General features: G+C 40.5%; 1 protein-coding gene across 2 annotated transcripts; it reads left to right on the top strand.

Annotated features, from left to right (window-relative positions):
- Positions 1 to 12892: 12892 nt before the first annotated feature.
- large2 (LARGE xylosyl- and glucuronyltransferase 2) lies at positions 12893 to 71500 on the top strand. Of its 2 annotated transcripts, none has more exons than XM_044358675.1 (15): positions 12893 to 13748; positions 49124 to 49371; positions 52622 to 52911; positions 55294 to 55376; positions 56290 to 56413; positions 59196 to 59367; positions 61586 to 61690; positions 61816 to 61928; positions 63587 to 63712; positions 65485 to 65640; positions 66925 to 67088; positions 67183 to 67461; positions 67897 to 68043; positions 68173 to 68368; positions 69067 to 71500. In XM_044358675.1, exons 1-15 carry the CDS (start codon positions 13636 to 13638, stop codon positions 69262 to 69264), a joined length of 2514 nt encoding a protein of 837 aa, XP_044214610.1. In that variant the 5' UTR covers positions 12893 to 13635; the 3' UTR covers positions 69265 to 71500. The 2 variants fall into 2 exon arrangements, with proteins under 2 accessions (XP_044214610.1, XP_044214617.1); XM_044358682.1 differs by lacking the exon at positions 12893 to 13748 and adding an exon at positions 32299 to 32522.
- Positions 71501 to 72089: the final 589 nt, after the last annotated feature.

Here is a 72089-nt window from a genome sequence, read left to right as displayed (position 1 = left end):
TCCCTCGCGGCAGGGTTGTACAGCTCTGATCAGTGATTGGTCACCACAGCGTGACGTCGGTTCACGTTTCTCGCCGCCGTCGCTGCACAGCTGCGGTCGAAACCTTCTGCAGCCTAAACACACTGTCCCCATTCATTAGAATGGGAGGACTGGTGTTTACACAGCATGGCCTGATTTGCTCTGAATACGGTTTTATTTTGAAAGTGCGGCTTCCTGACGTTTCAGCTGTGTTAGTGATAGAAGATTTATAGATTTTATATAGAAGATAACCTCCACAAAATGACTTGTTTGTCAGAATTTGATCCAATCAGTCTGAAAACATCTGGAAAGTCTTGAAGAGCTGCACAATCAAACTGATTTATCTCCATTCGAGTTAGCAGGAAGCTAACGGAAGTTAGCCGACTCGGCCGATGGACGTCTCTAGTGTGCAAACTCTGTCCATAGATGTTCAGTATGAATTCATCCAGCCGGTGCATGAATGTCAAACCTGACACCAGATTTTAAACTCCGGTGGACTCGTTTGGCGACGGCGTGAATGTAACAGACGTTCATTTTTATGTGAAAGTCCTGCGCTGCACGTTGAAGCAGCGGACCGAACCCCCAGGAGAACACTTGTCATCCTCTCTTCCTGTATCTGTCTCGTCTCTCTGAGAGCTGAACTTTGCTCCCGGCGTGCTTTTATTTTCCTCCGTGATTGACGTCTCTGCTCCTGACCGCCGCGTCCGGCGTGACAGCCGATGATGATGATGGACCGGCTGCTGCAGACGACGGCGTGTCAGCAGATGTGTGTGTGTGTGTGTGTGTGTGTGTGAGATGAAGAGCCTTTTGTGGCGGCGAGCTCTTCTTCTTCTCTTGACATGCGAAGGTGAAGTTTTGAACCGGCTGATAGGATCGTCTGTGTGGACGGTTTATCTCTCTCATGGTTTTGTGTTTTATAACAGAAGAAGAAGAAAAAACATGAGATGTGAGATAATTTGAGTCTGACAGTCAGAAGGTTCTGGAGACGCTGCAGATACAAAACCCTGAAAACCTGCACCAGATGACAATAATTACATTAATCTATCTAATAAGTCTGAATAATGTACAAATACATATTAAGAGCTGTTATACACCAGTTCTCAGTTTGTATTCTGGGTTAAATCTGATAAAAACTAGTTTGTCCTCCCAAGAAGAACCGCAGCATCACTCATGTCAGTCCGTCAGGAGTAAAGGAGGACGTAGGTTTGATGACACAGATGCTGCTTTAGTGCTGTCAGATCAGAAAGCTGCTTCTTTTATGAGTGATTTGAACTGTTTTTGAAGGCAGAGATAAATTATACATTCATATTATTTCCTCATACATCCCCTAAGATGTCTTCACACGTCTGACCAACAGTCCAAAATCCAGAAATATTCATTTTATTATCATGTAGGAGACACAAAAACCTCAAATCAGCACATTTTAAAAAGCTGAAACCAGAGAATTTTTGGCATTTTTGCATTAAATTGACTGAAATGATTATTTAATTATCAAAATAGTAGCTGATTAATTATCTGTTGATCGACTGTGTTGTATTTATGGTGATTTGATTGTTTAAAAGGAAACAAGCAGCTTCGTCACACCGATGTCATAACTTTTACATAATAAAGACTCTCAGACACGAGACCGACGTGTGAAACTGTGATGTTGAAGGATTTGTGAGATTCATCTCTGACGGCTCGGATGTGCCGTTATAATCCTGTCTGTTCCTCTTCTTCTTCTTCTTCTTCTTCTTCTTCTTCTTCTTCTTCTTCTGTGCCGGGCGGTTTGTGGACAGGAAGCAGGCCCGAGGGGGAGCTGAAGGCTTCACAGTCAAACTTTGAGGATTTCTCCAAAAAAAAAAAGCTTCTCTGCTCGCTGCTTTACAAACCTGCCAAGAAGAAACAGCCTCACATCACTCGTGTGTCTGTACATGTGACGCCGTTTGGTCTGTTTGGTGCAGAGTTTTAACCATCTGAAGGTCGTTTTTAGAGACATTTAATCAATCACAGTCAGCAGAAGTGTGTTTTTTAAATGCCAGATTAATGTTAGCGCTTCATCTTCTCTGGATTTTATTTGTGAAATAAAAAATTTTCAGCGTCTAATCATCGAATCTGAGACGCACGAACGTCCTCGAACGCACCTCCGAGCATCACTGCAGCATCGCTTTATAAAAACGCAAATTTAATTAAATTCAACTGAAGGACGACTGTGACGGATCATCGAGTTTATTCTCACAGCAAACTGAAACCTGCAGCTGTTAGAGATTTAATTATTTATTATTATATTCAGAAAACAGTCGGCGGTGATTTAAAGTTTGATTTGTTGTTAAAAAAAATCTTAAACTGATAAAATAAAGTCAGCAGGATGAAAACTTCTAAATACAAAAATTCACAAACATGTGAGTGGAAGCTGCTGAGACGACCAATAAACAACAACTCAGTCATCAATCGAACTTATTCATGTTGAAAATGCTTTAAAATAGTTTGTTTACGAGTCATATTTGTATATATATATAAAACATATTTATATGTTCAGTTATGAGCAGATTAACGTGGAAATAAACAACTGTTTACTAACAAGTTCAACATAATTTATTTATTGTCATCATGGCATTTCATATATTTTACTTCTGTTATACAGCCCAGTGATACATCATACAATCAATTATACAATAAATTATGTAATAAATAAATCAATAATGACAGTTTGACAGCAGTGACTCTGATTATGACAACGTTGTATTAATTCTGAATTAACAGAAAAACGTCTTTGATCTCGTTTCAAGTTTGAGAATCTACTGAAGTTTTCCATAAATCAGAATTTCCCGCAAAGAATGAAAACTAATGAAGGAAACATCAGTTAACGCAGCTTTAAGACACTGCAGTTAAACATGTGAATATACTTGTGATTGGTGCTTAATTGATCACTGATTGGTCCTTTTAAGAGACACAAAGAGCACTGAGCAGCAGATATTAAGGGCTGAGTGCCGCCATCTTTCCTGTAACGCCGTCTCACAGCAGCAGCAGAGGAGTCTGCTCCTCAGCTGAGAGGATGCTGAGTCAGGGAGGAGCAGCGGCGGCGTGAAGAGAGACTGTTAAATATTTGAGGGCGGTGGGAGAGAAGAGCGTCACCTCTCTGTGGGTGTCCTCCGCTCCTTCAGCTACATGTGGGACTGAAGCTTTAGGAGGCGGAGAACCCGCTGAGAACATTTACATGAGAGCCTCTAAAAGCATCTGACCTCAGCTTAAAGCCTGCAGACCTCCTGCTGTTCCCGCCATTTATAGACTCACAGCAGGCTGCTGGAACCAGCATCACCCTCATAGTACTAATACTATAGTACTAATACTATAATACTAATACTATAGTACTATACATGATAATAATAAACTTTATTTATATAGCACCTTTCATAACATAAAAGGCAGCTCAAAGTGTTTTACAGACAAACAAGCAGGCAAAAAAACAGATATTTTATAATATTGAAAGATAAAAACAATAAACAATAAAAAACTACAGTAATAAAAAGAAGTAAAATCATGACAGGAAGTAAATAAGCTAAAAGGCAAATAAAAGGTTGAGTTAATTAAAAGCAAGACCATAAATATAACTTTTGAGCTTCTTCTTGTCTGATATGTGGCAGCTGCTTCCTCATCATCACTTTTATGCATTTTATTTGTTTGCACATTTAACAAGCCGGCGTTCAGCGAACAGTTTGGAACATATTCTGACAAACAATCTGAGAGATATGAAGGAGCTCGAGAGCTTTTTGGGCTTTAACGTTTAACGTTACAGGCAGCTGATGCAGTGACGCTGATACTGGTGTTAAATGTTCCCTTTTCATAGTTTTGGTTCAAATTCTTGAGTTTTGATCGAGTTGCAGCCGATCGATGGTTTTCTTTGGTGAACCAGTATAAAGTTCAGTATAAAAACAAAAGCATGAGTGAGTTTCTTGTGCAGGAAGCGTCTGACTGACTCTTGCGATGTTTCTTAAATGATAAAAAGCTGTTTTTGTAACGTTGTGGAATCAAAGATAAAACCCAAGGTTTTTAACTTCTGCTTTAATCTGTAGAGACAAATTTCCTGCATGAAAGTTCTTCTGTTTGTGCCGATTATACAAACTTCTGTTTTATCTTTAATGTCATATTTCTACGTGGTTTTCCATCGTCTGAGCTGCTCTTTTAAAGGGGACGCGTTATGTTTTTGTGATTTTCTGTTATTTGCATCCTGTTACGATGTCAAGTTCTCCCTGCAAGTCAAAAACCAGGGCTTCAACCTGCTCTCAACACTTTGTTCGTGATGGTTTTTTCTACCTTGCTGATAAGCTGACGTCGGCTCATCGTGCAGACCAGTAAGTAGCCTCGGTTGCTAAGGTTGTTGCTAAGTCTCAAACATGTGAGGACGTCCAGTATTTTAGAAGTTGACATTAGCAGTAAAGAAGCAGTAAAAGTAGTGAAATCCTGCTGCTGACGTCTGCTGACGAACACATTTAGATTTAGAAACTTGTCATGATGATTATGAGGTGACTGGCAACTGATTGGATTTGATTTGTTTTGGGATCCCTGCATCTGATGTTCTGAACAAGCTGAAAGACACCTGTTGTGTGTGTGTGTATAATAATAATAATAATGTGGCCAATAAATCATCTTGTCATGTGCAGCAGAGTCACGTACATCAGGATTCACTTTGCTCGTCTACTCGATCAAAACCGTGTGTTTGAAAAGCCTCTCTCTCTCTCTCTCTCTCTCTCTCTACAAGTGTTCTCCTCTTTATATTTTTATAGCTTGCTGTGTGGGAAGTGACATCAGCTCACCTCTCTACCTACATGCTGCGTGTGTGTGTGTGTGTGTGTGTGTGTGTGTGTGTGATGATGAGAGGTGTGTGTCTTGTGATTCGTGACTGTAATCCGTACGGCGGCTGAAGCTTCCTCATTATCCTCGTCAGAAATTGCTCGGCTAATGAACCCGAGAAGACGAGGGCGAGGCGCGTTGAGGACGGTTGAAGCTAACGTGATAAAAGTCTGCCGGTGGCGTGACGGAGAGATAAAAAACAAAGATAACGACTTTTGTATCTAAAACGTTGAAAAGCTGTTAATCATGTTGATAAATAAGACAGAACAGTCCTGAAAAAACAACAGTAAATGATGCGATTCAATCAGTGATGCAACTGTTATAAACATCCAAACTGTTCTGTAACTTCATACAATCTGATCTGTTGATTTTAATACATTTATATTTATGTGAAGCTTCACTTTACATCCAGACAAACTGATGTTGCAGCTTCAGTTGTTAGATCATCATATATATAAAACACTGCAGAGACGTCAGAGTCAGCGGTGAATCAGCAAAGAGCTGCACGACTCAGATCATCAGATCATTTTCTCTCCGGGACGACGACGCTGCTGCGAGACGACCGACCAGATATTCAATATGAATCTACATGGTTACTGTTCACCTGAAGAAATATTAAATCTTAATAAAGTGACATATTAAAAGTCCTAAATTACAACAGTCTGGCTCAAAATCTACATAATAAATCCTCCTCGGATACCTTTGTGGGACCGCAAGGCATGCTGGGTAATGTAGGCCAAAACACTGGCAGAAAGTTGAAACTGGAAACCAGTGACACTGAAAAGAACTGACAGTTTAACAATAAAAAACATCATAAATGTAAAAACTCGACGGGATGATTTGATCTGCTGGTGGCTTCAAATTAAAAGTCAGAGAATAAAAGTTCTGACGTGTCATCCTGATGAGTGTTTGTTCCGATCAATATCTGTTGACAGAGTCACGCTGACGTCACGTTAGTGGTCCGGGTATCATCGGGTAAAAAACGGTAAATCTGTTATTTGTTTTTTGGTGTCAGAATCAAATAACAATAAACGAATCAAACGCAGCCTGTTTTTGGTTTTTGCTGATTCGTTTTGTCGTTTTTCCTTTTAGGATTGAACGTCCAGCAGGTCTGGAGACGTTCAGCAGGTTCGTTCTGGAGTTTGAAACCAAAAACAGAATCACGTGATCTATTCCTTTTTAGTTTCTCATCAAAAAATCCATAAAACCAAATTCAAAAGACCGATTGGTTTAGAAATCAAGTATTTTTGTCAGTTTTATACGATAGCGGAAGCGGCTACATTAGCCTACCCATGATCCTCAGCGACCGTTGCTATGGTTTGAAACAAATAACAGATTTACCTTTTTTTTTTGGTTTTTGAATTACAAATAAATTACGAGTTATGAACCATTTATCAATCCAACATTTACAGTCAAGATATCAAATCAGCAGTTTAAAATGATGCAAAACACAAAACTGGAACGTTTCCAGTAAATGTTGAGTCTTGTTTGAATATTTCACTGAGTGTAAAGAGGAAACAAAAAGAGGAAACGAGGATCGATGTGACATAAAAACACTCAGAGTTTCTCTGCTGAAGAAGGAAACTGAGATCTGAAAATGATTTTTATGTCATTAAAGTTTTTTTTCCAGCAGTTTGCGCTTAAAGAAAGAGAAAATGTTTTTCTATGATTGTTTCTAACAGCAGTTTGTTTCCAGTTTCCCAGATGCAACTCTGCAACGTTCATATACGAATAAATCGTTTCCCCAATTATGTTGTTATTTTCTCACATAATTGAAGCTACATTTATTTATCTCTGTGAAGTCGGAGGGAGGAGGTCGAGTCCTGTGTGTGTTCTTTGCTTCAGTTCAGTGAAAGATGCTGTTGATTAAATATCAATAAACACTTTGAGCTTCAAGTCACTGCAGACGTTTTCTGTATTAAACCGAGACCTGAACCAAGAGTCTCAACACAACCAGATACACCAAATACTGAACGTTTTCTCATTATGTTGAGAGAAAACCTGATTCAGCAGCGTTTTATATTTCCAGCAAAGTGTTTTATAGTTTTATATGAACGTAGTTTAAAAGCAGAAACATTCAGTTTACAGCGAAATAAACCGAGAAAAAGCAGCAACTCATCACGCTGGAGAATCTACAGTCTTCTAATCCTTGATCAATAATTATCAGCTTTTATCATGATTATTATTGATTTTTCTGATCGATTGGACTCTTTCAGTTTCAGCACTGATTCGACTGGTTGGTTTGTTTGAACGTTATTATCAGTTTCTCTTATTTCAACTTTGTTTCTGAGAAATCACATTTCGTATACTACAATACCCATGATCCTCAGCTGCCGTTGCTACGGAGATGAAGCCACTCGAACATGATGAAGGAATTAAAACTCACGTCTCACGCTGTAGATGTAAAATCTTTATCTTCTGACTGTATTTTAAGGTTGATGATTGACTGTTTCTTGCTGAAATGCATCTTGGGAGTCGTAGTTAACTTCTAACCTGAAGTCTTTATGTTCACAGTCTCGTATCTTCAACTTTTTACTGATGAACCAGATATTTTCTAACACAGTTGTTCATCTTTTGTTCTGATGGTTTTTAACCAGCAGAGTTTAGAAGGTTATCAATAGAAACATTAATGTGATTTTAACTTCTGGAAGCAGGAACGTGTTGTTTACATAAAGCTTCCTGTTTGCACACGTTCACTCTGAGTCATGAGTCCTGCCTCACTCTTGTTGTTGTTGTTGTTGTTGTTGTGACAAAGCGAAGGTGAACCTGCTGATCTACAGAACAGGAAGTCAGAGCGATGATTGACGAGGTTAATCTGTGTGTAAATGCCAGAGTGGCTCGGTGTGTGTGTGTGTTTGTGTGTGTGTGTGTGTGTGTGTGTTCAGCCTGTGTACACAGTCAGAGTGTGTGTGTCAGATTTCACGGCGCTGTGTGACGAGCTGCTTCAGTTTGTCTGTAATCACCTCCTGACATTTATTTAGCTCCTTCAGCAGAGTAAACAAGAGAAGAACTGTGAAGTTGTCAGTCGTGAGTCCAGGGTGAAGCTGCGGGTGAAGCTGCGGGTGAAGCTGCGGGTGAAGCTGCGGTGAAGTGTTGGTGTGTCTGGGAGCTGGAGGGGGGGGGGACGAGGGTGTAATGAAGCATGAAGCGACGCTGTGATAACCTCATTATTCTCCGCTGCTCAATCCAAAATACTCAGCCAGCAACACCAGTTACTGAGGCAGCAGAGTCGATGGGTTAATCGTGCATGCAGAGTGGATATCTGAGTGTGTGTGTGTGTGTGTGTGTGTGTGTGTGTGTGTGTGTGTGTTGCTGCCGTTTAGTTGGGATGTTTGTTTGCACAAAATTAGTTCTGCAACTAACGATTACTCTCATTATGGGCTCATCTGTCAGTTATTTTCTTGATTAGTTGTTTGGTTTATAAAATGCCAGAAAATAGTGAAAAGTGTCAGAGGTTGTGATCTGCAGCACAACAAGCTAACGAAGCTGTAAACACAAACCGTGTTCCTGCACATGCTCAGTAGCGTCTACCTTACACAGAACTACTCTCCAGAGACTGAAAACATGATGCTGTTATTAGTTTCTGAACAAACTAACGTGATCAAACTCTTCATGATGAAGGAACATGTGACCCAGTGCAGCGATGAGACTCACTTACGTGTTTTTAATCAGATATATCAGACTTTAGATACAAACACGATACTTGTTAGTAGATCAGTTCATTGTTGGTTTAGATTGACAAGAAGATAAACATAGAAAATCCTTTAAGATTCAATCCAACACCATATAACATATTCAGTTTACTGTCATAAACGACTAAATATTCTCATTTAAGAAGCTGGAATCAGAGAATCAGAATAATTGCCAGTTCATTTCTTGTTTTTGCAGCTCAACCTACAATAGATTTACTTTATTTTTATGTTTAGTTCAAATGTTTAACTTGTTTATATTTATTCAGAATATTGAAAACAATTAAATGTAAGATATAAATAATGCAAAAGTGTGTAAATGAGATGAATAAATGACCATAAATCACAAACAGCTCTTTTCACTTTCTATCTCTGATCCACCTTCGTCACCAGAGGAGCCTTTTTTTACTGTCACTGTCTCCTCTGACAGCTGCGACTTTTTACCACATCACATATTTGTGAAACATCAGTTTGATATCAGATTCCTAAAGTCTCACCTCCTCGTTAATTCCTCCTCCTCCTCCTCCCTCGCGCCTCATTCACCGCCGTGTGCCAAGAAGAAAACAGAAGCTTTTAACCTCCAACCAGATCCAGAATCTCTCCCAAAGTCCCCGAACTCATCTGAAAATCTTTTTTCATCTCGACTCCTCCCTCTCGGTTTTACACCTGATAGTAGCAGCGGCGGTAGCGGTGGCGACGGCGACGGCGGCTTCCTCGGCTGTTCCAGCTGCAACCGAGGAGGATTCAAACCGCAAATCCATCCCGTCATCTTTTGGGTGCTTTTTTACACCAAAAACATGTGGAGAATATTACAAAAAGCCTGCAACAGGGAAAAGTGAAAAATGTTATATCATTGTTATATCCTGCTCTGATGTCGGATGTTAAACGTGATTGAAGCTCCTGTACAAATGTCGCCTGCGAGTCAAAAGTCAGGGCTTCAATCAATCTTTTTGTCGTACACGCCGTCCGTTCCGTCGCCTTGGTTGTTAAGGTGGCTGCTAAGACAACCGATGAGTGTCACGTCTTGTTTTTGTCACTATGAACTTTTCCCATCCGTTCAACCCACAGCCGACCTCTGACCTCCATCCTGGAGTTTCTGTCCTCATATAAACGACAGGAAGTTCACTGTGATGCAACTAAACAACTAACGGCTTCGTTTCTCAGCTTTAAACTGTCAAACCTTAAATGAGACACTAAAATGAGACACTAATCCTAATTATCACTGTCTATAACGGAGGCATTTTGTACTAATAAGCAGGTTTTGTAGTCTGGAAACTTCGTTTGACAGCCGTGCAGAACAAAATAATCTGGACTGCAGCTGATGTGCAGGGAGGAGACGTTCTACTCTCTAGAAGAGGATGATATTAGCTTAAATAGTCATTAGCAGCTTTATAAACAGTTTGTGTCTGTCGTCTTTTTGTTCCGGTTTCGACTCGTGACTCAGATCCTTCCTTCCTCTTGACGTTCTCAATTATTTTTGCACCTTTTTTTCAAATGTGCGGTACCTGCACTTTGATCAGGTGACTCGTCCCGTCAGTCGTGTCGCTTTGAGAAATCGCACATCAAAGCGTTTGACAGCCAGACGTCCTCCGCAGCATAAAGACGGCTGCTAATTGGCTTCCGGCCCAAAGTGACTCATGTTTGTGTGTTTGTAACGGTGATTAAGTCGCCGCAATTTTTAACATTTAACTTTATGTTAAATCAAGTCGTCCAACCTGCCGCCTCTTAACGAGCCAAAATCTCCTCATAAAATAAACTAAATCACATGACGTCGTCTGAAACACGTCACTTCCTGTCAATCAATCATAATAATAAAATGACAAGACCAGGCTGAAGAAAACAGTTTCTTGTTCACTGATGGATTTAAAAAACTTATTTTACTGTTGAATTCTTAATGAATGAAACATTTTCACATCAGTTTCATCATTTATTGTCACAGTTTTATAAAGATCAGTATTGAATGGCAGGACGTTCAGTTTGATTCCTGTTAGATCACATGAAGCAGATTTTATCTTGTTTGTGCATCAGAGACGATCGAGTGTTTTACATAAAACGTACAAGACATTATAAAAAATTGAATAAGACAATAAAAATGATATAATGCAGTGTGAGATATGAATAAATGCTCCTAAATTTGGTTTAATAAAAGGCAGCAAACATAAAAGTCTTTAGCTTTGATTTAAAGAAACTGAGACCTGCAGTTTTCTGGGTGTTTGTTCAGATATGTGGAGCACTGAAGACGCTTCATAACGTAACAGCAGATCAGAAATATATATTTTTGTATTTTTATTATCATCCTTTTGGAGACAACTAATACATCTGTCTGCATGTTGGTCTTTATGTTCATCTGACGGCGTTCAGTTCAGATTCGTGTCGAGTTCAAAGTGTCACAGAAATGTTCGTCAGACCTGAATCATGAGTTTTACATGGAAGTGACTCATGAGAACATATTAAACTGCCATCAGATGAACATAAAGGGATTCAGCTGATTCTGTACATACATGCTGCTGTCAGGTCTGTTTCTTTGTTTCTCAGTATATCAGGGACTTTAGATGCAGTCGCAGTTTAAAACGGACTTGAGATTTATTTGTTTGGAGGACGGCACGCAGCCAAGAACAACGCTCATCATCCCACTTCTTCTCTGCTGGCACGGGGGGACGTTTTTTTTTTTTCTTTCATGCACGTGTTCGCTTTAAAAAAAAAAAAAAAAAAGAAGAAGAAGCTTTAAGAATCCATTTCAGTGGCGGTACATGACCACATAATCAACTTATCCTGCAGAAATCTGTCTGTGTTAAACTGAGCTTCTCCTAATCTTATAACATGATAATAAAAAAAAAAAACAGATTTCTCCTTTCAGAAACCGTTTCACCGCTGTGAGAATGAAATAATCAGATTACTGAAGTGCATGTAAAAGAATCTGAAGCTCTCCTGATTCTGTTTACTGTCAACTTTGAGGAAGAAAAGAGAAAGAAATTCCCCCTCACTCACACCGGGCAGGGCTCCCTCCTCCTCCTCCTCCTCCTCCTCCCTCCCTCCCTCCCCCCTCGGGGTCGTATGGAGCAGATTTAATGGCTGCTGTTGTTTCACACTACAATCCAATCTGGCTGTGCTCCTGGAGCCATCAGAGGGCTGTTAGCACACAAACAACAGCAGAACTCCCGCTATCAGCGGCAGTAAAAAACAGCCAGAGACCTCCTGCGGTTCAGGATGACTCCGGCCCCCCCATCCTCCTCCCTCCTCCCCCCCCCATCCTCCTTGATGGGGATGCAGATTAGACTGTCGGCATGCAGGGTGGCGGTTTGTCACAGGCTCTGGCTCTGGATCGGGGCTCCGTGGGCTGAATTTCGTGGTGGTTTCTGACAGGCGTTGTGTCGCCCTCCCTCTGTTCTGTACGACGGCGGAGACGAGCCGCCATCTGGACGGAGGGCAGCGAGCGCCAGGGAGGATGAAATAAAGACAAGACTTCTCTTTTTGTTGAGGTTATTTTTCCTCCTCCCATCTGCCTCTCTGCCCCCCCCACCACCCTCACCCCCCGTCCCCATCCGTCCAGAGCCTCACCGCAGCGTTTCGCCTCCCAAAAGTCAACTCTAATAAACTCTGACTCGTTACTGTAATAATCAGTGATGCTTTTATATTTGTAAATCTGACTGTGACTCCAGTTCAGCAAAGCTTTCCCCACTCACTGTTCCCAGCAGAAAACCAGTTTAATCTAATTAACTTATATTTTACATTTCTCTGTTTCATGCAGAGTAAATGAAACATTAAACATCTCGACTCTAATGCTGTGATTATCTGTGACCTGCTGACAGGAAGTGATGCGGTAGTTGGATTTAGACTACGGCTGCAACTAACAGTTATTTTCATTATTGATTATTTTCCGATTAATTGATAAGAAGTCTCTTTGTCTTACAACTCAACATGATTATCTGATATGTTTAAAATATTGTCATCAAATACAATTAAAATTAATAAAATAATAATTACATTTTTTCAGCTGAATGTAGCCCAGTTTAATCAGAGAACTGTGCTGTTATCAGCTGCTCCAACAACTAACTGACACTGTAAAAAGCCAAAAGTCTCTGAAATCGGTTTGACTTTCATAAATCTCCATTAAATCCTCATGTTTGATTCTGATGTCGACAAAGAACCGAACCGGCTAAGACGTAGCGTAACGTTAGCTTGGTGCTTGCGTCACGTTAGCTTGGTGCTTGCGTCACGTTAGCTTGGTGCTAGTGTAACGTTAGCTTGGTGCTTGCGTCATGTTAGCTTGGTGCTAGTGTCACGTTAGCTTGGTGCTTGCATCACATTAGTTTGGTGCTAGCATAACATTAGCTTGGTGCTTGCGTCATGTTAGCTTGGTGCTTGCATCACATTAGTTTGGTGCTAGCGTCACATTAGCTTGGTGCTAGCGTCACGTTTTCTGGGCTGAAATTCCACCTTTACAGTATCATGTATGAGATTTTTATGAAATGATTCATTTCTTTTTCTTCAGCTTGATAATTGAAAGTGATTCCTGCTGGTTTAATAAGCGACTTCACACAAACACGTTCACATCCAGACTGCAGAGGTCACACAGAAGCTTCATTCATGTCGGTTTTTTTCACAATTTCACACTCATGTTTAAAGACTGAAGACATTCACACAGACGACCTTCATCTGTCCAACGTGATTAACACACACGCTCCTCTGCTGGCTGTAGAAATGTCTTCACTTCCTCTCTGACATCACAGGAACAGCCGCCAGATTCACACATATAGACGACGAATATTCGAAACATTTCCATCATCAGTGTTTGACAGTTGAAGCGCGATGCAGAAACTCCACAGTGATGAAGGCTAATGAACAAAAACAAAACAAATTTTTTTTAAGAAAAGAGTCTGTAGATTATAACTTTATTGACGACAGCGTTGAGTATCTCTGTCTGCCATTTGATTGATCGCTCCATTGATCTTCTGTTGTTTGATATTCTCTCTCTCACACACATAAATCTCCATCTTTCTTTCTCTGTTTGTCATTTTGAATAGATTTTTATTTTATTTTCTGCTGATGTGTAATCTCTGCAGTCCTGTCATCTGTCATCTCTCACCTGTTTATATATATGTTTCTTTACAGATTGGATTTTCTCTCCGAGGTTTCTGTTCTGACTGAGGAGCTTCTCCGTCACTTCCCATCAGTTTTTTCCCCACGCTGGGATTTACATCTGCCAATCTGGTGAGGAACAAACGCTTTTTCTTTTTCTCCTCGCTTCACACTTTCTCCTCTCTCTTCGCTTCTTTCCCTTCTGCTCAGGAAAATCTGCCGCTGTGAATGTGTGTGTGTGGGAGTGTGTGGATGGTTTTATTGTTTGCAGAGAGAATATGACAGCATGTGAAGTGTAAAGAATCAGCCGTATCAAGACAATAACAGGTATCAGTGTGTGTCTGAGGCTCAGAGGAATCAACACAGGAGGGAATTATTTATGTGACATGAAAATGAGATTTCAGTGCTGCATCGTCAGAGTTTAACATGTTAAATGCATCTGATAATGACGCTTCTGTGTTAATCTGAATGTAAGGAATTTAAGCTCATTTTCCCCTCAAAAGGTTTTCTCAGTCTTCCTCTTCTGCTTGAGGAGTTTTGGAAGCCGCAGTGGAAATTATTAATGTCTCCTTGAAGCATTTTGGGTACAAATTTAGCACAGTAGCTAGCAGGAGAGGAGTAAGCTCTCTAAAGCAATATACTACGGACATATGAATACTGCAACACATGCAGCTGTTTTTAACGCTCAAAGACATGGACTGATACTTGCTAAATATAAGCAGTACATGGATTCTTTCTGGCCTCCTCCTCCTCTTCCTCAGTGATTGAAACAGGTCGTGTGTCGCGCTTGGTGACAGTTGTTGAAAATATCTGAGCCAATCAGAGCTTTGTTGGCAGGATTACGAACGAAAACTCAATTTAGCTACACAAGTCAACTTCCAGAAATAACAACTCCTAAATCGACATATTTCATCAACATGACAAACATTAAAGTCAAACTGAAATCACATTTAATCATCTCTATTAAATATGTTGTTAATAGTTTTGTATTATTAGGATGAAGAACGTTTGCAGGAATGTTTACATGCTGTTTAATGTGCCAAGCAGCTAATTAGCTGTCTAGCTGCTAACTGACATTAGCTGCTGGTGTTACATCGTATGAACGGAGACAAACTGCTGTAGCTACGAGTCATGGACAGACAACGTGTAGCTAACAGGGATTTTGAAGAGCAACAACCAAACCAGCATCTAACAGGTCCGAAGTGACATTTGTAGGAACGTTTACGTGCTGTTTAATCGGCTGAGCAGCTAGTTAGCTACCTAGCCTGCTAACTGATGTTAGCGGTGCACTTTTTCTCGGTGAATGTTTGTTTGGTGGCTCGTTCAACAAGCTAAACTGCAGGACGAGATGTGTGTTCGTGTTTGTAAGTTTAGATAAGAAGGAGACTTTAGCAGGAAAGCTAATGTGGGTTGTTGTTGTGTAGCAGGATGCAATCAGGCTCAGTGTGACCGTCTGCTCTGCTGATGACAGAACGACACATTATCGCTTCATGAAAAGATTTGTTTTGTTGTATCAAGAAAAGGACGAAGATGGACAACAGTGAATTAATGTAAAACTTGGGGGGAACCTTCATGAAATCAAAGAATTTCAAATATAAATTTCTCCCTCAAAGGAGAAAACAGGACAAGTGATTCACAGAGCAGATGCAGGTTAATATAAACACAGTGTCAGAATAATACTACATCACATCATCATCATCATCATCATCATCACAGGCTGCTGTCAGACAACCAATCAGCTTTCAGGTGGCAAAAAAAAATCTCCCATTTTTTTCTTGCTTGTTAATGAAAATGTCACCAACTGTGATATTTGCAGATTTGTTCAAACGTATCAGAGTTAATCAGCAGACAGAGCAAACAGAGCTGAACAGACCTCAGAGACATGTTGGTACTATTTTCTTTAAATAACTCAAAATGATGAACCGATTATCAAATTAGTAGGCGATTAAGTTTCTATTGATAAACTAACGGTTGCAGCTCTACATCAGACGACTGAGAGAGAACTTATTGATTGATAAATTAAATCATTTTTAAACAAAAATGCCAAAACTTCTCTGCTAGCAGCTTCTCATATGTGAATATTTACTAGTTTTCCCAGTTATTGTTGTTCGCACGGGCTTCAGGGAATAATGATCGGCATTGTTTACACTGAACAATCAATAGATTATTAAAGAAAACAATAGCTGGTTGCAGCCTCACAGTACTTCTTCCCTCAGTCTGATAAAACTTTACAACAATGTGCTTAATACTTACTAAAACTAGAGTTGAGACTGCTGCTAATTTATAACTAATTACCAATTAAATGAATCATGTTATAAGCCAAACAACACGGAGTAAACCTGGACCTTTGTCACAACTACATGGACGACTCAGCAGAGACGTCTGGTATCAAAGAGGAGCTGAGATTCAGTTTCCATTCGGTATCAACTGTGTCTCATGCATCCCCCCCCCTCTAACGCTTTGTTACACGCTCCCTCGACACAAAACGCTTTATATTACCCCTCATTCAATTTTAAAAACACAATCTACGTTCTGCGTCTGTTCAGAGCCCGCGGAAACATGTGTTTGTGTGACGAATGCATGAAAAGAAGTAATTTTCTGAGGCGCTGGGACTTGTGTTTGGAGATGTGGAAGCACAAGTATGAGGCGGTGTGTTTTTTTTTTTTGGTCCTGATGAGATAAAAGAGGCAGCGTCGTGTGATCCGTCCTCCTTCACACACACACACACACACACACACACACACACACACACCCGGCTACAGAAGATTATTTCGAGTTTGGGAATAAAAAAAAAATAAAAGAAACAGCCTCTGAAGTCTCTGAAGTCTCTGCAGCATCGAGAGGATCCACCGGCGTGCTGTCAGCTCCATCATAAGATATGAAACTGTTGGTTGAATTAGCTGCGTCTACCTGTGTGTATGTGTGTGTGTGTGTGTGTGTGTGTGTGTGTGTAAAATCCTCATTTAAAGCCTGATGTTTAGATCCCTGGTGTAGGCGGCTTCTGGAGGTGGTTTTTTTTTGAAGAGATGTTTTACACAAACACGTCTTAGAAGAATTTTCCACTTGATAAATTAAACGACATGTGGTGCCTGCATGAACCAGTAACCTCCATCTCCCCTCCCTCCTGTATTATATACATCTGCTGTATATACACGGCTGATTTAAAGACATCTAGATGTTTAGGTGAAGGAGTAAACACAGCATTGATTTCTGCCTGGAATCTACCTTCTGTAATATTTAGAAAATGCATAAGCCTGGTAGATACATACAGTGTGTTTATGTGAACTGATAAACTGACAGTAACACAATTAAACACGACTTTACAAGAAGACATAAAATAGAAGACGATGCGTTTGTGTCTGTGGAGCGGAGGCGGGACGGAAGACGGACAATAGCGTAAACCGGATCTATACTCGACGCGTGAGATTAACTTGAATATCATTAATATCACCGCAGCAACACGAGTATCGTACATGATGTGACACTTCTGTGCTTTGATTATATTCCCCTAATTTGATTTGTTAATATAATATAAAAACATATTGATTCTTTGAGCTTTAGAGAGTTAATTAAGACCTTCAGACCCTTGGTGTGTGTGTGTGTGTGTGTGTGTGTGTGTGTGTGTGTGTGTGTGTAACCCTGCACCTGCTGTGTGTGCAGCAATGCGACATCTCTGACTGATTGATGTTCTCTGCTTGCGGCTGCAGACGACCTGTAAGACTTGTAATGAGCTTTTATAAGGTGACAGCCGACACACACACACACACACACACAAAAGTATCCTCTCCCACCACAGGATCTAGACAAAGGTCACCTGACATGGCCGCGGGTTACTCCCCCTCTCCTGTCTCCTAATCCCCTGACCTCCGACCCCCTCCGCTGCAACCTGCCTCTGATTGGGCAGATAACAAACATCAGAGGTCATGTGATGTGCTGATAGGGTCGTCTGGACCGCTGGAAGGCTGGGATGTTTAATTAGCTCATGTTCCCAGGAGAGGGGCGGGTTTGTGGCCCCGGGGGGGGCCTCTGTCAGAGTTTAGAGGTGAAATAAAGCCCTAAATTAGGGACTGACCACATGTGTCCAAACAGTATGAAGAGCGTCAGTGTTAATTATTTTTAATTTAAGTGATGTCATGACCTCGGCTCTCTATGCGACGTCGCCGCGTCTCTAAATCTTAACAGCGGATTCGGGTTCAGGTCGACGGGAACCGACGGGAATGACAAGAACACAAAGTTGTGAAAAATTCCTTTAAGGTTGCCAGCGGCGGCGCCCCATCCCCACCCTCCCTCCCATGGTGCATTGCTGTCCTCTTCTTCACAGAGAGTAAATGATGAGACCCTCCCGCGGAGCCGTCGACTACATCTGTTGTGACTGCTGGAGAAATGAGGGGAGAAGATTGAAGGAGGGAGGGGGAGGAGGGGGGAGGAAAAAAGTGACGAATGAAGATGGAGAGAGACAACATGTGATTCGTACAGTGAAAAGCTCTTATTAATGGATGTCTGCCACTCCTCTTCCTCACTGCTTCTACTATCACTGCCCCCCCACACACATACATACACACCTTCCTCCTCCTCCTCCTCCTCCTCCTCCTGCTGTCAGAGAGATGAATCTCAGACTGTGAAGAAATGGAGCCGAGGCTCCACGGGGGAAATGAACTCACAACTATACTTTATCATTTACCTCCACCTCCTCCTCCTCCTCCTCCTCTCTCTCCCCACAGTCTCCCCTCTCTCTCTCTCTCTCTCTCTCTCTCTTTGTGTGCCTCTCTTGCCCTCCTGGTATCTGACATTTGAACCGAGGAATCGCCACAATCTCAACATCATATCCTGAAGCCTTTTTTTTTTTTTTTCTCCCAGCACAGAGCGGCCTCCTCTCTCCTCCTCTCTCCTCTCTCCTCCTCTCACCTCTCAGCACTTTGTGATTCACTGAAGCAGGACAGGATTTCTGTAAATCAGCAGCCTCGAGGTGACTGAGGTGAAATAACAGCTTCACAGCTTCTTCTTCTGAATATGTGTGTTGCTGCTGCTGCTGCTGCATAATTGGTGCTAAAATTGTTTAAAATAGATACAGATGCGTTACAATCTTCACATCTTGTGATCGTGCTCATCAGCTCAGAGAGGTGTGATGATGCAGAGAAGCTAAAAAAACAACATTATGTCTCAAAAAACTTTGTCTTATTGGGGAAATAATAAAAAACTCCTTCAGTTTTTTATGTGCATTACGTTCTCAGAGGTGTTTTAGAAGTAGAAGTTTCACAATAAGAGTAATAAAGTCCTTTAGATCTGTACGTCAGATGAATTACAGTAAACTCCAGCTGGTAAAGCTTCGATTCAGACGTGAATGTCCTGAGCAGACCTCAGGCCTCCGTCAGGCTGAGAGAGCAGCAAGGAAGGAAGGATCCTCTTGTCACTGCGGCCCTGAAAACTCGTCCCGGACAGAAATAGCAGCATGTGACTCATCACATTAGCCGAGGCCCCCCGACGGGGTCTCGCAGCATCACAGCGCATCAAGCACGAAAGCGGAGGATGCAGATCATACAGACTGCTGCGGACGTGAAGGAGGAAGATGCATCAGGAAAAAGTTCAAGTCCGAGTTAATGTTTGAACTTCTGACTAAAAAACATCAGATTGGATCAAATTTTATGTCTCAATTATGATATTTTGTAGTTTTTAAGCCTGATTGTTCATTTATTTAAAGGTTTTTGTCAAACCAAAGTGCTTCTCATCAGCATTTAAACAATAAATGATAAAAGAGAAACAGAAATGAGATTAAAAAAAAGACATTTTGAAAGAAATGATTAATAAATACGATTAAAACACGTCTTTAAAAACACATTCTCACATTCACGAGGACAAAAATGATCTTTCACGCGTGGATTATTCTGTTGAAACTCTGGACGGCAAAAAAGCTTTTATTTTTAGATGTGAGTTTGTGCTCAGCGGCGTAACAGGTGTCGGCCTTGAATCAAATCAGCACTCGCTTCCTGCTTTCTGGTTCGACGCCATTTTTAGTTTACAACACATATCACACACTGAGTGTTAGATTCAGATTCGTCTCGGTGTGACGTGATTGATGATTGTCCATCATGCGTGTGTTTTATCTCACACTGTGTCTTATATTCAGTGTAAAGTTCTGTGTTGTAAACTGGAAGAGAAATAAACAGGATTATTTCCAGAAGCTGCTAACTGGAGTCGATTCTCAGCCAAACGTCAGCAGCTGCAGTCGTTCTGTCTCAGCTGGATACTTGAAGAAATCCAAAGACTTGAAACTTACTGGATGAAGTTTTGTTAAATCAGCTTTACCTCCGACAACAAAACCGACTTCTGATCCAGTTTCTGGACTCATCAGTTAGTGATAAAACCGTTCACACATTCACACCAACACACAACAGTCAACATGCACGTCTGTGGACTGAATGCAGGTTTTGTTTATAAGGAAGTTTTATTTTGAAAGGTATGAGGAGGCCAGACTTTGACTTTTCTACTCCAAAACTTTTTGCTAATGTTGCATTTATTTATTATCTTTCTTATTATTCTTTTTGCAAAACTAAAACAGTTCTCAGATCTGAATGTGTGTTTAAGATTTGGTTATTAATGAAGGTCACAGCGGTCCTGGTTTACCGTCAGTAAGAAACAGGAAGTGAACAGCTGTCTCTCATGTCAATTAGTTGTTTTATTCATAAGTGGAATTTCTATAATCATGGTTGTTTACAGTATGTTTATATAATTAACTCATTTTTTTTACTTTTGTCAGTTTTTTAGCACTTTTTATTATATTAAATGAGCTGCAGTGTGATTTTAGTCTAAATGATATAATCTTGAATCTTCAATCAAGTTTGTTTAACCATCCATCAACTCGACCTCCTCCTCCTCCTCCTCCTCCTCCTCCTCCTCCTCCTCCCCCTCCTCCTTCTTCTTCTTCTTCTTCTGTGGACTTTGTGGCCTGATGACATCATCACAGTATTTCTTGTTTTGCGACCGATAAACTAGAGGGCGTCGTCACTGGTTTTTAGGTTCGTTTGCTGACTCAACGGTTGTTTTTCTCGGGATGAAAGTGTTACCCGGGCGACGGTGTTGGTGATGTTGTAGGTATCAAGTGTCTCGTGTAGCTTTCACAGCACACGGCTGCAGCCTGCTGTGCTGGATGTGGTTCTGCTGCTGCAGACGGGTGCTGCTCATTGTGTGTGTGTGTGTGTTATGCAGTGTGTGTGTGCGTGTGTGTGTGCGTGCGTGTGTGTGTTATGCAGAGCGTGTTATGCTGCTGTCTGCTCTTGTTAGCGTTGACGACTGACAGCAGTGACAGCACAGATCTGCCGAGAGCAGCTTATTAAGATGAGGGACAGGAAGAGGCTGCGGAGAGGGTTAACAGGGCAGTTGAAGCATGTGTGTGTGTGTGTGTGTGTTTGTGTGTGTGTGTGTGTGTGTGTGTGTGTTTTACATGCATGTAAAAAAAACCTCCGACACTATGCTGCTGTAGGTTTGGATGAATCTTCACACTTCTTCTATCCAGTGTGAGGTCACGTTTACACCACATGCAAATGAAGACGACCCGGTTCTGGTTTTGTCCTCACATGTATGGAAGTCCAAGACTGACAAAAGCAAACTCCATTATTTCTATGTGTCCATTACATCTGATCCAATTAAAAGTTCAATTTTAACTCTCATTTCATTTTTTTCATTAGTGCTAAAAATTAAACTTGAAATGAACTTCCACAATAATTGTCAGTGTAACAACAATCATGATCCGACTGTTCTTCTTCTGATGAGACTCAGAGTGAAATAAACTGTCAGTAGATGACGGTTTGTTTAATTGTTTAATTAATTAATTTAATTAATTGACAACTATTTTGAAAATCAATAAACCGTTTCCACCGTTCAGGCACAAATGTTGCAATATTTGATGGTTTCAGGTTCTCAGATGTTGCTGCTTTTCTTGATCTTATATTATAATGAAGTTGGATATTTTAAGATGTTGCACTGAACGTGTTTAACATCCTGGTTATATTATATTCAGGATATGGAGTTTACATGGAATATAAGAAACCTACATGATCACAACAGTATCCAGGTGTCTGATGGTCTGTGTGCAGGTGTGTTTTATTTCCTGAACGTCTCAGTCACTTAGCTCTGTACCTACTGAATTACCTCAACAGTTAAGAATGAACACAATCTGCTTTCTGTCTGTCTGAACTCTGCTGGATTTATCTTTGATTACTTTACCATCATAACTCTTGTTTTACTGACTAACTGCTATAAACACATGACAGGAAATGATCAGGTGTTTATGTGCCACAGCGTTCAGAGCTCAAAGTGCATGAACGTTAACGTTTGCACATAAATACGTAGTTATGTTGTGTTAATACGCCTGAAGACTTGTCAACACATACAATAACCCCGTATGAACATGTATACATGTGTTTTATTGAGATGGTCTTCCTCTCACTTTCTCTCACTTTGTCATTTAGTTTTGCTAAATTCCTTTTATTTAAAACTACAAGTGAAAAGATGTTTTACAGATGTTTTTAGTTATTGTAGTTGAACATCACAACGTGATGTCAGTTAAGCCTTAATGGGGAAATGCTTGTGCTCCTCTGTGCAATCTACACAGTGACACCAAACGGGGCTGATCTGTTATTAGCATTAGCGTCGTCATGTATGAGGTAAATGAACATACATGTTAACACACAGACCCAGTGAAACTCCAAAAACCTGATCAGAAACACTCTGAGCTTTAGGGAATGTGATAATGAAGATCATCTTTAGTTGCAGCCATTGTTAAATTTGTAAATATGATCCATTTTTCAAACTGTAGATAGGAGATTTACTGGCGATAGTCACTGACTGGTGGTTAAAATAATGATTTTACTGCAACATCAGTTTTTAACTGGTTATGAAACAGTCTTATTTTAATACTGAAGCCTCTTTTATGACCTACATAAGCAAACGAGACCATCAGAGAGAAGATATTTCTACATATTTATTCTAAATGTTGCCACCGGGTCAGATTCTTTCTGTGAAATCAGACGAAATGATTTACAGCTGATGTTTACATGACATGTAGCAGTGTAACATGAGGGAGGATGAGGATGAGAAGACGTTTCTCTTCATTTAATAACGTTGAAAGTGAAGTTAGACATGTTGTCGGCTTCCCAACTCATTTTAAAAAAGATGAGTCCACAGGGGCCAAAATCAACACAAAATGAAAGTTCCTTGTTATAACTTATAAGCAAATATTTCAGGGAAATATGTGTAAAATATTGCAGAAGACGACATCTTAAATGTTTCCAACGTGGTGTTTTTTGGGTTTAAATATTTCATTCTAAGCATCAGTGAAGTGTTGGAACAACAGAAGATACAGATGATGTTGTCTGGACTAAAACAGAATCAATATTGCACATTTATTGCATCACATGTTTCTCCACAGCAACAGAAACTCTGTTCACCCTCTCCGACCTTTTTTTTTTTTTCTCACAAGCAGCGAAACATCACCAAGAAAGCAAAAAAGAAAGAATAAAAGTGGTGCTTTGATTTTAGTCTTGGAAAAGTTTTTTTTTTTTGGACTTTTAGGAGACGTGTAATCAAAGATGTCACCGTCCGTGTAATAAGGAGGAGAGGTCTGAGTGTGTGGGCGGACGGTTTGACCCCCCCCTCCTCCCTCCCGAGCTGCAGATGGAGCGTGTTTTCTGAGTTCAGGTCAGGAGAAGGAGCAGCGGGAAAGTTTTGCCGCCTGCAGGCTTTTCGTTCTTCCTCTGCTGAGTTTCAGCTGCAGCTCCAACCAGACCATCGAGCTGCGATCGCCTCCAGGTCGCTGCTTAGGCTGCTGATTCTACCAAAAATACACCGAGGATGCTGTAGTTACACACAGTTTATAGTTTCAGCAGCTAAAAACGTATTTTCTCACTTAATCCCAGTGATGTCTGACCTGTCTGATGTATATACGGTGACGACTCAGACTCATCTTCATCTGTATCACTAAACAAATACATTAGTATGTTGTTAGTTTTCTTTAGCTGAAGCTGAATGTTGAGCTAGTAGCACAGTTTAAAGTTAAGATCAAACCTTATTGATCTCAGGAGGGAAAATTCCCAAACTGGATCCCCTTTTGTTAATAGAAACAAAGAATGATTTTACAATATTATCTGAAATGTACAATGTAATTTAATTTACTGAGAAAAAGGCACAACATCATGATGTAGCGCTCGCAGTGTTTACATTAAAAGTAATCTTCTAAAATGACCTAAAATGACCTCCGTAGTTCATTATTCTTCATCTTTCTGTTGACGAGTCTGAGCGACGTCATGGTGAGACGATGAAATCAGAAAGACTGAGAGTTTATAAGAAGATCAACATGAGTTATTTCTGCCTTAAACTACATGAACTGCAAAAGTGATGCGCGGAAAATGTTCAATATACTGGGAAGGAATAATAATAATAATCCCTGTTAGCTCAGAATGATAAATTAGCTGCTAGCTAGCATGTTGTAACTGGATTTTAATGAAGTGATGAATAGTTTTGTATAGTAGCTGGTCGAGCATGAAAAACTCCACTGATGTTAGACCAGAGCGCACGTTTCAGGTGTAAAAAGTCATATAAAGCATTTGATGATGTCACTGATGATGTCACTTGAGTCAGCGTCGGTTGGGGAAGTTGAAGACTACGAAGTTTGAAAAGTAAAACAATCTGGAGGCTAGCAGCTCCGGGCTACATTAGCCGCTACTAGCATAAAACACCACCACAATCTCCCACCTAACTGTCAGTGGTCAAGTTGCATTATGGGTAATGTAGGCGTCAGGTTTTGACAAGGAAGAACGTATGGAATAAAAAAGACGATGTATCTGGTTCTGCTGCATCGATTTTCATCCTGTTTTTAAAAAAAAAAAAAACTCTTCATTGTGAGTCTGACAGTGTTTTACGGGAGTGAAATGCTAAATCTGTGGAGGAACTTTGAGAGTTTGTCAGACTGTGATCAATGCTTTCTTTATTAGTTTTATGTGCATGAAGAGTTTTAGAGTGTGACTTGGTCATAGCTGACATCTAACCTTTAACCCACGTGGTTATTATTATTGTTGCCATGACGACAAAGGTGGCATAACTTTAAGGAAGTAGTAACTTTAACCCACCACATGTTTCTCTAACATTAAAAAAACCTTAAAACATCATTATTGATTAACAGTGATGTGTAACAGACAGATGATGTCATCCTGCTGATTAGTGCCGATAGAGACGCCGGATTAGAAAACGCTGCTATGTGTCGTTCTGGGGTCACATGATCAAACACGTATCTGGTTGTTTCATTTAAAGGACTTGTTGGATGGAGATAAAGAGGTCAAATGTAGGTTACTGTTGTTGTCTAGCACTCCACCAACCCCTGAACACACCTGGAACCTGGATTAAGTTTCACCTCCAGGAACTCGTCCCTCAGAGCGACGCCGAGAGCGGCGGAAACAAAAGATCCTTTGTCAACGTTACGTTTCAATAAACTTCTGCAGAAGAAAAGCAGTAAAAAAAGAGGCCACGGACAACCTCCCATATGACACAACCATTCTTTATGTTTCTCTTCTTCTTCCACTGGGAGAAATCTTTTAATTTCAAGTTTGTGCAAAGAAACTTTTTGCTTTTTTTTTTTTTAAAAGGCAAGAATCTCAGCAACCAAAGGGGGCCAAGAAACGGTTGAGTCACCGTCATCGATCGACGTTCCTGTAAAACCTCCCTCAGTTATATTATGGTATGTTTTTCTCTGTGGGATCATATAAACCTGTGTTATTGCTCAGGAGCAGCAGGTGAATATATATATACAGCAGCTGATGGCTTATAATAGATTCTCAGTGGAAACTTTGACCCTCCTTTACTGTCCTCAAGCAAGCAGAGACTTTGCTGTATATGAATCTGCAGCGTGTAGGCAGCCGGAGCTCAGGGAAACAGAGGAGCTCTTGTGTGTGTGTGTGTGTGTGTGTGAATCTGTAAAACTGCGAGTCGATTGTCATATTATTTATACAGTCGGTGTGGGTGGGCAGCACAAAGCCAGAGGGCAGCACATGTTTACACTGAGAGAGATGGAGAGAGATCCTCTCTGCAGCGCTGCTATCACATACTGATCCTCTGCTCTCTGAATTTAAAGTAGTTCAGCTGTTGTTTTCTTTAAAAGGGAAAATTCTGTGGGGGGGTTTTTTTTTTCCATTTTCTTGGCATAATTGCTATTAGTTATAATGGTTATAATGGTTATAATGGTGCTGTTTGATCAGTAGATGGTTTGTGTTTATGTATTTTTTTATAAAGACGAATTTTAAGTTGAAGACCTTGAGGGTGGGAACATCTTCGCTGGTTGTTTACTTCATATTTAACAATATCTGAAGAGTTTTTTTTCTGTTGCTAAAAAAACATTTAATGTTTCCAAACCTGAATGTGAAGCAGGTGCATCACAGGGTTTCATGCAAGAAGCACCGATATGAACAGATTCATTGATTTAAGACAGGGAGGCACAATATTGGATTTTTTGCAGATATCAGATATGCCGATATTTCCAACTCATTGTGGCCGATACCGATATATGCACTTATTATTTTCCAGCTGGAAGGAGGAGGAGGAGCTGGGAGGAGACTATTATGCGTGCAAGCATAGATTGTACTAATGATCAAGAAAGACAATATATGAAGGAAGAACTGAGGAAGACTGGAGTTCAGGAGCTCAGCGTTAAAACTTGAATGAACCTGCCAAGTGGGAGCAGCAGTAGAGTTTTCATTGAGTTTATTAGACAGACAGGATTAATGTGTAGGATTTAATCTCTGGTCCACACTCCGGAGCAGAAGGTGGCGGTAATGCACCTAATACGCTGGTTGCCAACATCCGTTATAAACTAAAAAGATTTTTTTCCCCCCAAACAGAGTGGTACATCCTGTCAGTCGAGGTGTTTCCTATCTGTGCAGCCGAATTTAGCAGCTCCTCGACGGACTGTTTCACGCTGACGGTCCTGGTCCTTCCTCCGCAGGCTGCTCTTCACTCAGCCGCCACTTTAACTTTAACCATGCAGAGCCGGGGCTAACGTTAGCTTGGAGGCTAGCAGAGGCTAGCTGGCTGTGCTTCCCTCCGGTCATGCTGCGGCTAACGCTCCGCTAGCCTCTCAGCTAACGTTAGCCTCGTCTCTCGATGTGGATCCAACCGGAGCACCGAGCCCCGGTTTGTTATCCAGGTTAAAGCGGGAAGAAGCAGAGGAAACATGGGGACCATCAGGGTGAAACAGTCCGTGGAGGGAAGCACAGTCGGGCGGCGGAGGAGAAGACAACAAATCGGCCTCTCATAATCGGCAGAAATGGCCGACACCGATGACGTGCCGATAATATCGTGCATCCTTAATTTAAGACATACAAACAAAAACCGACAAGTTCAGAGTCGTCGTACGAGTCGTGAACAGACAGTCTGACTTTCTTCACGAGGAGAGAAACACTTGTTTGAATTATAACGTCTTAATCTGAATGAATCAGGAGTTTAATGCACCATATTATCATCATCATCATCATCGTCATGCTGCCAGTTGACTGAGAGGAGGGGGGGTGGTGGTTTTATGTCAGCAGTAAGCAGCTGCCTCAGGGGTGTTTCTGCAGGGAGTCTGTTCTGTATCATGTTGTGTTGCAGCTGACAGTGTAACATCACCTACCGTCCGCTGTAATATTCTCTCCTCTAATATCTCTGTGACGGTCACATGACCTTCCACTCATATTAGTCACGGAGCGCTTTGTTTGTTTCAGCTCCTCTAATTCAAATATTGACGCTGATAAACGTGTCTGCTGGTTCCTGACGGCAGCAGGTTCTTCTTTTTACTCTTTTAGGGACGTTTTTTGTGAATGAAACACGTCAACAAACAGGGTAGAACTTATATATAATGACTTATATGGACATTTTAAGGGTGTTGTTGTGTTCAGCTCATCAGTTTGTGACTTTAAGAGAGGAAAATGTTCTACTGCCGTATTTATTTACAGTGTTTTGGACACAACCTTCATCAGCTGTATGTCTGGTATAAAAGTGATGGTCAGGTAAATATTCTCACTTTTATTGAAGCTTTTTTTAATCAAGTTGGAGATAAAATAGACATAAATTGGCCTTTGACTTTAGAAGCAGATGAAGATGGGAGTCGGCTCGGCTCAGTCTATGTGCTGAAACTCGAGCTGGACGGTTCATTTTTAGCAGGAGGGAGTGTCGTACTGAGGAAGGAGATAAGAGTTCAGACTTCCCTGGAAGGCAGACGGAGGAGGAGGAGGAGGAGGAGGAGGAGGAGGAGGAGGAGGAGCAGCAGGTGCAAGGAGGAAACCCAACTCCTCACCCCTTACCCTCCACTGTCCACCACCTCCTCCTCCTCTTCCTCCTCCTCCAGACTGTTTGTGTTTTCCACTCAAGCCACCATCCTTTCACCTCCCACCCCCCCCCCCCCCCCCCCCTCCCCCCACTGTGGACCAGTAAACTTGACCTCTGACCCCGTAACAAGGAGGGAAGTGTTGGTGTTAAGTTGTCAAGTCGTCTGAAGGACGGTCACCTGATACTCTCACAGCCGGAGGACGGCAGGCAATAAAAAAAAAAAGATGTTGTTCTTCTGGCAGTAAATTGCTGAAAGTGCTGCTGACCTGCTGACCTCAGTTGTTAAAACCTGTTTTCGTCTCAGAGGAGAAATAATGTTTCACACCGCAGAGCTTCTGTCTCTTTATTTCTCTCCTGGATATAAAACAAAAGTGAAACATACGAGAGAGATTATTTTGTTAACTGTTGGTGAACGCTGAGCCTCGTGGGACGTTGTGTTATTGTTTCATCTTTGTTAAAGGACTTTACAAGCTTCTGTTTTTACAAGTTTAAGCTTCTTAACTATAAACTTTCAGGAGCTGCTGTACTGGTTTAGTTGAGTTTGTGCACTTTGTTTCTTTAGTGATTCTTCTGTCATTGCAGGAAACTATTTGTTTCCTTTCAGTATAAAATACATTCACAGACTTGATTTTGGTTTAGTTGTGTATCATCACATCATAGTGAACATCAAGTCAGTATTATGTTGCCAATATGACATCATCACTGTGTGTTGATGCAGTTTTAGTTTAGACATTGAAAAGTCTTTTTTTATTATAAGGACTAAAGTCTGTCTGCAGCAGAAAGACCACAAATACATTCAGAGTTTGTAGCATCGGCATCGTTTACAAAACAGTTCATGTGATTTGAAACAGGCGATGTGTGATTTGTTGTAACTACATGAGCTAAAATATGCAAAACCAGTTCTTTAAAGAAAAAGAAGAAGAAGAAGAAGAAGAGTGGTGTTATTCTAGATTTATTTGTTGTTTGTCCGTCACTGTCTGTGTCTGTCAGCTCCGAGCTCGTTGTTTCCTACTGAAGATCTTTAAAAACGGATCACAAATACATAGTTTCATGTTTAAAAAACACTCAGTAATTTCCTAAAACGGCTGCTCGCTGTAGTTTTAGCAAAGCGTTACGGAGGAAAGAGTGTGTATTTGTTGGGGACTATTTTCAGCAGCGGATGAATCCACGTTACGTACTCTGAGTATTTCTGTCAGCAGGATGATTTTAAAAGGTTTTTGGACGTTATCAGGATCAACTTGTCTCTGTTGGTTTTCCTTCTCATAGGATTTGTTTTATAAAATATAAATTGTCACAAACTTTTTCCTGTAAAAGTGTAAAAGTGTAGCAGCAGATAATTACCTCAGCTATCATGTTCCAGCTTTGCAGAAGGAGTGATGAGAGACTGTATCTGATGGAGGCTAATGGAAAAGAAGCTGGTTTAAAGAGAGAGAGAGTAGGGGGGGGGGGGGGGGGGGGGGGGGGGGGGTGTACTCTCTCTGTACTTGCAGTGAGAGAGTTAATCGAGGGTGTGATCTACGTCCATCACTGAAATAACCTGGAATCATCTCCAGTCAGGTAGAACTGGGGCCCCGGAGCTCCGCACACAGTTTACATTACAGAAGGTGATTACAGACGTTCCTGGCGTTGCTCGTGCGGCAGTGTAGAGTTTCCCCCTCAGGCTATGACTTCAGATAGAGTGTGTGTGCGCTTCGTTTCCAGAGAAGAGATAAGAGCTGCTGCTGCTGCGGCGGCGGTCGGTGCAGTCGGCCTCCTCCGAAGCCTCCCCGCTCCCCGCCGCTGATGATGATGATGAAGCATGTATCAGCTGAGCTGCGTTAGCTCAGGCATGCTGCGACTGGTTGTCGGCCTGTGTAGTCTGTAACTAGAGCGCTCGTTTGTTAATACGGAGCTTAGCTTCATGCCTCCAGGCACAGAGAGCAGAGTGAGTCAGGTACTAAAGTTACTGTGTCGACTGGAAATCATGTTGCTGGGAGTGATGGAGTTTAAAGAATGATGGTTCAGACGGATTCAGCAGAAGTCTTTCCTTTAGTCTGAAAGTTAACTTACTGTAAACTTACACATTAAACCTTGTATTCAAAGACAGATAATACAGCTGGGTGTGTCCAGCAGGAACAAATAAAGGCAGGTCTCTATTAAAACAGGGAAACCATGGCAACAGCTCACATGATAAATGTAGTATAATGTACATTTAACAGAAACATGAACTTATGAACTCAACTTGTTTCTTCTTTGCTGTTCTCCCGATCGATTGTTAAGTTAACACTTCCTGATATTTCTTTAAATTAAAGCACACAATTAAAGGGAAGCTGCAAGACTTTTACTTTCACGTTATTCAGGGGAAAAAAGACAAAGAAGAAGAGCTGATATGACTCCTGCCGTAGCTCACTGATGGGATTAGTGATGTGGAAATAGACTGAATTTATAAAGACAGCAGGTCAACACTGGATCTCTCTCTCCTTACTGAGATCAATAAAGTAGGGCTCACAATTATTTTTATTATCAATTAATCTGCAGATCTTTTTGTCTATAAAATGTCAGCAAATAAAGAAAAAAAAACCCCTCAAATGTTTTGTTTTTCCTGATCAACAGTCCAGAATCATGTGACGTTTGAGAAGCTGCAACCATCAAATGTTTGATATTTTTCCTCTCTTGCTGTTGGAGAATTTACAGTTTTCCCTGTCTGAGAAACCAGTACTATAACTACTGTAATAATAATAATTATAAACTTTATTTATATAGCACCTTTCATATCATAAAACACAGGTCAGAGTGCTTTAAGAAAAGTTATTAAAAACAGAAAAAACATATTTAAAAATAGAATAACAAGAACAAGGTAAAATCATCAGGAGATGAGAAAGATCATACTGGTGGTAAAAACAGCTGATAACAGTAAAAAGCGAGTAAAAGGTTAATTAAAAGCAAGATTATAAAAATAAGTTTTGAGCTGCTTCTTGACAGAGGATGTCGTCTTATATGTGGTTGGAGTTTGTTCCAAAAAGCTGCCTCAACATAACTTTTTGCATTTTATTTGTTGCACATTAAACAAGCAGCATTAAGCTACTAGAGATGTGTAGAGAGTCCAGTATCTGTATTTGTTGAGGCAGCAAAATTATTTGTATTTGTATTTGAATAAAAGCGGCAAGAGGCTTAAAAATCCTGTTTTTGTTTTCATTACGCTTTTAATTTTAGAAAATTAAAGTGTTACAATAAACTACCTTATGGAGGAGGTCCCCACACCGGGTCTCTAACTGGAGTCTCCTAGATCATAGACGACTGCGCTGACTACTGAACTAAAACTTTACTCATCAGCTCATTGCAGACAGACCTCTACCTATTTATACACCCATAACACAGAGACAACACAGCGTGTAACATGTAGAAGAACTTCAATGAACTTTGCGTGCATCAGTAGCTCATCTTTATCTCTGGGGAACACCTCCAACTGCGGGACTAATGTCCAAATAAGGAAATGTGCGTCATGTAGCAGGTGGATGTGACTCCCCTCATTAAGACCTGCTGATAGACGTCACAGCGGAGCAGAGGAGAGACACTGAGATAGTGATGTAACCGACCTGCACTCTGGTATTCGAATTTTTTTTTCTTCCTGAAAACAAATAATTCTATGAAACAAATATTCATAAAAACCCCACTATTTGTGCTTTGCCGAATAACATATTTGTATTCAGGCACACCTCTATAAGCGACCTAAGCGAACAGTTTGCAACATAATCCAACAAACAATCTGACAGATATGAAGGTGCTGGAGCTTTTTGGGCTTAAAAAACTTTTAAAATGTATCCTCAACATCACAGATATCCAGTTTAATGATGTTAATACTGGTGTATTATCTTCCTAGTTTTGGTTAAAATTCTTCCTGCTGAGTTTTGAACGAGTTGCAGCCAGAATAAGATAAAAGAATTTAGTCCAAAACTATTTGTCTTTACGTTGTTGGTCACTCGCAGGTGATGTTTCATTGGATGAAAGTGTTTTTGTAGCTCTGCTGCACAACTGAAGCTCCACTCTCTTCTCTTTACTGGTCTTTTACATTCCACAGCTAAAGAAAAACCCCACACAAAGCTCCTCTCTTTTCTTTCTGACAGTATGTAAGGTGACACCGCTCCTTTTCTCCCTTTTATTTCTCCTCTTTCCACCTTTCTCCTCCCATCTGCCTGACGGAGCGTTTCAGTAGAAGCCCGGAGAGAGGAGAGGGAGGAGGGGGGGCTGAAATCAGAGCCTTTCCCCTCAGAGGAAGGTGGAGGCGATTTATGGTGTGTTTGTGCACGAGGAGGAGGAGGAGGAGGAAGAGCAGTGGGAGGAGAGCAAGCAGAGGGAAAGGGAAAGGAAAGGGAAGGAAAGGAGGGCATGAAGCAGCGACGGAGGTTGAAGAATTGGGACAAAAAGTCTTCAGAGACAGAAAGAAAAGAGCCGTGGAGTTTATTGTTGGAGAGCTTGTGTGTGTGTGAGAGAGAAAGAAAGAGGAGGATTAGAGGAAGGAGGGGATGAGGAAGCTGAACTTGGACTCCACATGTTTAGATCACACTGAAAGCACGTATCCAGGTAGGACGACCTGGGCAAAGGTCACTTTTCTTTTGGCTCGTGTGAAACAGCGTTTATGTTTGTCTTTAAGCTTTTTTGATTTATTAAAGCTGCAGGATTTGAGAGGAGGAAGAGAAAGTGTTTGAGAGGTGTAGGAGGACTGGATGAAACTTATTTATCAGTGTGTGTTGGAGGAGTGTGCGGCGGCGGCTGCTGCGGTATATTCCGGCGGCGTGTCTTCCTCTCTCAGTCAGCACGGCGTTTGTAGTGCAGATTAAATCCTCCTCTGTTTGACTTTGTGTTTCTCTTCTCGTCTCGGTTTCTCTCTCTGTTGATTCATCAAAGCTTCTTTTTTTTTTCATATCTCTCATGCAGCCGCTGACTTTTATTTATCCGTTTGCCTTTGAGACGATATTACAAGGCATCTTTACACCTGTCTGCTTCAGTGTGCTGAGGAGCTGCTGCTGCTTTGCTTTTTTTATTGATGTGCATCCTGATGTCTTGCAGACACGTCTCCGCTAGTTTGAGTTTTATTTGTCCAGGTTTTAAGATATTTAGGGCACAGGAGCATGAGCAGCAGCAGAGGCCCGACGGTCCCTGGTAATGAAAGTGTGAGGAGCTGCAGAGATTATTATTATTATTCTCCCACACTGTTGCATTTTTGAGAGGGTTGGGATGCTTGAAAACTCACAAAAATCGACATATCTGTCAGAACTGGCCCCCAAACGCAGGGCCATGTTGGGATAAAGTTGCTTTGATGTTCATGAAATTTGGTGGAACCATTGCTTTCATCATTCTGGACATAATACATTTAAAAAAAAACATTTTTAACCCGACAGGAAGTCAGCCATGTTGGATTTTTTGTGCTTTGATTTTCATTTTGCAGACACATGTTTGAGGCCTTTATGATGCACAAACACTCACAAAACTTTGCACCCATGTTTGAACCAGTAAGTATTTCGATAAGTACGTCACATCTGCTCTATAATAACAGACCTTAACGATGTTTAAACTGTGAACAGCGTTGCCATGGTGAGGCAGACAACGGCGTGTTTTACCGTGAAACAGGAAGCTGTCATAACTCGAGGATTTCTACATGTTGAGTCGGAGTCGTAGCGCCACCTACTGGCAACAGGAAGCATCGAGTTACAAACTTCCTTTGATTTACATGAAATTTAAAGTGTCTTACATCTGATATGCAGCAACATCATGTGCCTGTTTTCTAGCACCACATAGTGGACACAGGAAGTGAATTATCTCCTATATGTAACGTCCAGTATTGATGAAAATATTTATCAATGTCAAATGTTTTGCTGCGTCTCCAGTAGTGATACCTCGCTGCAGCTCCCTCAAAGGTCAGTTTATTGCTGCTTGTGATGCTCATTGAAAAATCACAATAAATTGGACTCATTTTGACTTTGGCAGAAAGTAGTTCCCCTGAAAACTACATTTGCTGCTGAGTTTTTTTTTTAAATGATAATTAATCACTGCTTTAGTCTCTGTTGTTGCAGGAGTTTCATAGATAGACGCCTCTGTGCCTCTGCGGCGCTCCTCCTCCGTCCGTCTATATACTTTATGTATATTTCAAACACTTAATGTTTCCTCCAAAACAACAAATAGCAGGAGGATGAGATTCAGTCTGTAGTGATTTGCTGGAATGAAAAATGAAAAACAAGATGATTCATTTTAGTCTCTTGCATTCTTCTTCTTTTTTTTATTATTTCTTGCCTCTAAGATAACAGATACAAATAAAAATGAAGTTGTTCATGTAAATTATTTGAGATGTGTTTTGTCTTTTTTTTTTTAACGTGACGTTCGCTAACGAGCAAACTAACCGCTAACTTTGAAAGCGTTGACACTTCACACGCCCGTGTCAGCCGGCGTGTGAAGTGTCAGGATTTGTAGGAAATATTGTATGTAACAGTAATTTAGTCTCACTACTCGTCTTCTGATTTAAATTAGATTTTTTAACTTCTGTAATTAGGTTTGACATCACGGACGGTGCAGCTTCTCCACATGAGACTATTTTTATTTGGACTATTTCTTTGATAGAAAGTAGTTTCAATGAAAATTAGACTTGTTATTAAGTTGTTTCACAACACAAATACAGATTCTATTGGCCTCTATTGTATCAGTCTGGCAGCAGACCAAGTATCCAACTATGAGACGTTCAGTGATTCAGTCAAAACATTCAAATATTTTGGTTGCAGCATCACATCATTGTTCTTTATAAGAGAGTCAGGGACGTGTGGACCTTGGAGATAAATATTGATGACAACAGTCAGAACCTTGTATAAAGATTTGGAGATTGAAACAATGTTTTACACTTAAAATAGTTTTTAAAAATAATATGGAAATGAGAAATCAGATTGTACTTTCATAGTGCTGCGCTGACTAAGATACATTGATAAGATGCAGTAAGTAGTGCAAGTATTTATAGTGTAGTATATATTATTAAAGTATAGATCAAATATTAATTAGCATCAGCCTATAAACTGCTGTTCTAATGATCAGGCCAACAGATCAGTGATTACATCATTTTTTTTTATCAATTAAGAGTCGTCAACATAAAAACAGTCAGTAACAATAACGCTGTTTTATTCAACTGTTACTTTTACATCATGATGTGAAAGTTTGACTTCACTTTAAGCCTCTTAAAGCCTTAAAATTCATGTTTCACATAGAATCTGGAAGATTATTCTACAATCCTGTGACTCTATATATAGACCATCCTCCCAGTGATTTTCAATAAAAGAGCATGAACATTAATTTATTTCACTCCCCCCCCCCCCCCCCCCCCCCCCCTTAAATATAATCTGTTCTGTGCAATAATATTTCTCCAAACTGCTGCATTACTAGATCCATTTTACTTTTTTATTCTGTGTATGTACTAGGGATGTGCAGAAAGCCCAGTATTTGTATTTGTATCTGTATTTGTTGAGGCAGCAAAAAACTATCTTATGAAGGAGGAGGTCCCCACACCGGGGTCTTGAACTGGAGTCTCCCAGATCATAGACGATGAAAAAAATATATTATTTGTGCTTTGCCAAATAATGTATTTGTATTCAGGCACACCTCTAGTATGTACAGTATTTCGTTCTTATCTATTTTATATTTGTTGTATCTTATACATGTATCATGTCTATATTTTTTATAGTTATTTATTCTTAATCAGGCATCTATAGGCTTTCTCCAAATGATATTTCATTGTATTTGATTATTATTATTATTATTATAAACCACACAGCTCTATTTAAAAGTATCATCATTCAGTATTCTTACACTGTGCTCTATATAACTGTATATTTGCTGTTTTCAAGACAATAATATGTTTAAAAATAACACATCCTCTGTTCTCTGCCACTCCAGTAATAACAGCAACGTAAAATATGGAATATGGTCCCATTTCATCTGTGAGAAAGAGACAAAGAGACAAAGACAGAGAGAGAGAGAGAGAGAGAGAGAGAGAGAGAGAGAGAGAGAACAGAGTATCATTGTGAATTCCTGCCTGTATCTGTGCGACTGCAGGGAAATGAAATGAAGAGGTCGACCCCGGTCACAAACCCACTAATCCCACCTCAGCTTACTCCGATAAATCACAAAGAAATACCGTCGACCTCACAGAGCAGGCCGACGCGCCGACGACGACGGTGCAGCAGATTACGTGAGAGCGTGTTTCTGTGACCTAAAGGAATCAAATTAAAACACAGAAGCGAACAGGTGGAGCGAACCTTACAGTCGACCTGACACACACACACACACACACACACACACACACACACACACACACACACACACTCTACTTCCTGTCAGAAGAAAAAGGAAAAAAAAAAGCAACTGACGACACGAAATGTTCAAAGAGGAAAGAAATGTCGGACGGTGAGAGAGAAGGATCAGCTCTATTTGACTTGTGAATCTGTGTGATGAAATATGTATCGTGGTTCATATTTCATCACACGGTGGAGGCCGTATTGATGAGATGCTATTGAACCTCAGTACTGGTCGAGTATTGACTGAAATGTTTCCAAAGCATCGAGTATCAGAAACTAAAGAGTAGAGATTCTTCTTCACTTATTTAAGTTCAGATATTTTCTGATAAAAAATTATAATTTTCTGCATTTAAGACTTTATTTTACTTTTGATAACATTCATGTGCGTTTTTGAGTAAAGATGCAAGATATTATCATCACGTCATCGGTATCGGCTGATAAAAGCTCTAAAATGAAATATCAGCATTGGCGAATTCTGCTGATTACGAGAGGCCGATATGTCGCCTTCTCCTCCGCCGCCTGACTGCGCTTCCCTCCACAGACTGTTTCACCCCGACGGTCCCGGTGTTTCCGCCCACTTTAACCTGAATAATAAACCGGGGCTCGGTGCTCCGGTTGGATCCACATGGAGAGCCGGGGCTAACGTTAGCTGAGAGGTTAGCGGAGCGTTAGCCGCAGCATGGCCGGAGGGAAGCACAGCCAGCTAGCCTCTGCTAGCCTCTAAGCTAACGTTAGCTTCGGCTCTCTATGAGGATACAACTAGAGCATCGAGCCCTGGTTTGTTATTCAGGTTAAAGTGAGAAGAAGCAGCGGGTCTGACGGGCAGCTGAGTGAAGTACAGCCTACGGAGGAAACACCGGGACCGTCAGGGTGAAACAGTCCGTCGAGAAACTGCTGTGATAGGAAACACCTCCGCTGACAGGATGTACCACTCTGTTTGAAAAAAGAAAAACTTCTTTTTGGTTTATAACGGCGGTTGTCAACCAGCGTATTAGGTGCATTACCGCCACCTTCTGCTCCGGAGTGTGGACCAGAGATTAAATCCTACACATTAATCCTGTCTGTCTAATAAACTCAATGAAAACTCTACTGCTGCTCCCACTTGGCAGGTTCATTAAAGTTTTAATGCTGAGCTCCTGAACTCCAGTCTTCCTCAGTTCTTCCTTCATATATTGTCTTTCTTGATCATACTTAGCATAATCCATGATTGCATGCATAATAGTCTCCTCAGCCAGCTATGCATCGGCCATAATGAGTTGGAAATATTGGATATCGGCAAAAAATCCAATATTGTGCATCCCTGTTTTTAAGAAGTGAAGTGTTATTTTGTGAAATAACAAACGTTTTTGGAGAAAAGTCGGTTTATTTCTCCTCAAGTTTTGGATGAAACTCTTCTGAATCATCAGTACAAAAGATGAACAACTGTGTTAGAAAATATCTGGTTCTAAAGAACCAAAAAAGCAGAAATAGAGAAGTCAACTATGACTCCCAGGATGCATTTCAGTCAGAAACATTCAATCACAGAAAGCTTAATATTACACTTTGTAGAAATCTGATAAAATATTCAGCAGTTTAAATCTGATTCTGGGGAAGTTTTGGAAGAATTAAACAACTTAAGAGATGTTTTGTTCTCAAAACTTTCTTACGTCTCTGACTGACCTCGTCTCCATGGCAACAGCGGCTGAACTCATGAGTATCGTAGTATTTATAACCATCCACCTAACTGAGTCAAATTCTTTTTCCTTGTCAAAACCCGGCGCCTACATTACCCACAATGCAACTCATCTGCTGACAGTTCAGCCAGAGATTGTTGGCGTGTGATGCTTGTAGCGGCTAATGTAGCCTCCAGCAGATGAAAGGCGAGTTCACCTTTAAAAGAAAACATTAAAATGAGAATCTACAGTTGGAGAAACACACTTCCCTCTTCAGAATGTATTGTTCTGGTATCATATTGGGACCAGTATGAAGGACTGGTATGACCGGTTTGGATCTTTTGTACGTCTCTTGCTTCCACTGTGATGGAGTTTGTAGGAAACATTAGTTGATCAGTTATTATCTCCTGCTGTCTCTTCTACTCTTTTCTACTTGTAATTAGATTTTATTCTCTTCATTGTGTTCTAACATTTTAAACTCATAATTTGGTTTAATATCAACGATGGTGCAGCTTCCTGTTTGCAGTTTTCATTATGTGTCTCTTGGCCGATCATGCAGAGTATTTTTCCAGAAGCTGCTGCAGAAGCTGACGGACCTTTTTAGATGAGAGTCATGAAGCGATGAGTGAAAGCAGAAGATGCTGAAACATGATAAACATCATCATCATCATCATCTCTGGAGGGCAGATGATGAAGATCAGACAGTTTCTCTGAGTTTTGACACCAAACAAACAATCCTGAAGGTGATAAAAAAAAAAAACCACTGAGGAGAGACGAGACAGATCCTGAAGTTTAAAGTCTTGAGTTTAAGGTGCTTAGTCACTGTTGTTAAGGAGACGGTTTCCGTTTGCACTTTATGACTAACGTTAACTGCTTAGTCATGTAGATAATATTAATATCTGTATCCAGACATCAGGCGCCAGAGCTCAGGATCCTGTCCAGTCATGATCAAAGTTTAACTGTAAACCCAGCAGGTCACAAACAGCTGTGTTTTTAGATGGTTATTCATGCAGAATATGAAGCACCAAACCCTTAAAGGAACTCTTTTAATAATCTGTCAGGTTGTGGATATTCAGTTCATTGTTGATTGAACCTGTTGGTGAAGTTTTGGACGACTGTGTGGTCATTTAAGTAAATTTATTTCAACTAAAGGCTTAAATAACCACATCTCAGAGATGTTTAATCAGCTGTTGTTTGCAGAAACTGGACAGTTTTTAGTTGCAGCCTTTATTCACGCTCAGAACCTGAAAATAAGATGAGCAGCATCATGAAACGTTGATTAAATCTGTATCTGTGTGAGCTCGTATCTGGCTCGACCCAAATACCTGAAGCTCCAGATTCAGATTGAGAGACTGACGTGAGATGATCAGCTGATCAGGAGACTCTTCACTCTGAAACACACAATACATTAACCTCACAACAACCTCACTCACTTCTTATTCTAGTTACAGGATGAACTTTATTATAGCTGCAGCAGATCCAAACATGAGATTTCTTAACAATATAGAAAATTGGCAGACTTATCCTTTAATGGATCTGAACAGGGGGAACCCGGCTATCGAAACCCATCACCAGAACTTCAGCTTCGCTCAGATTTAAACCGCAGAAACCAGGAGATCTCCAGACGCTAATCTGCTTAGGACAATTTCACAAAATGAACAGATTTGAAAGTGTGTGCTGTGGAGTGTGTGTGTGTGTGTGTGTGTGTGTGTGTGTGTGTGTGTGTGTGTGTGTGTTAGAGAGACAGTGAGGTCAACAGAGAGAGCGAGTAGAGTTGATTACCCGTCTCCACTCTTATCTCTGCGCTCTAATGCAGGAAGCGCCGGCTGATTATTCCTCCTTAATCAGGACTGTCCCCTCTGTGATTAGCTCGGTGCTAAAAAGCCCTTCAGTCTGAACGGGGAGCAGCAGCCGACCGGACCGCAGCGGTGCTTTCAGCTCTTAATTGCATTATCATAGAGCACGTTTTCCCCCTGCAGCCCTGACTGACAGGATTCACTGAGAGGAGAGAGAGAGAGAGAGAGACTCCCTGCAGGTACAAACCAGGAACCAAGGAAATTATCTGCTTATCAGGGATTTACTCCCCCGTTTTCCCTTTTTCACTTTCAGCCTGTTAAAGCTTATTCTGAGCTAATCTCACCACCACCAGGACCTTTTTTTTTTTTTTTTTACCGTAAACTATGTCCTCTGGCAGCAGGGAACTCTTTTTATAAACAATTTTGAACTTCCTGGGAACATTAAATCCAGCTGAAATCAGTTTAAACCAATCAGAAAAAGGTCACTAAATGTCACCAAAGCTCCAGAAAAAAAGAGTCTGTCGAAGCATCCGAGTTGTTGCTCAGCATTTTAAGGAACATTTGTTTAAAGGTGAACTCCATCAATGTTGAGTGTTTCCAGGTGTTGTGTGAAATCTGACGCCTCTAATGATGTCACTTGAGTCAGCATCGGTTGTCTTGATTGTCAGCTGATTATCGATGTAAATATTGATCTGTCGGTCCACTGCTTACCGACAGAAACAGACGTCTCCACAGACGTTCAAGATGGATCCTGCTGACTAGTGATGACCCATGGACGACGCTGTCTCATAGAAATTACATTATTATTAATTTATTGATGTATTGATTGGGACAGAGTGCAGTTTGAAACATTAAAGATGCACTGCACCAGAGTTAGCTTGAAGCTAATTTGCATCTGTAGTCCCAGACAAAAAAACATACAACAGCACAACAACAAACCGTAAAAAGCACTTATTTATTATTTATTTAAGTGCTACATTTAAGACGCAGGATGTTGAGAGCAGACAGTGAGATTCACTTCCTGTGTGTGTTCAGGTTTTAGTGAAACCTGATGGTGATTTAGGTTAAATGTTAATTTATTTGTTTTGTCTCGTGCTTCAAGTCACTTCAGACTTTTTCTGTATTGAACAAAGACAAATGATCTCTCTCTAACCGAGAGGAGACATGTTCTGCTTTTAGTGATTTATATCCTGTTATGATGTCGGATGTTAAACATGGTCAAAGCTCCAAAACTTGAGGTGAACATATGTAGAAATGCTGCCTGCAAGTCAAGAGTCAGGGCTTCGACCTGCTCTGAACGCTTCGTTTGTGACGATTTTTTCTGCCTTGCTTACGAGCTGACGTCGGCTCATCATGCGTGTCCATAAAGGGCCGTCCATTCATAGCCTTCGTTGCTGAGGTTGATGCTAAGCTGACCAATCAGAACAGAGTGGGCTCATCAGGAGGCGGGGCCTTAAAGAGACAGGAGCTAAAACGGCCTGTTTCAGACAGAGGCTGAACTGAGGGGCTGCATAAAGGACCAGTAGAAGATAAATAAGGAGTTTTTAACTGGAAATCATGCAAATATACTCCAGTAGAGCCCCAGAATATAAATATAGATGTCCTCTTTAACTAAATGCTGCCAGTGTCTAAATTAACCATAAAACAGATTAATATTTAGTACCAGCAGATATTTTACTGCAAGATAGAAAAAAACAAATAAATATGTTGTCACTGCCTGTTTGCCAGATATATTAATTTCCTCTTTACAGAAAACAGAATTCAGAAACTTTAGCTGTGATGAGGTTGCGGCTGGATGACGGTGAACGGTTGCTGTGGAGGTCAGTAAAGACTGAAAGTGTCAGCGTGTTTCAGAGTGTCGGCTCTCTGTGGTCGCCGCTGTGTTATCCTTTAATTTACAGCCATTAGATCAAGTTATGATGTGTTGGTTGTTCGTCGTCCCCGGCGACGCCCACGCAGCCTCCTCCTCCTCCTCCTCCGCTGCCGCCGTCTCTCTCCGGAGCTGTTCTCAGCTCTGATTAGATGACGGAGTCGCCGTTCGAGCCTCCTCTTTGTGTTTTTTTTACGGCTGTAATTAGACTCCAGAAGTGCGTTTTGTGCAGAATCGACAGAAAGTCGCCTATTAAAACTCCTCTTAAGTCTCGCTGTCCCTCACTTTTATATCCTCAGAGGCCAAAACACCTCCACACCTCACCTTATTTACTCTATCTCTCCTCCAGTCCTCTTACCTCTCTCTCTCTCTTTTCCTTCCTGTTCTCCCTCCTTTTCCTCTCCTCTATTTTCATCCTGTTTTCCTCTCTTCTTTCTTTTCCTCTCGTCTCTTTAATCACTTTCCTTTCTACCTCCCAGTTCTCCTCTTCTCCTCTTTCCTCTGTTCCTTTCATCTCTATAGTTTCTTCTTCTCCTCCTCTTTCCTGTCGTTTCTTCCTCTCCTTTCTATCTCTATCGTTTCTTCTCATTTTTATTTGTCTTTCCTCCTCATTCCTCTCAAAATATTTCCTTCTTCTATTTTTTTCTATCATTTCCTCTCCTCCTCTATCATTTCTTCTCTTTTTTGTTCTCTTTCGTTTCCATCCCTCTCTATACTTTCTTCTTCTATTTTTTCATATAATTTCCTCTCCTATCATTTCTTTTTTTCGTTCCTTTTATCCTTTAACCTTTTTTTCTTTCGTTTCTTCCTCTCCTCCTCTTCTCTCTCTGTCTCCACTTCATTACTTTTACTTCCCATCCTTTCTTTACGTTTCTGTCTTCCTCTCCTCTTCTCTCATCTCTTCTTCTCCTTTTTTTCCTCTCTTCTTACATCCCTTCATCCTGGCTCTTTTTCTTCTTTCCATCTTTCCTCTCTTTAACCTTTTCTTTCCCTCCTCCCCTTCTCTCCTCTATCATTTATTCTCTTTTTATTCTCTTTCGTTTCCATCCCTCTCTATACTTTCTTCTATTTTTCATTTAATTTCCTTTCCTCTCTTTAACCTTTTTTCTCTCCTCCTCTTCATTAATTAGCTTTCCCTTTCTTCCCTCTTTCCATCCTTTCTTCTTCTCCTTCATCCTTTCTTTACTTATCTTTCTTCCTCTCCTCTTCTCTCATCTCTTCTTCTCCTTTTTCCCTCTCTCTAACCTCTCCTCTCTTCTTACATCTCTGCATCCTGGCTCTTTCCCTTCTTTCTTTTCCTCTCCTCCTCTCTTTTCTTCCTCTCTCAGCTCCTCTCGTCTCTCTTAACGACGTACAGCGAACACATCAACCTCACTAATTAACTTATAAATCATTTCTATGTTCTTGGAAAGTTTAAATGTCGTGTTTTGTTTCCTGCAGTTTGATCCACGTTCAAAACCAGAAAACCAGAAACTTTCAACATTTAGTTTATTAAAGTTTTTAGTAAATAATCAATCAGCTGTTTTATTTTCTCCTCCTGGATAAAATGTTCAGGTAGAAAGTTTGAAAACTTGTCTTAAAAGTTAGAAAAAGGTCAAAAGTTTAGATGCAGTTGAAGCATCTTAAAGGTCTGATCCGTGTTTTTTTTTTATCAGTTGGCTCGTCGGTTTATTCGCACGGTGAAGATGAAGTGTGTTTCTGATCAGAAACATCTGAAGCTTTAACATCATCAGATACTGCTGGTTTAATAGATCAGCTGTCAACTCACAGATTATGTTTATATGCGACTGCGTTTCAACAGGAAATGTGTTTTTCTAGAAGCGTAACGACGGCTGAAATATGTTTCCTCTCAACATAATCAACATCTAATAAATAAGAGACACTTGCAGATAAAAATACACATGAAATAAACATTTATATTAGAAACAGGAAGAATATTCAGTCTGTGGAATAAGTGACGGCCACAACAGCACAAGAAATAAACTTATTTTATTTATTAAACCAGCTGATTTTTGTTATTTTACTGCAAACTCAATGAATCAGATTTTACAAACTCAGTTTTTCATCAAGTAAAACTTTAAAAAAGCTCGTAGACGAGACCTGAGAGATGAAGTTATTTAGAATTTGATTTACAACTTTTGTTTTTGGCAGAAAATATCATGAAATTAGATTTTTTTTAACATTTAAATAAAGTTAAATAATTGTTTCTGTCATTTTTCAAACCAAATATGTCAAAAAAAGCCAAATCTACTCTGCTGTCAGCCTCTCAGATGAGACAATTTGCTGCTTTTCTTCATCATATGTGACAGTAAATTAAAAATCTTTGGTTGGTCGGACAAAACAATGAATCAAGGACAGTAAAAACCATTTATACACAATTTTTCAACATATAAACTAAACAATTAATAGAGAAAATAATGATTAGTTTCAGCTGTAGTTCAGTTTTAGAAACTAATTAGTGAACATTATAAGTGTGATGATAACAGTTAGTGTGTGTTCAGACGGCGAGAGGAAGACGAGGGTCTGTGTTTCAACATGAAGCTGATTCAGCTGCTGCTGACGAGAGAAAAGAGCCGCGACGGCAGAAAGTCCTGACAGAGACGTATGACGCGGGTCTGTGTCCTCCAGAGTCAAATCATTATATAGAAGATCCACGTTCACATCCATCCTGCAGCCGAAGGACCGACGGCTCGAAACGCTCTCCGTTTACAGACCGACATGATGTGATTCTCTTAAACAAGAAGATCCGTTACGTTCTTTATTTAGTTTGAATTGTTCCTGTTTTGAAAGGTTTCCCTCCTGACTGGAGTCTCAACTCTCCGTCTGTCATCACGTCTTCACACATCGTTTCATTTCAACTCTGAAGGTCGACCGTGTTTTTTGTCTTTCACTTCAAAAAAAGAAACGTCTCTCTTTCTCGTCTCGCTGTTTTCCATCAGACGTCTCCTCGGCAACGTCTTCTTCAAACCGCTCTTAAAATAAAACATCATCTAAAGTTCATCAAGTATCTGTGAAACACTGAAGGTCTCACAAGGTTGTTGCTTCTTATTTAGAAAGTTTTAAAATACTACTCATATAGAAAAAATGAGTAAAGCTCGCCAAGTATTTCTTAATAATTTCCTCTGAGGTTTCCTGAAAAAGAACAACATAATCTGCTTCTAATTAAAAGTGAAATACTGTGGACCGGTTGTCCAGTTGGTGCATTTCCAATTAATTCCTTCCAGCTGGTTGCACGGTAACACTGACAGTGTATTTTTCAGTGCACACAGCAGGTCAGACATGCATGCAAAGATGTGAAATTTGTCCACAGGAAATCATATAATTCAGTATATAATGATGTATATAATGATGAAAAGTTTCTAGTCATAAATTCACAATGAGTCATATTGACTTTTAGTTTAAATGAAGCAGGAAATAAACTCAACACAACAAACTACAGAGTTTCATCTGTTATGACTGGAAACTAACTAACTATATCAATTTGAGAGCATCATTTATTGATTTCATGTTCAAATTTTGTAATTTGTCACTCAAAACCCTGCCCTCGCACTCAAATAGCCTCCGCTTGCGCTTAGATTTGCTCTGTTTCTGCTCAAACTGAAGTTGAAGTTCAAGCGACCACCTCGCCTTCTCACGCGGGCGTAACCATAAAAACGTTTATGATGAAGGTGACATCATTTTCTCCTCCAGCACACCAACAGGCGGGCGCTGTGCCATGCGGCTACTATAATACTGTATGCAGCTACTGTAGTTAAAATCATGGGTGCTGGTGTATAAATGAAGCGTCCTTTTATTCCAAAAGTCATAAATAAAGCAAGGGAAGTAGATTTAATTAAAGCTGCAAGCAGCGTTGGTCCATCGGGATCAAATCATTTTGCTTTTTAAAAATGAGGGATATTTCTTACAAGTGTGGTGTGCTTTTATTTTGAAAGTTTGATTGACATGTGTACTGTCAGGTGTGTAGAGACAATAAGTAACTGCAGCTGGACACAGAAAAATACTCATATATTTGAATGGAGAGTGTGAGTGAACCCACACCTTTTTGAACATTTACTGCTTCCACATAGTTTTAGATACAAACTTCATTTGAACTTTAAATGAGTCACGAGACTTTGACCTACAAATCTTGAATTTACATGTTTTTTCTATCTTTTATTGTTTTTGAGATATTAGAGTGTGAGTTTTAAAGTCTTTTCTTGCTCCTCCTGTGATTTTATAATGAGTGTGTATTGCGGAATGTTTCACAGCACTGAGGGAGTGACATCACCAGGAGCAGTTGGAGAGGAGGATTTTAGAGTACACTTCTTGTGAAATATCCTCATAAATCCCATGACTTTGGCCAAATCTTACATTAAAATCATGTTTTAGTAGGAAATTTCATGGCAAATCCATTGATACAGGTTTGAAAGTGGTCAGACTTATAGTTTAGACATCAGAAGCCTCTGTTTGAGTTCGTGCCCATACATTGCCTCCCCATTGTTTTACATTGTAAGGGTGATGTGGCACTGCAACTTTTACATTTTATCAAATTTTTCACCAGACCTGATGTGCGTGCCAAATTTGGTGAGTTTTTGAGCATGTTTAGGGGGTCAAATTAAGGGTTTAAGTGGCGTAATAATAAAGAAACAAACAAACACACGAAAAACAATAGGATCCTCACCCTTAGGCCTTTTGGGCTCGGTCCCTAATAAAGCCCTGGAGGGCGGGAGTGGATGAACCCGGTTAAAGTGTACCCGCCCGTACGGGACGCTCTAAGAAGTAAAGCGAACAAGCTCGCAAGAGACAGGGATCATTTCATCGGTCAGCACTAAACCTGGCCTTCTATTGGTTGGGGGATTTTGACAGCGTTGTTGCACAAAAAAATCAAAGAGCAGAGCAGAAATCTGAGAGCAGAAGTTTCCTGAGTGCATAGAAGCAGCCTGAGTGTGAGGAGAAGAGCTGAAGCTTGAGCAGGAAATCTGTGCAAGCAACATTATATTTGAGTGCAAGTACATAATTTGAGCAGAAACAGAGCAAATCTAAGCGCAAGCAGAGGCTATTTGAGTGCGAGGGCAGGGTTTTGAGGGTCAAATTACAAAATTTGAACGTGAAATCAATAGGGGAAAAGCTCCATAGTTTCTACTAATATCACTTACAATAAACATATTCACTTGATCATATTTCATAAGGATAATGTGCTTCACTTGTGATATTACAGGTGAAATTGTTGTTTTTTCACATGTTTTATATTGTGTTGTTGTTTTGTAAGAGAGAAAGTTTGGTTTTTGTTATTCTGGAGGTTCCAGTTTGGTGAATCCATCATTAATCTTGAACATTTGTCAGAGTTTTGTTGCGTCTCAGTGGTTTTACTCTCAGACTGCAGACTGCCAGCTTCATATTTATCCAACAAGTCAACAGAAACCAAATGAGACTCGATGTGGATTCAGTGTAAACTAACTCTGCTGTTATCTGCTGGCGTCTCGTCTCTGGACTCGTTTCCTTCAGGCTTCTGTCTAATTAAATTGGGATTAATGAATCTCACAGTAAAACAAAGACCAACCTCCAGCTCTGATCAGGCTTAGCACACACACACACACACACACACACACACACGGAGGGAGATGGACTGATGGTGGCGGCGGCGGCGGCGGCGGCGTGTAGAAAGCTGCTACAGCTTGTTCAGGATTTTCCCCTTTTCAGGTTTTTCATGTTAACATGTATCAACTGTGACGTTATTGATTCCCTCCTCGTTAAGCTGAAACAGTTTGTTCTCACTGGACTGAAACTCTTTCTTATTATTAGTAAACGGACATTTATTTCATTTAATTTGATATATTTTATGCAGCCAGATCTGTCAGATGGACAAACAAACTGAACAAAAAGAGATTTAATAAACAAGTGAAGTTCTGTCAAGTGTTTAGTTTGAAATTAATCGTTTAGAAAAACATGTCTGCTATGTCAGATGTAACTTTATTATTGATTATATGGAGATTAAAGCACATATACAGCACATATACGTACAGTTTCCTGTATATTTTTGACTGACACTATAACACACTATTAAGTTTTGGCCACTAGGGGGCAGAAAGACTCTAAAACAAGCCAAACAAACACACACTAACATTTTATCACCTTATAAAGTTGATTTAGCTAACATGCTAGCAAACAGCTGCTTATTTATACATCCAGCACACACGATTTCTCTTTTGCTCTTTAGCTGTTTAAATGTTCTACTTTCTTCACCAGCTGGGCTCTCAGGTATGAACAGTGTGAACCTGACAGGAAATGTGCCGCGAAACCAAAACTAGCATCTAAAAGAGGCTAAAAAGCTCCGTAGAGCTGCAGAGTGAAAGTGTTCTGGATTTACAGTTTGTGTAGAAACAAATAAACAAATAAACAAATTAACTTTGTGAAACTTCAATTCTAGTTTTGATGAGGAGTCACCAGAGAGCTTTTGATTCAACGTGTTGGTTATTTTTGAACCCGCAGAAGTGGTCGTGTTGGATTGAATGTTGCAAAGGTGTTCATGTTATTTTGTCCACATACTGTTGACTTTAAGCTGCTCTCAGATGAAGGATCCAGAGGAGGGAAATCAGTTTGTTCCTGAAGGAAATAACTTTTGTGTGTTTCTGTTTCCTGTTTCTGCCTCAAACTGTCTCCTGGAAATGACGTTTACTTTTTAATCATTTTCTCAGTTACATTACGGTGACAAACTTCAAACTTAACTTCTTAAAATCCAACTAAAGATGATCTTTAACCTTTTAACATCCACCACAATTTGAGATGTTTGGAGAGGTTCAGGGACACCACAAACTAAAAACTCCCTTAAGGTTTAAGGTTCGGCCTCGAGGTCTGGAATATTATACTGGTTGACAAGATGTAGAAGGTTTATGGTGATATGTCTGCATAGTTCTGGCATAAAGCTTGTCCTAATTATCGTTATTCAAATATGACTCATCAGAGACGAGGACCAAAAACACTTTTTTGAGCTTTATTTGAACTGGTGTAGTTTAGTTTGTCTGTTAGCCACATGCTAAACAAACACATTTCCAGAAAGTAGAAGATGAAGCCTGATACATTCATCAGTTCTTCTGTTATAAGCTTTTTGCCAAATATAGGCGAATATTCTATAAAAAGTGTGATGTTAAAGGGTTAATTACAATTGAAATGATGTTTGCAGATGTTTTTTCCAGTGAGTGAAGTTTCATTTATGTGAAAGTTTCCTTCAGAATGTGTTTACTGTCTTAAATTAGTTGGATATAAATGTGAATATTGGATCAGTTCAACACCTCTTTTACTTATTCATTTTGTTTTGAAATGATGCTCATCTGGTTTGTTCGGGTCTGTTTCAACATTTTGGATCTGTGAAAAGACAAACAGACACTTGGCTCTAGAAAGTTAATCAAGTTGATTTGTTTTGGAAGCAGCGCCGGCAGCTTCTCCTGATTATATTTAATGAGACTTTGGACTCAATAACAGACAAACGTTACTTGTTTGTTTGGTTAGTTTTTCACGGTTTAGCGATTTTAAACTATCATCCTTTGTTCCTCCTCAGGCGAAAAGATGCTGCAGGGGCCCGACGAGGGACTGAGCCCTACCTGAACCCCCTCCTCCTCCCTTCCCTCCACCCCTTCCTCCTCCTCCTCCTCCTCCTCCTCCTCTCCCCTGACCCTCAGAGCCCTCAACGCCGCCGCCGTCCCATCATGAACCTGCTGTGCCGTGGACGCCTGAAGCTGCTGGCGGCGTCTCTCACGGCCATCGTCCTGCTCACCTGGCTCTACCTGCTGGCTGGAAACCTGGAGAGTGAGTAGACGCAGATGTGCAGAACGTGCAGAACGTGCAGATGTGCAGATGTGCAGATGTGCAGATGTGCGTGTTAGCGGGGAAACATTTACCCCCAAAATCGATGTGAAGCAGATTGATAATAAAAGGCTGTAGCTGTGGTTTGGGTCAGACGGAGAACAGAAAACATCAGTTAACCAGACGTTTTATGCAAGTCAGCTCAATTTCCTTTTCAATCTGACTATTAAGTTTAATTTTTAAACACACGGAGCTCATTTTCTGTTCGGTCTGATTCCTCATTCTGACGTCCCACCAGAGAGACACCACCGCGGCCCCGCAACGCCGAGACGCAGTCAGCACTTTTGTTTGGATCGCAACAGCCGGGGTCAGCGCAGAGAAATGTTCTTTTTTGCCACAACGCTGCCTGCTGCTTCCTGGAATAGCTTTTATAAGACACACACACACACACACACACACACACACACACACACACACACCAGCCTGAGCTGCAGGGTTACTGTATAACGACTAATGCAGACTAACAGGATATGAGATGAATTTAGCCAAAACCAAACTGGTAACTCTAACCAGCATATTATACTGGTGTTTTTGATGCCACACTGGCCCAGTCTGAGTCTTTGAGGTTGTTGTAATGCTGATCCACTGAACAAAAACTGCTGAATATGTATCTTGTCGTGTAAAACAGTTTTTATTATGAATGTCCTGATCAAGATGATCCAAATCCTTAAATATAGAGTATCTGCCAATATTTAAATTTATATAGCAGCTAATATGTATCTGACAGCTGCAGCAACTTTGCTACAGCTGTAGCAAGCTATTAAATTGATCTGAAATGAAGCTTAAATTATTGATATGATATAATATGAAAGTTGGAGGTTGTTGGAACTACAGAAACAACAACAGAGTGGATCATCTTCACTCATAAACCAGCTTTGGTCAGACAAACAAATAAAGCAACAACAGACACGTTTCGTTCTGGCTTGTTGTCAACTTACTTAAAGGATTAAGGTTAATTTGATCTGCTGCCATCTGCTTTTTTTTTTTCTTCATTTGAACCGATGAAAACGAGGCTCAGCGTGAGAAGCTGCTTAGCTGAGATGATTGTTTCTTCTTTCAGGGCGGATTTAAACTTTAATGTTTAATTTAAAGTCTCATAATCGCTCTGATTTGTTGTAGTTGAGACGTTATGACTGTATTACTGTGTGATTTAACACTGCTGTCATAACGCTGTCGGACTCATGATGGACAGTTTTTAAAAATGGATGCAGCAGAACCAGAGAGACACATTCCTCCTCTTCCTCGTCAATACCTACAATACCCACAATGCATCTCAAATGACATTACTTGTGTTTAAAGATATCAGAGAGACATGAATATCTGACGCTCATGTTGAGGTTAACAGTGATTCTTGGAGGGTAAATGGAGCTGTAGGAGAGCGGTCCACTCCAACATGGATGACTGATGAGTTTTCATGCTGTTCTGTATCTATTTCAGCAGCTCACAGAGAGACGGAGACACTTTCTGGAGTGTTTTGTGCTCTGAGCTGCAGAAATAACCGACGTCTCTGTTGCTAAATGTCTGACTGTAGATCAGATTCAGGTCTCGAGTTCCCTCCGTCTCCTCGCCTTCTTGCTCTTAAACACTAAAGATGTGTTTTAGTGGCACGAATATAATGAAAAAAATCAGATTTTACAAGGTTTAAAAAGTGATTCTAATAATAATTCAGAGTGAGAAGATAAAAAGACAACAAATGCAGATTCACACTGCTGCGTTATATACAGTATATGATCATATTACTATAACTAGAACCCCCTCAAGGACCCCTGATGGTCCCCGGACCCCACTTTGAGAACCGCTGATATAAACATCAGACAGAGGAGGCTCATTTAGGAGGTGCTTTTCTCTCTTCTTACTGTCTTCTCCTTTCACTTTGCCTCAGACGAGGGTGTGAACATTCCCAGAATGCCTCACTTCAGCTGTGGGCCAGCTGCCGCTCCTCCGGCGGGGGCAGCGGGGGGGGGTTAGAGAGAGAGAGAGAGAGAGAGAGACAGAGAGAGAGAAGGAAAATGAGACAGTGAGGAGAAAGAGGTGAGAAAGACAGAGAGGGAGATGAAGACAAAAGAGGAAAATAAGAGCTGAAGGGGGAAAAGGGAGAAAGATGTTTGGTGTTGAGCAGGTAGTGAACAGTGACTTTTTACAGCTTTTTCTCTGCAAACAGCCGCCTGCTGCGGCCGAAAACGACGCTATGAGACGCTGAGAGTGAAGCAGAACAGTAAAAGTTGCAGCCGGACAGATAAACAATGAGCTGAAACTCACTATAAAGCTGCAGAGTCTCTGATGATTCTCTGTAGATTCATCACTATGAGCTAATAACACATCACACACTGTGAGTTCATACATTATTATTATTATTATTATTATGAAAATATTAATCACAGCTGCTTTAAACATATTGTTAAATGTCAGCAACACTTTTAGAAATATGTTCTGTGACTTGATGCACATTATTCATGCAAATAATTCTGCAACACTAATTAAGTAATTTAACAAAATTAGTCATTTGTGAGCATAAATTATTAATTTGAGCATTAATTAGTTTTTTGTTTGTTTGTTTTTTTCTCTCTGAAACTTTCTGGTTTCTGTAGAAACTGAAAGCTGAGAGTGTTAAACGCTGTTAAACCTCGTTGTTTGACTCGTTCTGTCGATCGCTGCTCAAAATACTACGATACCCATGAGCCTCTCTGGAGAAGGACCCCGTCAGTAGCGAATACAAAACACTTCACACAGAGTTGACCCAGACATTAACGGTGAACTGATTTAAGCTGCAGACTGAACTCACCTCCAGTCCGCCGTCAGCAGCTCTGTGATTGGACGTTTCTTGCTGAGATGCAGTTTGGGAGTCGTTAACTTCTAAACCCCCCAAAGTTTTATGTCCACAAGCTTTTAGTTTAGTTTTTTTTTCTTTACTAACATCGTCTATAAGAAGCATGAATGAGACTTTTACCCCCCCCGCCCTCCCCGAGGCATTCTGGGAATATTCACCCCCCCGGGCCGTCAGAAACAGAGGACAGACGGAGGAGAAGAAGAAGTTCTCAGCATGTTTGTACCATAAACTACAAAAACACGACCTCGCTGTGTGTGACGTCACCGTGCGGTTTGTGAAGTGATGGTTTACTTCCTGTCGTCCTGTCAGTCAGAACGTTAACGAGTAACAGAACTCTTCTTCTTCTTCTTCTTCTTCTCTCCTCAGATGGTCGCTCTCTGCTCCTGGCTCCCTGTCTGGCCGACACGCCGGCGTCTCGGGTCCTGGAGCGAGCCGTCCTGGAGTCTCGGGTCCGAGAGGTGGAGGAAGAGAACCGGCAGATCCGGCTTCAGCTCAGCCAGTCGCAGGGCACCGCCGCCCAGCCGCCGGACGGTAACTACGGCAACCAGCAGTGGGGGGCGTCCGCAGACACGGGGCCGGAGGACGGGGACAACACGGCGGAGGAGAAGAACAACCACACCGAGTGTCCCCGCTCGCCCACCGTCCAGAAGTGTGAGGTCAGAACAGGAAACACGTTTTTTACTCTTTACAGTCTGTGAAGGATAAAGATGGAGTTCAGATTTTGTCTCATAATCATAAACATTTTAGCTTTTCTTCACTATGAAAAGTCTCCATGTGATGATTGTCTGTATCCATGGTTACAGTGCAGACAGCAGAGTCTTCAGGTGCAGAAAACGGCTGAAAAAACGTGTTGTTACATTATTCATTATAGTAGATTTATCACTTTATTATTTCACACTTTCTGTTTCCCACAAACAGGAGAACTGTATAGTAGCAGACACAGCTGTTTGGCTGAAACATGAACATTCACATAATGTTGATTAATGTGTGTTTAACTTGTGAAATTAAATATAGAAACAAACAAACACATTAGTTTAAAAATCCACGAAAATTAACTTTTTGTGTCATATATGTTTTGTACGTGTTTGACGGATCTAAGATATAAAATATCTCATCAATGACATCATATCACAAGATTTACTGTTTGTTGAAAATGCAAACGATGATGTTTCTGAGTTACATCATCATGTATCTTTATGATTTTAAGGTGTTAACCCACAGCGGGAAAATGTCTGATCCTGCAGGTGTTTCAGCCTTTAGCGTTTAATAAATGAATTTAATTTAAAAATACAATGTTGGACAAGAATTTGAAAGCTTTATAAATACTGAGATTTCTTTGTTTTCTGAGCTGCAGATGAAGCAGCTGCAAACTTTTTTTTTTCAAACTTCGTCCAGCTGTGAGCAGATCGTCCTTTTTATTTATTTTATTTTGAGCAATCAACAAACTCAACATTTTAATCTGGATTCTGCCATTTTTATTTCATGATAATATATTTCAGTCTTTAGCCAAACTAGCAGCAGGTTGGACTGTCAGTCACTCTGGTCCAGAGTGAAATATCTCCCCAGAGGATGAATCCTAATGACTCCACTGATCCTCTGACCTATTTACTCTCAGTATAAGACATTAAGATACAGCAGCCCTCTTCTACAAGAAAATAATAATAAATAAAAAAAGAGGTAAAAGAAGGTAAAATCAGCATCGATGTCTTATTAAAGAGCATCACTGCTACAACGTATACATCAGATAAATAAGAGACATCGAGCCGTTAATGAGATCTGAACGTCGTCAGGGAAACCAGAGTGTTGAGCTTTTAGCGTCCAGCGTCATGAAATATACAGCAGATATTGAAGGCCATCAGCCTCAGCTGTGCTTTATGTTTTAGTGCTAATTAGCAAACGTTTGGATTGTTGCTACTAAACATCGACATGCTGCTTTTGTCTTTGTCAGCATTTATTACATCATGTACAAAAAAAAACATGAGTCTCACACAAGGAGAAGAGATGAGTTGTCAGTTTAAGTCAAGTCAGTTTTTTTTAATCTCTGCAGACTAATATCACAAATCATAAGTTTGCCTTCGGGGGGGGGGGGGGGGGGGGGGGGGCTTCACAGTCTGTACAGCAACACTACATCCTCTGTCTGCTCAGACCTTCAAATCAAATGAGGGAAAAAAAACCCAAAAATGTAAAAACGTCAGGAAGGTTTTGAACCAGATTTATCTACAGTATCAGATAATTTACATCTGCAGTCCCTTAAAAACTCCAAAATTGAGTTTACTGAATGCAGCGGGGCAGTTCATGTCCATGTTGCACTTCCTACTGGTCACCTATAGAGGTCACTAAAGGTCATATGTCACCTCATGCATCAATATAATATAATATAATATAATAATATTTTAGATATACTGTAACAGTGCTGATAGGAGGAGAGATCTTGTCGTTTTTATCTGTATATTTACAACAAACAGACCGGCTGACCTCAGCGCATCACAACAGTTCACACAAACTAATCCATGAAAAAAGGGGAAGCAGGAGGAAGTTGACAAGGGACCAAAAATCCGAGGAAACACACACACACACTTTGCTCTTTGATGTGGTTTCAGGCCTTTTTCAGCTCCAACTTTTCAAAGACTTTGCTGCTGGAAAAGCACAGTGACGTTGAAAATCATACATATTTGAGGAGGTAAAACGTGAAATTTCACATCTGAGAGGCGAGCGAACGTCCTGGATTCAGCTCGCCTCTTATGTGATTATGTGAAGTTGTCGGCGTAACCGCTCGCATCTCCTGACCAGTATAGTCTCAGTTGTTTAGCTTCAGATTTTTGAGGGTAAAAGTGATGAAACTGACAAAATGCACAGTTAAAGTGTTGAAGATTTTGGTCACATCTTGTCATTAGAAGCTGCTAAAAAAAAAAAAACGACAGATTTGCAGAGAGGAGCACGCTGTGAGCTCCTGGTGAAACTTGTCAGCACCACCGGGAGTGTAAATGTGTAGATGAAGTGAAGTGAAACTCTTTCTTTCCTGTCTCGTGTTTCCGCAGCTGATCCATGTAGCGTGCGTTTGTGCCGGTCACAACGCCAGCAGAGACGTGGTCACGCTGGTCAAGTCCGTCCTCTTTCACAGGTGAGAAGGTTTTCCTCTTTCTCTCCGTCCCTGAATGAATGTCGTGCCAACTTCACTCCTGCAGGCCTTGAAAGTCCTTGAACAGCAGCAGAATAGAAGAAAATCATAAAATAAAATTCTAAATTAAATAAATGAACTACATCGGGATCAGGAACTTCTTTTTCTTTGGGACACTACAGTCATATTTCAGGTTGTACTGTGAGGATTCAGCTGTTCTGTTTCCTGTTTTTAAAGTTCCATTTAAACGTTGAGAGGATTTCAGTGTTTTCTTACTGTTTGTCTGGATTTCTACTGACCTCAGTCGACTCTGCTCATGTGCTTTTTGTTCCCTTTATAGATGCTTTTAAACCTCCCAACATCAATTTAAGTTATTTTTTCCCCCCACAGTATATTTCCCTCCAGCGTATTAAATGTGCTGCTGGTTTGAAGATGAATTGGATGTTTTTTAGACATATTTTTAACTCATTTAAATAGTAATCCATCCATTGTAATTGCAAATGAAATTCTGACTGTTTCCTCTTCAGAGCGAAGCTGAATGTCCTTTTATCTGAGATATTTTAATGCTTTTTTTTTAAGTTGTTTGTAGCTCAGTGAGGCTCAGAGTCCACGTCTGTCTCTCCCTCATGTGTTTGTGTGTTTTGGGTCTTTTTGTTTGCGACTGTCAGCGGCCTTGAGTCTTTTTACAGGAAGGTCTTAAAGTAAAGATGTAAACATGTCATTTTGGGACACTTGCATAAAGGACTGATCCTGTCTCCTTGGAGCAGGTGCAACCAGCTTAAAATATGAACTGAACTGCAACCAAAAGCCACTAGTGTCAGAAAAAGAGCCGCGTCAGCAAAACATAACCAGCTTTTCTTCCCAGCAGGACCTTCTTGACCTTGACGTCTGTTTGGTTTTCCTTCCCATTTTTCAGGAGAAACCCTCTTCACTTTCATTTCATCACCGACACAGTAGCCAATCGTATCCTGAGTTCTCTGTTCCAGTCCTGGATGGTCCCGTCGGTGCAAGTCAGCTTCTACGATGCAGATGAACTCAAGGTAAGAGCACACTCATCGTCTCAAACACCAGAGCATCACACTCTCTCACGTCAGTCCTCGTCCAAACTCCTTTACATTATCCCTGCTTCCCGCTCTCTTGTTTGGACAAGGTGAGTCAAAGTCAAACACACGTATTTAACATATGAAAGGATCTCTGAGTGGAGTTAAACGTATTTATAAAGCTCCTCTAACAGAAGAGATTCACCTCAGAGCAGGTTTACGGGGCGTCAAAGCGTGAAAGACATCAATACAAAAACTGCACGGTTCAGACGCATCGCTAATGACGAGACAGGAGGTCACAGCCCGTCTCTTTATGCGCCTGTCAGATCACAATATGTCACATTAGCAGCGATCAGAGGCTTCTTAACGCTGCCTGAGTGTTACCTGGATGTTACCGCAGGGTCAATCATCAGTTTAGAGTGTAGAGATCTCCTCCAGACATTTAAATAGACAGACATATAATAATACTCTGCTTGGAACAATAATACAGAAATATGTCTGATATGTATAATTATCACATTAAAATCCTTGATCTCTTCCTTCTTCTTCTCTCTCCTTCATCAATAATTCCAGAATCTATGAATATGCAAATAAATTTCATTTCAGAAGTTTTAACGGCTGGACACGAGATGTCTCCTGCTTCACTTTAAAGTCCGTCCTCAGTGTCTGATCAGAAAAATCTGATTTTTTTAGTGAGTTCAGAGAAACTTTCAGCAGCTGAACATGAAAACAAACTCTACAGATACATCAATCTGCACAGAGAAGCTCAAACATCAAACTGTAGGAGCAAAAAGAAAAACACATTTTCACATAGCTGCAAACTCCATCTTTTGGCAGAATTTGTCGTCTTCAGTTTCAAATATGGCGTTTAGTTGAACCAAACAAATGTTTGTGATACAAACTGAGATGAGTCTTTGTGTTTTCAGTCTCTGTTAAACTGAGCTAATGTTAGCTTGTTTGGTCCAGCGACAGCAGCGCATCAAGAAGCAAAGTTCCTTCCTGTCTGTTATCTTTAGGAAGCAGACACTTATTGTTTCTTATGTAAAGTCCCACACAGCAGTGGTATGATGAGACACGTCATCTACTGCTACATTTATCTTTATAGTTAATGAAAAGGTACGATGATCATCTAGAAAGCAGCAGCAGACCTGCGTCTTCATTTATAAGGCTTTGCTTTGTAGGTTCCAAGATATTTAATATCCTTAGTTGAGCTCAGAGCTGATAACCATGACAACAGATCACAGAGCAGGTTGGCTTTAAAAGGGACAGACTGGTTTCAGGTACTGTGCACATCACTACTGGAATGAACTGCAGAAGAGCTTGAAGTTAAAGACACTGAGTGACTTTCTAGTTTTATTAGCTGATATTCTTCATAATGTTTGATTGTTATCTAGTGTGTGTGATGATAGTTTTGTGTGAATGAACCGTCTTATTGTGATCCTGTGTGTGTGTGCAACCTGTTCTCACGTCTCTCTTGCAAAAGAAATCTTGATCTCAGTGAGATTTCCTGAATCGATATGTGCTACAGGCGTCATTAAGTGATGCAAAGCTGCGTCTTCCCGTCAGTGGAGTTTAACAGCCAGCCGTCCTCACCTACAGCAGAGAGGAGAGAAGAGGTCTGACTCTGCAGATGTCTAAGCAACAATAACAAGCACTTGTCACCTTTTTCATCCCACCTTTGCAAGTTTGCAGGCCGAGTTCACATAAAGTATGTGTGGTACAAAACTGATACATAAAGGATTTATGTATAATGTTTCTTATAGTCTCTGAAAACGCCACGCTGAGATGTAAAAACGGAAAGATGTCTTGATAGCAAATATTACAGGATTTATCTCCCAATAAATATAAAGGACACAATGCACTAAAGTAATGCTTTGAATTTTGCCAAAAAGTCTTGTTGAAAAAACTGAAAGAATAAAAGCTTCTTTTAACACTTTGTTACCAAAACCACAAAAAGTCAGAAAAAGGTTTACCTGACAGCAGTACAATTTTCTTTCATGTTTCCTGGTATCTTATAACCTTGTACATCTTGACCACAGAGCAGTTACGTGTTTACCTCACCGGTTTTTTGTTGTACACGCTGATCCTTGAAATTAAACCTCGACAATCAACACAAAAGGTGGTTACAAGGTTTTTTAACTCGACAGCAACAACTCTTGATTGAATTGGACGAGTTGGTGAAACCACCTTTTTTCTCCAAAAGTCAAGTGACACTTCAGCACAAAACAGCAAAATAATTTATTTTAACTTCCAAGTTGATGAATGTGCTCTCAGAGTGACGGGAATGTAAAGAACGAGCATGAATCAGTGTGTGTGTGTGTGTGTGTGTGTGTGTGACTCCAACCTGCATCCCTCTCCTTCACATCATCACATTCTCCTCCCTCACAGTCTTTGTGCTGAACAATGAGTCCTTTGTGCTGTCAGATGCTTCGACCTGCAGTTGCTCGCTTCTCTTTCCATTAACTCACATTAAAGTGCAGAAAAACAGCCCAGACTCTAAGCCGATTATATTTGCAGATGATGCACTTATGCAGATCCAATTACACTGAATCAAGAGAATTAATTAACACACACTATGTGCAGATAAAAAAATAAAAAAAAAACACTTTGAGCCTTTGACAGAATATGCTGAATGTAGCTTTGTGTTAACCCACGTGCAGAACGATGCTCATACATAATGAACACTGGTGGATATTTCCATTAAGTCTCGGTTTACCTGTTTTTAAAGGAATAAAATTAAGAAATGAAACCAACTAACCGACAATTTGCCTTCTCGTTTCAGTCCGAGGTGTCGTGGATACCCAACAAGCACTACTCAGGTATTTACGGCTTGATGAAGCTGACGCTAACCAAAGCTTTGCCCTCCGACCTGTCAAAGGTCATCGTCCTGGACACGGACATCACCTTCGCCACTGACATCGCAGAGCTGTGGGGAATTTTTAGGAAATTCACAGGTAAGACCTTTTGAATTTTATACCTTATCAACTAAATCCTGTCAGTCAACATGAGCTCTGTGAATAAAGTGTTAAAGTCCAGCTGAAATCACATTTAGTCATTCCTTTTAGAGTCAAAAATAATGTCAAAGTGTTTTTTAAATGTATTGTTAATAGTTTTTTATTAAAGTAAGAAAAAAAGACAGCAGCTGGAGGGGCGTGTTGGTGTCTGTGTTTGATTGACAGCAGCTGGAGGGGCGTGTTGGTGTCTGCGTTTGATTGACAGCAGCTGGAGGGGCGTGTTGGTGTCTGTGTTTGATTGACAGCAGCTGGAGGGGCGTGTTGGTGTCTGTGTTTGATTGACAGCAGCTGGAGGGGCGTGTTGGTGTCTGCGTTTGATTGACAGCAGCTGGAGGGGCGTGTTGGTGTCTGCGTTTGATTGACAGCAGCTGGAGGGGCGTGTTGGTGTCTGTGTTTGATTGACAGCAGCTGAAGGGACGTGCTGGTGGCTGCGTTTGATTGACAGCAGCTGGAGGGACGTGTTGGTGTCTGTGTTTGATTGACAGCAGCTGGAGGGGCGTGTTGGTGTCTGTGTTTGATTGACAGCAGCTGGAGGGGGCGTGTTGGTGTCTGCGTTTGATTGACAGCAGCTGGAGGGGCGTGTTGGTGTCTGCGTTTGATTGACAGCAGCTGGAGGGACGTGTTGGTGGCTGCGTTTGATTGACAGCAGCTGGAGGGGCGTGTTGGTGTCTGTGTTTGATTGACAGCAGCTGAAGGGACGTGCTGGTGGCTGCGTTTGATTGACAGCAGCTGGAGGGACGTGTTGGTGTCTGTGTTTGATTGACAGCAGCTGGAGGGGCGTGTTGGTGTCTGTGTTTGATTGACAGCAGCTGGAGGGGGCGTGTTGGTGTCTGCGTTTGATTGACAGCAGCTGGAGGGGCTTGTTGGTGTCTGTGTTTGATTGACAGCAGCTGGAGGGGCGTGTTGGTGTCTGTGTTTGATTGACAGCAGCTGGCAGGCTACCAGTGTTACACTGTAAACAAACTGCTGTAGCTATAAGTCATGGACAGACAGTGTTGTTAGCTGTGTTGTTGAAGAGTAAGAACAAAACCAGCATCTAACAGGTCTGAAGTGACACTTGCAGGTGTTTACATGCTGTTTTATGTGCTGCAGCTGAGCAGCTAATTAGCTATCTAGCTGCTAACTGACATTAGCGGTTTACTTTTCCCTGGTGAATGTTTGTTTAGTGGCTCGTTCAACAAACTGCAGGACAAGACGTGTTCATGTTTGTAAGTTAGATAAGAAGGAGACTTTCGCAGGAAAGCTAATGTGGGTTGTTGTTGTGTAGCAGGATGCAATCAGGCTCAGTGTGACCGTCTGCTCTGCTGATGATAGAACGACACGTTATCGCTTTGACTTGCTGTCTCAAAATAATGACTCCAGCTATGTAGAGTGATAACAGAGGGATACTCCAATGAATGAATGCAAGACTAGGAGACGCCATCATGAAACCAAAAACAAAACAAAAGAAAAAAAAAGAGTGATTTACAGAGCAGATATGTTGCTGTAGTGACAAAAACAATGCAATGCAATTTCATTTGGATAAACTGTGCAAAACTGTTACATTCATGACCACAAAGGCCATTTAAATTGATCATGTTGCTGAGTTATATTCATTCATGTCAATTAAACATGGCTGCAGTTGCACAATGTGCTCAAGGTGGTTTGTGTCAAATAAACCAAACCTACACAAATTTGACAAGCAAGAGCGAGAGATCCACTGAAAAATACATATTTTTGGGGTCATCCAAATACGTAACAATTTTGATAAAGATTGAATGAAATTTACTGGAGTGGTAAAAAAAAAAAAGAATATAAAAAGGGTCCAATCCTGAACAAAGGAATGGGAGTAAATAAAGAATATTGCTGCTATTTCTTAATTTAAATCTGTAAATCTGTGACAAACTAGACTGAAGACATAATCTTTTCATTCAGTATTCATTATCAGAGGATGATTTTATTTGGGTATTTATTAACTTGTTGTTGTCTTATAGTGTAAATAAAACCAACAATCTGTTTATTTATTTGATGGTTAAAAAATGATGTTTAAACATGAGCTCATTGTTTTTAGAATCGTTTTCAGGATTTTTCATGAAACTCTGCAGGCAAAAATTCATCCAACATATTAAAGAAAAATGACTGAAACATTTTTTACTGACTGTTGTTGTTTTGTTGACAGATAAACAGGTGATTGGTCTGGTGGAGAACCAGAGCGACTGGTATCTGGGGAACTTGTGGAAAAACCACAAACCCTGGCCTGCACTGGGACGAGGCTTCAACACAGGTAAACTGTTTATTCTGACTGATGATGTTTGAATTTCTGCAGCTGGTAAAATACATCATGAAACTGGACTTATTTTTAAATCTACCTGAAGACACCGATAACATTTAATTTGAAATATGTTGCAGGAGTCATCCTTCTCTACTTGGAGAGATTGCGGCGAATCGGTTGGGAGCAGATGTGGCGACTGACGGCGGAGCGCGAGCTAATGAGCATGCTCAGTACGTCGTTGGCTGATCAGGTCAGGAACACCTCCAACGCACCGAAGATGCTGAAATATGTTTCCTGTGTTTGGTCTGCTGTTGTCAAATAATCTGCCAGAGGAAACGGAGAGAAGACGTTTAATAGAGTCAACAAAAACATTACAAATCATCCTGTTTGGATCATGAATCTCTACAGCAGACTGATGATGAAGTGATTCAAGTAATGAAGTAAATAATTAACTTTATAAATGTGCCTTTGATTGGCATTTTATAGATAAACAGAAAATGTATCTGCAACTGTTTTGACAAATTAATAACTCTTAGTAATTAAAGAGGACCTTAAAGAGGACATAATCTGCACATTTCCAGCTCTATATTTAGATTCTGGGGCTCTACTGGAATATCTTTACATGATTTCCAGTTAAAAACTCCTTATTTATCTTCTACTGGTCCTTTATGCAGCCCCTCAGTTCTGCCTCTGTCTGAAACAGGCCGTTTTAGCTCCTGTCTCTTTAAGGCCCCGCCTCCTGATGAGCCCACTCTGTTCTGATTGGTCAGCTTTAGGAAGCTTCCTCCGGCTCCGGAGGCTACGTAAACAAACTATAGTAGCAGGATTTCACTTCTTTTTCTCCTTCTTTACTCTAAATGTCAACTTCTCAAATCCATCCGTACATGTTGGAGCTGAACCACATTTGAAATATGAGAGTGAACAACACATGGAAACACCTTAGCAACCACCGTAGCAACCACCTTAGCAACCAAGGTTACTGAACGGACAGCAGTTTATGGACATGAGTGACGAGCAAACGTCAGCTTGTCAACAAGGTAGAAAAACTCTTGCAAACGAAGAGCAGGTTGAAGCCCTGACTTTTAACTTGCAGGCAGCATTTCTACATATGTTCACTTCCAGTTTTGCAACTTTGACCATGTTTAACATCCAACATCATAACAGGATATAAATAACAGAAAACCACAAAAAGCAGAAGATTTAATGACAGTACACTGACAAACGGACAAAACAAGACATTTGAAGACATCTAAGAAACTATTTTTCACCATCTTCTGACTTTTTTACTTAATTAATCAAGAAAATAATTTGCATGAAAATAATCTTATTTTTTACAAGATAAATAAAGTACAGTCTAAAATCTATAACATTTAGATTTCAGTCAGGAATCATCTGACTACAGAATAAGTAACTTCCATAACTGTTGTTACAGTTAAAAAGTGTTGATGCATCAACATTGTCTCTAGAAACATGTGATATTTCTGTGATTCACTGCTTTTAGTCTGTTTATAGTCGTACATCCAGTAAAGTGTTGTGTTGAGCTTTGACCAGCGACCTTGATTGTGTTGTAAAAGACACAATGCAGCCTGTTCACAGAGAGGCTGCCTTTGTGGACAATCTTACAGATTGCAAAATAAAAGCCGATGTTGCTAAGGGAACCAACAAACAGACACAAAGAGATAATATGGTTCATCTTTCCGATGCCTTCGAGAGCTGAACTGCTACATTCCCAACCAGGACGAGACCTTAATGCCGCGGTGACTCATGCTTTCAAGAAATCTGAGAAACATCTGAATGAACCATTTCTGTGTATCCGAGGACTGAGAGACTGTTTTTATTATATCCTCACTGCACCACAAACTGCTTTGAGTGTAACCTGTGTGTGTCGTCTGTGTTCACTGTGTGCAGGACATCTTCAACGCCTTCATCAAGCAGAACCCGGTCCTGGTTCACCAGCTGCCCTGCTTCTGGAACGTCCAGCTGTCTGATCACACTCGCTCCGAACAGTGCTACACCGAGGTGTCCGACCTCAAGGTACGAACACACACACACACACACACACACAGTCAGTCAGTCAATGATCTACTGCTGAGGAGAAGCAGAGAGGAACCCTGACGTGCTCGCTCACTCTGAGGAACACCGACTAGATCATTCTGAGATTAAACCACCAACACCTGTAACTGTTGGCACTAAAGCCCCTTTAACATGACAGGGGAAGATGAGGAACAGAATATTTACCATGAGGAGATTAATTCAGCAGGACAAAACCTCCCAGGAGGCCGTCAGAGAGCTGAAGGTGAGGTAAAGATACTGTGTGAGGTGAAGAAGAGTCAAAAATCTTCCTTGGAGTCTCAAAGTCTTCTCGAAGATATCATTATCTCTCATGTCCAACAATAAACAATCCAACAGATGGTCACATACGACTCCTATTTTAACCTCACTGCACTGGCTTCCAGTAAATTTTAGAATTCATTTTAAAATCTTGCTGCTCACTTATAGCAGCCCTACATGGCTCCGCAGTACATTAGTGACCTTCTGCACCCCTGCACCACTAGTGGAGCTCTTAGATCCTCCACTCAGGGCTTTCTAAGTGTACCTCGTACACATTTTCAGACCCGGGGGGATGATGCCTTCCAGTCAGCAGCCCCTAAGCTTTGGAACAGTCCTTTTGATAACGTAGACTCCTTTAAAAAGCAGATAAAAACCCATTTGTTCAGACAGGCGTTTGGGTTGCTATTTTATCTTAATTTGTCCATTTTATCTGCTCTACTTGTGTGAGGCACTTTATAACCGGTGTTTGTGAAAGGTGCTGTATAAATAAACTTTGCTTGCTTGCTAAACCTCCATAAATCCACTTAGAAGCCAGAGATGCTGCAGAACTTGTCTGAGAATCATCACATTGAAGTTTTCTTGCAGTAAATCAGTGATAGTTTGTCTCTACATCATGTTCCACTGCAGACAGGAGCTGCTAACAGCTGATTCAGCAGACTCAGTGGAGACTGTTTGAAAATAAAGGCTAAAAACGGAGCTCGAAGAATTTCTGTTCTAACCACTAAGAATAATATCTAGATTTTTCCAGCGTGAGGGAACGGAAAACTTGCCAGTTTTAGCATCTGTGATACCAGTTAGCAACCCTCTTTCCTTCCAGACAGAACAGTTGAGGACAGTTTGGTATCTCGATATCAGACTCTGACACGTCTTCAAAACCTTTAAAACTTTAAACGCTGCTTAAAGACATTTTGTACAATTCAGGGATGATATGAGTTTGATTGTATGTTTTTCTTCTAGAAGTGAGATAAATCTGATGCATAAATGTACTTTTAGAAGAAATATTAACATTAAACCAGACAGAATCCCAGCAGATCTCATCCAGTGTGAATGAGAAGTTTAATTTTGGTTCTTCAGGCTACAAACAACAGTTATCTCACGTCAAACTGGAATCAGAAAAGTAACGATACAACAAGATAAATGAAGCAAAAGACAATAAAATATTAAAGAGGTAAAACAAAGTAATAAAAACAAAGTGTAGCAGAGAATCAAGTATGAAACTTTCCACTAAAATGTTGAGGAAAAGTAAAAAAAACAGCTCTAACAGTCCGGCCCCTAATTGATTATTATATAACATTTACGACTACTAATAAATAAAAGCAAGAAGCTTCACAAAAAACATCACATTTCTTTTTTTTACAACATAGAAACTGCCAAAAAAAGTCCAACGGATATAAAGTTCGTCTTTCTTTAAGTTTACAGTCCATATAATTATCTGTCTTTCAAAACTTTGACTCACGTCCCTGTGGTGGTTTCAGGTGATCCACTGGAACTCTCCCAAGAAGCTGCGAGTGAAGAACAAGCACGTGGAGTTTTTCAGGAATCTCTATCTGACCTTCTTGGAATACGACGGAAACCTGCTGAGACGAGAGCTGTTCGGCTGCCCGAGTCAGGCCAGTCCAGAGACCGTCCAGGTGAGACGCTCAGAGCAACAACTTCTTATTTCACATATTTGTAGTTTATTAGTTATAATTTTGAGACCTGCGTTTGTACGATAGTCGTTTTTGGTTAATGAGAAACTGCCAGCGGGCGTTGCAGGAAGGGGTTAAAGGATGTGATGAATTTCTGAAGCCAATATTGACTTTTCAGAGATAAAAATAAATTATTTTGATAGCCAATAGTCTTCATTGTTTTCTCAGTCAAATAAATTCATTGTTTTGTCTAAAAAATGTTAGAAAACTTGTGAAAAAAGCTCAGAGTCTGAAGTGATGTTCTCTCTTCGGTCCAAACCACCAAATATTCAGTTTATCCAGCTTTTGTCAGGAGAGAAACAGGAGATGCAGGACGAAAGCAGCCAGAATGAACCGAAGAACGTCTCTTTAATGGAGATTCAGGCAAAACAGAACAGAACAGAAGATCCAACAAGAAAAAAACCACAGAGCAAAAAAAAAAAACAAAGAACATAATCCTCTTCATAATTCACCCGTCTAAGAATAAACATGAAGATGCACAAGAACAACTAGAACCTGCAAACAATTTCATGATGATGCAGTTCAAAGACGCTGTCTATCTACAGAAACAAATGTTAAACTCCTCCGTCAACGTCAGTGTCCTGGACAAAGATCTTCATCCTCTGAGTCCAGTTTAACAAACACAGAAGAAGTCTGAGGGATCATAACAGTCATAAAATAATTAAATCTTCACATTTGAAAAGCTGGAATTAATAAATATTTGGCATTTGTGCTTGAAAAATGACTAAAATTAAACTAGTTTGAGATTAATCTGTCAACTGACTAATTGATTAATCAGCTGATTGTTGCAGCTTTAATTGTTTGTTGGACAATTTTCTTTATTATCAAAGTCGACACATTTTAATTGTGAAATTAAATGATCGACATTTATATAATAATATAATTACAACAGAAACTGCATATCTGCCAAAATACTGTTAGTGACATTTTCAAATTGATTATGAAGTAAAAAAGTACAGAGAGACTGCGGTTGCCGTGGTAACCCACATTTTGTCAAATCTTCAAACAAGATTTTTTGTTTTTATAGTCGAGTCTGTCTGGAAGAAACTTTTAACTGGACTGAAGAGAAAAACATGAACTCCAGGAGAAAAAGAGAACAAAAGTCTCTAAAAACACAAAAAGAAACAAATGTTGAAATGTTTTCTTTGTTATAAAGTTTGTGCGACTAAAAGAACTGAAATAGAAGATTTTAGAAGCGTCGTGTCTGTTTTTGTGTCGTGTCTCCAGCTGCAGGCGGCTCTGGAGGATCTGGACGAGGACGATCAGTGTTACGACTTCCGCCGCGAGCGTCTCACCGTCCACCGAGTGCACCTGTACTTCCTGCAGTACGAGTACACGCCCACCGAGGACGACACCGACATCACGCTGGTGGCTCAGCTCTCCATGGACAGGTACCCAATAAAACCCTGAAACACGTTATCTGATAAAGTATAAATGCAGCTTTCTCATCTCATCTCTCTCTCCTCCGTGTCGTCTTATCCGCAGGCTGCAGATGCTGGAGGCCATCTGTAAACACTGGGAAGGCCCCATCAGCCTGGCGCTCTACATGTCGGACGCCGAGGCTCAGCAGTTCCTGCGCTACGCTCAGGCCTCCGAGGTCCTCAAGAACCGCAAGAACGTCGGATACCACATCGTCTACAAGGAGGGTCAGTTCTACCCGGTCAACCTGGTGAGGAACGTGGCCCTGAAGAACGCCAACACGCCGTACGTGTTCCTGACTGATGTGGACTTCCTGCCCATGTACGGTCTCTACGATTACCTCAGGTAAGACCTAAACCCATACAGGTGAATTGTTACTACTATTTCTTGACTATTTTGAGTCATTTTGAAGAAAAAAAAGCTAAAATTCTCTGATTTTAGTTTATTAAATGTGATAATTTTCTGGTTTCTTTCGTCTTCTGTGACAGTAAACTGAATATCAACAAAATTAGACATTTTAAATTGCATCTTGGGTTTTGGAAACTGACATTTTTCATCATTTTATGATATTTTAAAGACCAACCGACTAATTGATTAGTTGAGAAAATAATCAACAGATTAATTGATAATGAAGATAATTGTTGCAGCTCCTGGATAAACTACATTTTCTCAGAATTTTGTCATGAAAAACTTATATTGCATTTAAGATAAAATTGCATGTAACATTAAAGTGTTAGAACCATGTTCATCTGGTGACGTCGTGTTGTTTCCTTCGTGCAGGAAGTCGGTGGTGCAGCTGGACATGGCTCACACTAAGAAGGCTCTGGTGGTTCCAGCTTTCGAGACGCTTCGTTACCGTCTGTCCTTCCCCAAATCCAAAGCCGAGCTGCTCTCCATGCTGGACATGGGGACTCTCTACACCTTCAGGTACCAGAACACCAATCCAACATCAACACAACACATCCTCTTTAATTAGCTTCTCCTATCTCCTAGTTCCTGATATAAGGCATTTATCCAACCAATGATCTTCTTTGTTCTCTTCACCTGCCTCTCCAGGTATCACGTGTGGCCCAAAGGTCACGCTCCTACCAACTATGCCAAATGGCGAACAGCCACCACACCGTATAAGGTGGAGTGGGAGCCGGACTTCGAGCCTTACGTTGTGGTGAGACGAGACTGTCCAGAGTACGACCAGCGCTTTGTGGGCTTTGGCTGGAACAAGGTGTCCCATATCATGGAGCTGGATGCACAGGTACCAGTGCACCATGACAGGATCCAAATGCAGCATTAATACAAAGTTTCTTTTGTTGATATTCTGGAAATTCAGTTAAAATTAGCACTAAATATAGACAGTAAGGAACAACATGTAGTTTTCTGATACATGTAGCTGTTAAGTCATTGCTGCTTTAAAATGGAGATAATTCAGCATTTGGATAAAAAACCTCTAAACCTTATTGATGAGCAAACATATGAATATAAACTATGATCATGAGAGAAACAAGCTTGCAGCAAACTAACTTCCCTCCAAAATGTGACATAATATCCATAATGAATAAATATTTAAAGGATCCTTCAAATATTTTCATCTTAAAGTTTTATTATCACAGAATTTTCCCTCAAGTTCTTGAGTTTGTCACCAGCAGCTCTGCTCAGAACATCTGCATAAATATCATCATGATTATTACCCTAACGCCCTAACCCTAACATTACATCTTATCTTATTTTATCTTAATCTGTAGTTTTGCCTGATAAACACTGAAGATCTCTGACCTGAGGAACAAAGGTTGAGATGAATGAGTTTGATGTACACAGTTGATGTTTCTAAAGATGTAAATTAGGAACAAGGTCACATGACTTGCAGGTCGTAGCAGTCCGTCGACAGTCCAACAGTCTCCTGCTTTCATTATTTCCATTCTCTGTTGTCTCAAACCTGCTTCTCTTCTCTCTCAGGAGTACGACCTGATGGTCCTCCCGAACGCGTTCATGATCCACATGCCGCACGCTCCCAGCTTTGACATCTCCAAGTTCCGCTCCAGCTCCAGCTACCGCAACTGCCTGAACACCCTGAAGGACGAGTTCCACCAGGACCTGTCCAGGAAGTACGGCTCGGCCGCTCTCAAGTATCTCACGGCGCAGAGGAACATCTAAAAAAAAAAAAAAAAACAGGAACTGCTGAGAGCCAGCAAGACCCCCCCGAGAGCTCGGGACATGTACTGAAGCGGCGCTCCGCTGTGGCCGCCATCGGCGTCCGAGTGCAAATATGACGGTAAAGCTTTACAGCCCTCTTTTTTGGACATTCTCGGGCTCCTGTGCATTAATTCACCAGTCGACTCCACCTGAAGGTGGCGGAGGACGAGGACAGGACAGAGAGAGACGGCAGGATTCTGGGCTGAAGGATGCTGACGGGACTAGCTTTAAGGCCGGGAAATAACAACCATATTCTTATAAGTTGTTCTGACAATCAGGGCTTTTTCCAGAAGACATGAACCAATCCGTCCGCTTGGATAACGGGACACTTAGCTCAAGGACATGAAACGAGGAGACCCGTGCCATTCTGGGAGGGAGGGGGGGACCTAAATTTAAAAAAAGAGAAGAAGAAGAAGTCGAACTGGAGAAAGATTTAAGCCTTATCACTTTCCACAGTATTTACTAAGATATTTAATATTTTAATTTCCTTTTTTTTTTCTTTCAGTGTCAATCAGAACCAATGAATAACAAACGTTTGATCACGACTTTACATAAGAATCAGTTTATTTTTTTTCGTTCTATATTTTCTGACCTCTTTTCAAAGTAAATCCATCACGTCCCAGTCGAGTTAGTTCAGATTGGTTTTTTGGGCTTCAGGGATGTGATCGGTTATGTCAGCGTGTGTGTGTGTGTGTGTGTGTGTGTGTGATGGCTTCAACACGCTTTCTGCTCGTCGTCGATGTCATTTCCTGCTTTTTGTCTCAATCATATATTTGCCTGCATGTAAACTTGTTGCACCACGTGTTCTCATAAGAAAAATAGTCGTTATTCTATTTTCTGCCGTCATTCATCCCTCTGGAAAGAAGCAAAAAATCTATTAACTAATTACAGATAAATCATCACTGATTGGGACCAACTCACGCGACCAACACTGACACTGATGAAGCTATCAGCTCTGAAATGCGACACTCGAGCGAAGGGAAGGAGCTTTTCTTTAGTTTCTGGTATTTTGTGCCATTACATCTATAATATGTCTGATTCACTGGATATATGTGCCATCTACTGAACCCCATACACACTTTTATTTATTTTATTTTTTTTGTAAAGTCCAACTTTAATTGACAAAACACTGAACTTTCAATTTGACCTTTATAATTTAACATTTTATAGGCAAAACTAAAAAAAAAAAACCCTGAAAACATGGTATTCACAGTTCTTCAGGTCGCTTGTTTTTGTTTGTCTGGCAGTTTAAAATGTTAATATATTCAATTTATTATCATACATGACAAAGAAAAGCAGCAAATCATCACATTTGAGAAGCTGGAACCATCAAACATTTGGCCGAAAATGACTTAATGACTTGAAGATTTTCTGTCGATGGACTGAAGGATTAATGGATTATCATTGTTATCTCTGTTACATGTTTAATGTGGATTTTAATGGTCCCTAAAGAATGAAACCTAATGATTTTGGTCTAAAACTACAGTCCCACGACAACCAATCTGAAAAACTATTGGCCAGATTTACACTTATTTAAGTGTAAATTCAATATTTCCAGAGGAAGATTCATGATGTTTCTGATGTCTTTTCCTCTAATAATCTTGAACAAACTGTTTTTATCTCCACTGCTGGTTGTAAACGTATTTAATGAACACTGCAGCCTTCTGGCGCAGCAGCCAGCAGAGTTTAAGATTAAAGTTTTGTTTGTTTTTCATCTTTTCTTTAACCTCCTCACTTCCATTTCTGTTAGATTGTTATCCATCACAGTGTTCCTTTGTATTTTTTGATCCTTACCTGCATTTGGACAAAAAGGCAAGTAAAGAAGAATTGACTCTATAATCTAAGAATAACGTCCACAAAGAGAAAAAGCAGGGGCACTAAACGCCGGTCGAAGGCGTCGGATCCTGAGTGACGGGTTTATGTGACGGCCGCGGGCTCAGACAGGTTGTTTGGTGAGGAGCGAGCGAGCGTGCTGTGAAGAGCCCTGCTCCCTCCCCGCCGCCATCCACGCCGCCTCCATTGACTTGTTGTTGATTGTGGTAAATGCTAGTGCCTTTGCTGTATTGTGAAACTGGATATTGATTGTACTGTTGTACCGACAGGGCCTGGGGAAAGTCAGGCACTCTATTTATTATTGTTGACTCAAATCAATCATATTTTTCTATGTAAGTGCTTTAAATAAATTTGCCCTTTTTTATCACTTTGTCTGGAGTATTTTGATTTTTCTGCAGCGTGACATCCACTTCAAGCTCTGCAGTGTTTTCACTGAATGAAACAATGTTTTGTGATTACTTGGGACTTCACCTTGTGATAATCCAGGAATGTATAATATTGACCAAGATCAGTGGTTTTAAGCCTGTGTGAAGCTTCCATGTGTGTAATTGGACCAAGTAAGAGACGTCCAGTACAAACTAAATTACTCTGGATGACTACAGACGTCCCCCTGATAGTTCTTGTCCTGTTTAAATGCAAATTACAATGAATTAATTGGACACATAAGTTGCTCTGCAGTGTGTTTAAAAGTGAACTGTTGCTTTTCTTTAGAAATGTTCTTCGTCATCAGCTGTTTTCTCCACTTTTGTCAGAAAACAAAGCTGATTGATGCTCTTATTCACCAACTTGATGTAACATACATTTAAACATACATACTGTATCTATATTTAATAATAATTGTTTTGTAGAAGCAATAAGCACAACATGGTTTCCAATGAGCAGCATTAATAACAGTTGCAAGAAGTAGAAAACAGTAAGTATCATATATCATACAAGCCTGCAACTAATGATTA

The sequence above is a fragment of the Thunnus albacares genome, chromosome 1, assembly GCF_914725855.1.
Source record: "Thunnus albacares chromosome 1, fThuAlb1.1, whole genome shotgun sequence".
NCBI lineage: Eukaryota > Metazoa > Chordata > Actinopteri > Scombriformes > Scombridae > Thunnus > Thunnus albacares.
Note: the sequence above shows the minus strand (reverse complement) of the source record. Positions and strands in the feature narration are given on the sequence as shown.

Coding starts and splice junctions, on each gene's coding strand:
- large2 (XM_044358675.1), top strand. CDS start 13,636: ATGTTTCTTTACAGATTGGATTTTCTCTCCGAGGTTTCTGTTCTGACT. Junction 56,414..59,195: donor ACGATGCAGATGAACTCAAG/GTAAGAGCACAC, acceptor TTCTCGTTTCAG/TCCGAGGTGTCGTGGATACC. Junction 63,713..65,484: donor CCGAGGTGTCCGACCTCAAG/GTACGAACACAC, acceptor TGGTGGTTTCAG/GTGATCCACTGGAACTCTCC.